The sequence below is a fragment of the Epinephelus lanceolatus genome, chromosome 5, assembly GCF_041903045.1.
Source record: "Epinephelus lanceolatus isolate andai-2023 chromosome 5, ASM4190304v1, whole genome shotgun sequence".
NCBI classification, from domain to species: Eukaryota; Metazoa; Chordata; class Actinopteri; order Perciformes; family Serranidae; genus Epinephelus; species Epinephelus lanceolatus.
In genome coordinates this window covers 44,553,557-44,622,500 of record NC_135738.1, presented here as the reverse complement: position 1 = coordinate 44,622,500, position 68,944 = coordinate 44,553,557, and the positions used below count along the sequence as shown (strand labels likewise).

General features: G+C 39.3%; 3 protein-coding genes across 4 annotated transcripts; 2 read left to right on the top strand and 1 right to left on the bottom strand.

The window, feature by feature from the left end:
* Nucleotides 1–30: 30 nt before the first annotated feature.
* Nucleotides 31–9,230, top strand: tmem170a (transmembrane protein 170A). The gene is made up of 3 exons (XM_033635532.2): nt 31–467; nt 2,071–2,241; nt 3,374–9,230. Exons 1-3 carry the CDS (start codon nt 362–364, stop codon nt 3,502–3,504), a joined length of 408 nt encoding a protein of 135 aa, XP_033491423.1. The 5' UTR covers nt 31–361; the 3' UTR covers nt 3,505–9,230.
* A 14,154-nt stretch (nt 9,231–23,384) lies between these two features.
* On the bottom strand, nt 23,385–29,688 carry cox8b (cytochrome c oxidase subunit 8B). The gene is made up of 2 exons (XM_033634461.2): nt 29,408–29,688; nt 23,385–23,711 (listed from the first exon to the last, which is right to left on the bottom strand). Exons 1-2 carry the CDS (start codon nt 29,513–29,515, stop codon nt 23,616–23,618), a joined length of 204 nt encoding a protein of 67 aa, XP_033490352.1. The 5' UTR covers nt 29,516–29,688; the 3' UTR covers nt 23,385–23,615.
* A 6,705-nt stretch (nt 29,689–36,393) lies between these two features.
* c5h11orf24 (chromosome 5 C11orf24 homolog) lies at nt 36,394–57,107 on the top strand. Of its 2 annotated transcripts, none has more exons than XM_033635250.2 (3): nt 36,394–36,498; nt 45,843–46,212; nt 48,751–57,107. In XM_033635250.2, the coding sequence occupies exons 2-3, from the start codon at nt 46,059–46,061 to the stop codon at nt 49,734–49,736; spliced, it is 1,140 nt and encodes a 379-aa protein (XP_033491141.1). In that variant the 5' UTR covers nt 36,394–36,498; nt 45,843–46,058; the 3' UTR covers nt 49,737–57,107. The 2 variants fall into 2 exon arrangements, with proteins under 2 accessions (XP_033491141.1, XP_033491140.1); XM_033635249.2 differs by having other exon boundaries at nt 45,843–46,230.
* The last annotated feature ends 11,837 nt before the right edge of the window (nt 57,108–68,944 follow it).

The following is a 68,944-nucleotide window of genomic DNA, read 5'->3' as shown; positions in this document are numbered from 1 at the left end:
ACAAATTCAGCTCGTCCGGGTTTCCGTACAAAACAATAACTCTAGCCAACCACAGTAACGTTGGTATATACTCGCCATTTCCTAAATCGTTTAATCTGCAGTTTTATGACTTCTGAAAGTTTCGCTCCGGTTAAAGCTTGTTGTAAAAACCGGAAGCGCTGCTACCTGACAGACCGCGCTGGTGGCAAAATTGTGTCAAAATGACGTAAAAGCAAGTTGTGTTGACAGCTAGCTCAGCTAGCTTGATGCTAGGTAGTCTTGCGTCAAGACCGAGCCTTGGCAAATCCCTTACCGACTCTCATGGTTTTACAGGTCTTCAGGCCACATTTTATTCATGCAGCATATAGTATCAGTGTGAAACATGCAGGACCGGTATAGTGACAGTTTTGTCCAGCATATACTCGGTTTAGTGCCGAGAAAAAATGGCACACACCGAGGGAACGACACATCTCTCAGCGACTTCTCAGGTAGGCTAATGTTTGCTAGCTTGTTAGCCATTTAAACTGTATAAGCTGCTGTAAAGGAGGGATGATATCGTACGAAGTTGAGTCTAGTGTTTTCCTTTTAACGAACATGGGAAACGTCAAAACGTGCTCAATTCCAATGAAAGTGTATACCCATAGGGTTCACGTTACGTTAGCCACTGGACGCTTGTTCGTTAGTATTGTTGAGGGTTACCAATAGTGAAGCTAGCTAACTTCCGACTTCATCCGAACGGTTGTTGTAGAAGTCGGACTTTCTGCCAAGCGATGGTTAACAAAACTGTGCTAACTTCCAATCCCAATCGTCGTTTAAAAACGTGTATAGTAGATTATTATTATCATTATTAATATTATTATTATTATGAAGGTGCACTGCATTGTTCTGAGCTATTTTAGTTGTGCACTAAAAGTCACTCGCTAAATCTGTCTTTAGTAGAGTTTACAAATGCATAGTGGTCGTATTAGTGTAAGAGACTAACATACCTTAACAGCTATTTGGGTTATGTAAGATACAGAGTGAATACAAAGGCGTGTACACAATGACATGCAACACAATGGCCTGCACTGTCCATTATATCGTGGCTTTGTCAAAGGATGAGCAGCCAAATCTGCAGTTTTTCTGCCAGAGATGTGGCACTTACTGTAATTAAATTGTGTTTATGATGCACTCAGTTGTTCGCACATGGCACTATGAAACTGGATCTACCTTAGTCTTGTATCCATACCTTTAATGCCCTGTCCTAAAGGATGCATTACATCTCAGTGATTTCTAGTATTCTCACCATTCCAGAAGAGTGCATTGAATTAAGAGTGACCACAGTTTATTGTTTACATTATCAGTTAATATACTCTGAAAAAAGTCTATATTCCTGAATAAAAAAGTTCATATATAAAATGTCAAGCAGGGGTCTGAACCACTCTCAGTCTGGTGTGTCTAACAGAGACATGGACTGTTTGTCTTTAAATCTTGTGGTGTACTGAAGTATCTCAGACAAGACTGTCTGTGTATTATCATGATCCAACTTTTTTAAAAATAACATTAGAAAGCAATCATGATTAATACTGATTTAATGCACTAACTAATGTACTAACTGCTACTATGTAGGTGTGCACATTTTGAAACGGTGATTAAAGTGACGAAGAACATACTCTAACTTTTTTAGGACATAAAGGTCATAGTTTGGGACTGTCCTGTCTTATCCTGAGATCTGAGTCTTTGACTTAATTGTTCCACCATGAGTGTCTCACACGTTGCTCTGTAATTTCTCATATGCGTTCAGTCGGGTTAAGATCTGGTGACTGTAAAGGCCATAGAATTACATCCTTTCCATACTCATCAAACCATACATTGAACCACCGTTATCTCTATAGAGGTATTTTTTAAGCATGTGATATACTCAGACTTTCATTTGCCATACTTCTGTTCTCCATGGAGGGGATAAAGGGCGTGGAGCCAGAGAGCTCGGATCACATTAATGAATAATTGAATGATCTAATTGAATTTTCCTAGTGCACTGTGGAACTGTACGCAATGTGTACTTGATTGGCATGAAGTGATGTGTGGCTGCATGACTTTATGTTTATCCAGAGATGTGGTATGGAGTGTTTCTATGGGCAGCCGTCTCCTCTCTGGTCTTCCACGTGCCTGCAGCTCTGCTTTCCCTCGCCACGCTTCGCCAGCACAAGATTGCTCGATTCATGCCCATCGCCATCCTCCTCATGGGCATCTTGGGACCAGTTTGTGGGGGAGTCCTCACCAGTAAGTCTTCTTCCTATCTACTTATCTATATGTCAGGTTGTAAACCATCTACTCATGATGGTACAGTAACATGGCAGAGTGGACTTTCTTCCCTAAAAAATGATCTTTGAAGAGTAATAATCTTTACCACGTATTTGAATGAAATGCTTGCACTGTAGAGCCCAGCTGTCTAAATGGATGGCAGATTTGCAATGCTAGCAGGCTGAGGTGGACATATCACAGAGAAGAAAGCATCAGCATTCAGGTTTAGAATAGAATAGACTTTATTGTCATTGCACAAGAAGTATAACGGAATTTCCTGTGCCATGCCTGAAATATAAAAAAATAGAAAATAGACAGTAATATACACAACACATACACGTACACAATCAACCCAATCAGTAAATTAAAAAAGCAACATTAAAAGCAGTATTGCACAAGTTGACCTATTATTGCACATTTGAGTTAAGCTTAATGATTCTCAGTATAGTTCACAACACAATGGTGGGGCAGTGTTTGATTCTGTTCAGTTCTATCAGGCCGATAGATCATTGTCTGATAATGGGATTTTTTTCTTATTCATTATTGCATTATATTGTGTTATATTATTACATTATTCCTTGATTTATTTGGCACAGCATTTACACCACCAATAAACACAGAGAAGAAGAAGAAGAGCAAGTGCGGCATTTTCGTCTTTTTTACCCTTAGGTGTGCATAAACTACAGGTTTTGAATTTATTTTTGAATTAAATAAATGTGAAATTATTGCCATGAGAGGAAGGTACTTATAGGTTATCTTATTGGTATTGGCCATGAGAAATAGGTAATTATCAGTTATCAGTATTGGCTGAAATAAATACATGTCGTGCTTCCCTAAATTAAAACAATACTAACTAGTAAAGTCCACCCTTTGAATTGGCTTCAGACATCTCTTGATCATGATAATTTATGAAAGCTGATTTTGTTATGGGAAAGTGACAAAGAATGATTGTTTTAATTATCTATTCATTACCCAATTGCTTACATTTTTTTCTGTCTTACTGGGTGCAAAATTGTGGCATAGTTAGCTTATCAAACATTAAATCAAACTTAACATTATATCTGTTGAATAATGTGTTCTTTTCTTTTCTTTTCTTTTCTTTTTTTTAAAGGTGCAGCCATAGCAGGTGTTTACAAGGCAGCAGGAAAGACGATGATATCTTTGGAGGCTCTTGTTTTTGGTGTAGGACAGTCATTTTGTGTCCTCATCATCTCCTTCCTCAGGGTACTTGCCACCCTTTAGCAGTACTGGGGCCCACCTGGCTGGCCCTGACGCTGCTGGGTGAGTCTGACACCAGTCGCACCTTCTCTTGACAGGACCTGAGGTTGACATGGTACAAGACTAGATCCCTAATAGATCCCAAATCATGGGACACATGTACACCAGTCAGACCCAGGACATGATGTCTTTTCCTACTGATGGACCAAGACCAGAGTGGATTTTATTCAACCCTCAAAGAATGAGCAGTGTGTAAACCGGAGCTGTGTGTTATGCAGCACTAAGCCTTGTGATTTGCTCGCCATCTGTATGATGTCTACTGTGGGACAGCACAATGCTGCATTCACATCATGGGGCAAACGCACACTACAGGCTCTTTATTCAAAGTTTCTCAGAACTTTGGACAACTTTGAGGATGCTGTCCCAGGGTTAGCAGCATTTTTAAATAATCATAATGAAATAACTTTGCAGTTATTCCTGTATGATGTGAAGGCAGCAAGATGCTGTTCTCCCCCTGTTGCTGGGGTTACAGGTTAGCAGCAGGACGACACTAACCTTTCTCAGGGGCTGTGTGTATGTGTGTCTTTCTCTATCAGTCTGACAACAGTTTGACTCCATGCAGTGACTGCAGCGAGGCAGAATAACAGGCTGATGCACTGTTGAGACAGGAAGATGTTGGTTATATGCAAGATTCTGGCTTTTTTTCCTTGATGCCTTAATTTCTATTTTCTAACTTCCAAAGTGGTGTTTATCTTCAGGGCTGTCTTTGTTTAACACTGTCTCTTGCTGCGCCTTTTGTTCTTCCTCATATGTTTGGTTCAGACTGATCCAAGTCTGACTGCCTGTATGTTATTGTTAATTCCAAATGAGTTAGAAGCACCTTCAACATGTCCCCCTCTAGTTTTATCAGCTCATTTATTTTAGGTTTTTATAGATAACGTTTTTTATGGGACATGACATTTTGCCCTGCAAATGCAGCCTAGAGAATGTCTTCAGTTTCTTGGTTTGTTTGTTTGTTCTGAGATAGATGAGAGGTATGAACATGGGGCCACCAGGATGGTCAGATAATTAAACTAACCCCAAATATGAGAGGAGATTATGATCGTTTCTTTTCTCTCTTTGAATGAATTTACAGGTGTGTCATTTTGTGACAGTGAACTGATTTGTAGATATTCTAAATTATTTCCAGGTCTTTGTAGACTTTCAATCTTTATGACCAAATATGATTTGCTGGTTTATTTTTCTGCATTGAATGTGCAGAAGATGGTTCAAAAGAAGTGTATCATCAAATTCCCACAGTCCCCAGTGACTGCCTTTAGTTGCTTTTGGTAGCTGACAAGTGCTTTTGAATTAATGTCATGTGCAACTTGCATATACAGACATAGATGAACTCTACATATAATACTTTGATTTGTTAAAGCAAAAGATGGAGCTTGCAAGTGATGCGGTTTGCTGTTTCTGTATTAGCTTAGCAATGATTTCAAACTAGCTGCTGACACCATTACCAGAAATGTATTTATTGTAGGACTTTGACATTTTGTTTGCTTTAGTCTGATATTTAATTTTTGTATCTCTTTCTTGATGAAAAGCTGATTCTGACAACACTGTATTGATTCATTTCCACAAAACAACATGTTGACACAAAAATCAAGGAATTATTTTGGCATCAGCCACACATCATTTGGTTCCAATGAATTCAATGAAAATGTCTTTACTTGACTATAAACAGCGCTGAATTAATCTATTAGAGAGCCCATGGCAAAAAATGGGCTACGGGCCCCCCAGGTTCCCCAAGTTAGTTTTAGAGTTGCATAGGGATAGGTAAGATCTTTTGAAGTGTGGCTGTATATGGCACGTATCCAAAGTTAGTGCATTAAATACAGTAGATGTCAGTCAGCATGCCCCTGTTCGGTGAAACAGGCTGGAGTCTGATATGGAAGCTAAGCTGCTGTACTGCTGTGGAGGGTCAGCAACAAGAAATATTTTAGCCACGTCCCACCTAAAAATCAATAACAATTTAAATGCATACTATACTGAGAATATTTTAACTGCTTCATCTTAATGCCAGACAGTGATTTCCAACAGGAAAGTTAAGCCATTCTGCTATCTCTTCAAAGCCAGACTCACTGCACTGACAAAAAGAGTAATTTTAGCTCACTGAACATGTGAGCTGCTGGTCTTCTGCCTTGATTAGTTATTTTGTTTGTGTTATTGTGTGACTTTGGCATTTAAAAGGGTTAGTTCGGATTCAACGCAGTCAAAGACAAACTCACTGATCGAAGCAACAGTAGACCAGCAGCTGCTGTGTTCAGTGTGCTAAAATGACTGTTTCTCTTAAGAGAGCATAGACGGGGAACTGAAGCCATTAATGGCTTCCCTGTTGGAAGGAACTTTCTGACGTAGAAGTTAAGTGGTGAAAATACTCTGAATATTGCGTACACTTACAGAGTTTACACTTGCGTAAACTGTTTTTTTTTCTTTAAGTAGGACTTTTTAGGTCACTCAAATACATTTTGCTGCTACCTGCTGTTCACAGCAGTACATTGCTCAGCTTCTGTGTAGGCACTCATGTTGCCATCCCTAATATGCACTCTGTAAGCATAATATCAAGTGAAAGAAAGACAGGGCTTTATCATTGAATTAGATTGTGTTTTATTGGTGCATATTTCCATACAAAGCTTCACATTTCAGATAAATTAAACGATGGATCACATGTAAACCAGTAAATTATTAAAAAGTAAGTTTATAAATGCCCCTTTGACATTTTACAGAACACTGTAGACTGCATAAACCAACCTAAACTGTGTTTTATGATAAGGCTACATCTCTCACCTTATATTTCATCTCCTCCTAATCATATCACCCACAGCTCTCCCTAGAAAACTCTAGAAACACTGGTCTGAAGTGTGTGTGTGCATTCTCACTGCACATTCTTATTCTAGTTATACCAGTTTATGTGTGGGAAATGTTGTAAGCGTGGTTTGTGTGTGTATGTATCTGTACACATCTGGCCACGGGTAGAATCTGTTTGTGTAATTTCTTCTGTCAGATCTAAAATGTTTCTTCCTTCATGGTTTATGTTGCCACAGTTTGTGTTGCACATTCCAATTGGAAATATTGTTTTCCTACATTTCGCTGCCTATATCATAATAATCCCAGTGATCCCAGGATTGGGAGCCTGCATAACTCATGCACAAGTAAAGAGAGAGCAAATCTAATCCCCTCAAAGAATTCCTTTAACCCTTCAAACCAAAGATGGCTTGAATTTTTCATGTGTGCCCTGTACTTCACTAGCTACACTTAAGCTGTCACATCTGACAGAATAGTCTCAGAGTGCATGTAAATGTGCGACAAATCAAGAATGTTTGACTCGTGTTTAGCTCTAAGATGTAAAATATAGAAAGCCCATGATTGAAAAAGTAACATTGACTCTGATAAAACACACACAACACAGAACAACACAGTTTAGCACCCATGGGACCAACACTGGGCCAGGAATGGTCTCTGGATAGTGCCCAAACTGGTAGTTAACCTGAAGACTGGGTTATTTTTGCTTGTGTCTTCTTTTGGATACATTTGAATTATCTCTCCTGCACCAAACTCCTCCTTTCTTCAAAATTGTGACTCGGGTGAACATTTGAGTTTTATTTTCAACTGTGAAAAGCTCAGTGTGTTATTTGAGAGGAGTTAAATGAAAGTATACATTATTGTTCTACAAAGACTTGGTGATGCATTGGAAAATCAAAGCACCTCATTAAAATGTGTGGCTGATGCAGGAACAAATGAGCACTGTTTGAAATTAAGTCTTGTTGAGCCCTGGGCCTTGCTTGTACACTGTACATTTTGGAGAATGTTTATTTTTTTATGGTTGTGTAATTAAGCTCTTTGAGTGTGTGTGCTCTCTGGTTCTGTTACAGCAGCACATATTTTGGGGGGGTTAGAACCTTGACATTGAAAACTTTGGTCTGGATATTTTCTTCAGCTTGTACTTATCTTAATGTTTTTGATATGTACTATTTAAACTGATCTGGCGTCTTCATCAGCTGGGTGGCCTATGTGAATGTTATTTTGGAGTGTTTAGATGGTGTATTTTTTTTTTTTTTCATATGTTTTGATGGAAGCCATCTGTGTCTGTGCTGGACATAGAGTTCTATCAATCTTCTCATCTTACCCTGCTTAAGACAGCAAACACAAATTTTCCATGTTGTACTCTTGTATAGATAGAAAAAGGTCAGAGGTCCAAAGCAAATGCTGTTTGTGACAGCAGTAAATGGCCATTCATACAGATGGACTGTCTCAGAGTCCTTTATGTTATGAGGTTAAAGTCCATGTATAAACGTTACTGAAGCTGCTTAAAGCAGGAGGATAAAACACGCAAGAAAATGTGGATTCACAAAACTGTTAAAGTTCCTCTCCAGCCATGATTTACTCTGCTGTAATTATTATTTTATTTAACATGGTTTCTCCACATAAAGGCCCAATGTGTAGAATTGAGACGCATCCATTTGCAGGAATAGTATAAAATATTCATAACTGTGTTTTGAGTTGTGTTTAATTACCTGAAAATAATCATATTTTGTTACCTTAGAATGAGCTGTTTATATCTACGTACAGAGTGGGTCCTCTTCTACCGAGTCTGCCATGTTTTTTCTACAGTAGCCCAAGATGGACAAATAAAACACTGGCTCTAGATAACGTCATTTGTGTTTTCACAATGGCCAATGGACATTTTACTTCTGTAACTTCACCACTAGATGCCACTAAATCCTACACACTGGACCAGTGATATTTAACTTAGGGCCTGTGGCCGCAGATCTGTTCTTTCTTGCCAGTGTTCTGTAGAAATTGCTTCCCCCTTTGATATACGTTTCTTGCATTAGACAGTTATTAGCTGCCATATCAGGTCTATCTTGCTGCAAACTGCACAGATACAGGTCAGATATTTGATGGGACATAAACACAGGAAAAACACATTTTTGAGTGGAGAGGGACTTAGAGCCAAGACTAAAAGGACCTTAAGCAACAGTAATGAAAGTAGCTGCACCAAAGTCCCCTCTATGTCAGTACATATGCCAGGCCTGTTTCCAAGAGGGGAGAGGAGGCAGTGGAACATTAAAATACTCATACTAAGTCAAACATACAAGATATCAAGTCAACATTGTGAGATCTACCGTATCTGTCATGATGCTGGCCACTTTATTAGACTGCATTAGTTTTAGCTAGGTGGACCTAATACAACAGCTCTGCAATGAATCCTACCTTCATGAAGGTTATACTGAATTGTATAGCTTTATACTGGAGGGTATGTCAAATATTTGTCCAGCCCATTTACATCAGTGAGGCCAGGCTACAAAACACACTCTCCTGTATAATGCAGTGTGGTTCAACAGCACCACAAACCACAGCCTTTCAAATGACCATACAGTTAAATCAACATGTCTCTGAAAATGTTTCTACACAAACAGTAGAACCGCCATGAAGGAGGATTTATTGCAGGACTGTTTTATTAGACTGACGTAGTTGTAGCTAGATGGTCAGGAAAGTAAATGTGAGAATGAAAATAAAAATGTCAAGGAGAGGCTGAGTTTCTGCTGTAATAGAACCATTTCTTTCCTCATGATTTTGTCCACATTTCTGGACTGATTTTGTTTAATTTTTACCTGGTTGAAAAGGTTTTAAAAGTTGATTTTATTAGAGTAAATTAAGTGCCAATGGTTAATATTTTCATGGAATAAAATGTTTCAACTACAGTGTGTTGTATCTTCGTGTCCTTTATCCACCTCTAGTGGTGACTAGTGTTTGCTACAAGTTCATCAACACTAACAGTATTCAAATACTAGATTCTGTTTTGAAAGCACAGACATGAATAAAACTTAAGTGAGTTTCATAACAATACAATAATCCATATGATAAAATGTATTATAATAAAAAGGTGCTTAAACTTAAATATCAGTTTCACAACTTAAACTTAAATATCAGTTTCACAAAGTGTACAAATAATGCAAACAAACATTTGGTTAAAGAATTCATGGCATTGTGATATTTTGTTAATTGTAGTTGTAATTACTTGTTTTTACTTGTAGTTTTAATGTCATCAGTTTCAGAGTGTATCAGATACTTTCTGCTGATTAATGTGATCAGCTCCACCTTGTTCTGTTGTTAGATATCAAGGTATCAGCAGACCACTGAAGTATCTCCTCATGTTGAAAAGGGTGCAGGTTAGTCCAGGCTCAGGAAATGGGTCTGGTTAGTATCTGGCCTGAGACTGTTTGCATGCCCCCATGTGGTCACTAAGCGCTACTGGTGGTTTGGCTCTGTTTGCCTCACACAATACAGTACAGTACATGTGTATGGAGCTTTTTTTCCTTTTTATTCAAGAGAGTGGTATATCAATTTGAGAGCATTATTTATTGATGTCATGTTCAGATTTTGTAATATTGTCCCTCAAAACCCTGCCCTCTCACTCAGATAGCCTCTGCTTGTGCTTAGATCTACTCTGTTTCTGCTCAAACGGTGTGCTCACACTCACATACAATGTTGCTTGCATACATTCCTGCTCCAGCTTCAGCTCTTCTCCTCGCGCTCAAGCTGCCTCTGTGCGGGGCGTCAATAGCTTAGTGGATAGGGCCGGTGCCCCAAGTATAGAGATGACGCCTCGCTGTAGCGGTCACAAGCTCAACTCCAGCTTGCGACCCCTTGCTGCATGTTGCCCCCTCACTCTCCCCCTCTCCCCACTCCACACCCCTCACTCTGTCCTGTCCATTAAAGGCAAAAAAAGCCCCCAAAAATAATCTTAAAAAAAAAGCTGCTTCTGTGCACTTGTGGAACTTCTGCTCTCAGGTTCCTGCTCTGCGCTTGAATTTTTTTGTGTAACAACCCTGTCAAAATCCCCCACCAATAGAACAGCAGGTTTATTGTTGACCAATGAAATGATCCCTGGCTCCTTGCGGGCACGCTCGCGGGTACTCTTTAACTGGGTTCATCCACTCCCGCCCTCCAGTGCCTTATTAAATGTTCCTCCCTTGCTTTCTTTATGACTTTTGGAATAAGGGGACTATTAAAGCTACTCTTACCTTTCTTGCATTTCACACAGCAGTTCCCTCCAAAGGCCTACACACCCCTCCTCCATTACCTCCTCATTGCATAGATGAAGGCGTTGGCAAGGCAACCTTAGATACACGGAAGAGGAGAGCGAGTGTAACATTACAACCAAAACAGTTAAACGCAACCCGAAGTTTTTAAAACTCCACCGGAGTCAGTGATGACTGATGAGTTAGCCTACAAAGTAACGCGTTAGAGTACTTTGATTACTTTTTGCAGTAACGAATAACCCAATGTGTTAGTTTGCTGTTTGAGTAATCAAATACTTGAGTACATTTTCATACAAGCCATCAGTTACTTCCGTTACTTTTAGAACGCTGGTCCTTCAGCTCCGAAACAGCAACGGCTGTCATTTGGTTCTAATAATGGAGATAACGTTAAACCTATCAGTCCGAAAGAAGCCATGAAGCTTTTGGCTCGCTAAGTGGTCGGAGAAATGCTGCCATTGTCTACGGTGGAGTCTAAAACAATGGAGGAGGACTCCCTGACAGACAGGTCAGACTCTTGAGGACTTGCATTATGCCTGGTAACGTTTCACACTACATGACTTTTCTGCCCGTTCTGATAGTCACTATGTCACATTACACGATTGTGGAGTCATAAAATCGTGCCGTGACTGGGCCGACACACGACACACTAACGTTACACGATGGTACTCACCAATTATCCCCATCGTCTTTCACGATGTGTGTGATGTCATCAGGTTTTTCTTGTCCTATTTTTATTACTTTTACTATTATTTGAGTCACTGTGTTTGTTCATGTGGCGGCTGAAATGTTGTTGTAGTCACCAAAAAGCGCCAGCAGGGGCCTGTATCACAAAGCAGGATTTTGTCTTAGTGAAGTAACTTCAGGGTTAACCCTGGGTTTTCGGTTTCACAAAGCCAGTTCAGCTCTTATCGGGGTAGATCACCATGGTAACTTAATCTGAAACGGCTATCCTGCTCCGGAGCAGGTTAAGTTCAGGGTTGAATCTGATCCTATAAAAAGCACCACCCACTGGCCATTCAGCTGTTCGGAAAAAAATGACTCCGCTGACAGAAATGCAGCCCAGTCATGACGGGAAGTTTAATTCATTTGATTGATTTTGATTTGAAAGTTTATTTTGAACATTAAAAAAGAAAAGAAAGCAACAACAACAACAACAGACAATGAAAAGATTGTTCAAAAAGGAGTGGAAAGAAGTCGAAATTTCATCCCACCCCTTCATAAGAAAGAAACTCATCATTTGCGGACACTTAATAGCACCATTAATTAGTGCCAACATTTTGTTTTGTTGGAGGAAATGATCCCTGTTAAAGATAATGGGCCTAATTGACAGCTTTGCTGCTGGAAATGTGGAAAGTAGCCTATCATGTCTACACTTCATGGTGTCTGAGGGATTTTACTTTTTGTTTTTTAAAGAGGGAGACTAGGTATATTTCTGCGCAGCTGTTAATTTCTAACACAGCTCAATATCAGAATGATTTTATTCAGACTATCAATTTAATTTAATTGTGACGTCAGTTTTAAGCTTTATTGTAGCATATATAACGTTATGACAAAGAAGACTAATTCATCAGATGCAATGATGTTTGACAATAATTGTAATACACGCAATTCATCTGCGCAGCATTGATTTCATGGGATTCAAGGGTGTGATCAGTGTCAGATGTACAGGTACAGGTACTGTAGCTACTTGAACCTGTGATGAGTAATTTAACCTACACATCATTTTATTTGCTACCTTGTTTTGTTTTGATTTTTCCCTCTCTCCTCCTCTATTTCTTCTTTCCTTACCTTTTTTTTTCTTCTCTATTATGTGATTTCATTGATGTTTTGACAGGGGAATTTCTTTGATAAGCTTTTAGTGGCTTCTAACCTCTCCGGCACTTTTCTTTTTTTAATCTTGTAAATTTTATACTGTCTATTTTTAACATTATGTGCAAATAAACTAATCCAAACTAAAACTAAACATTATTCATCCCGTTATGCGTTGCCACGCATGTTTCCTCCTCCTGCAGCTGCCACGGTGTTGGCCTTTTCTGTAATGTTGCTTTTCTCCTCCTCATATTTTAGTAGAATTAATGTCTGATCCTCACGAGAAATACTTTTTTTCCCTCACATACGGCGCTCTGTGAGGACGCTCAGTGATGCTCAGTGACGTTGCGCTTCTCTCATGATTGTGATTGGTCCACTGCGTGCGCGTTCACGGCTATTGATAAAGCAACCCTGGGTTGAGTTGATATCCAGCGTCGTGATACCGATTATCCTGATTGCCATTGTTAGGGTTAGTCAACCCAGGATAGGTCTGGGTAACCCAGGAAAGGTTGATCTCGCTTTGTGATACAGGCCCCAGATCTAGACCAGAGCTCCATTTGAAGTACCGTAGGTAAACATTCAAGCTACTGTATCCTCCAAAACAAGTTCCTACAAATGTTTCACAATAAAAGCCTATTTAGAAAATGGAGGGTTTCTCTTAGCCGAGGTTATAAGGGCCTTTTAATTTGAAACAGGAAGTGTTGAGTTTGAAATGACGGTGCGATATGTTAACTTTACAAAGACAACAGAGCGGATAAAAAGTAAATATATAAACACACAGAGAGATTAATAAATAACGGACTGTCTATAATGTAGTTTGTTTCAAATGAAGCTGGGAGCCTCTGCAGTTGTGGTGAGTAAAAGCCCTGCCGCTATTTGTTAATGTTATTACTTTATGTCCGACCGTGAGGATGTAACATTGTTTGCTAGCTTGATGCTAATGACAGTAACACTCAGCAGGTTGACAAAGTGCCTCTGCTGTTTCACACCATCATTTCCCCCTTTTACTCTGTGTGGTAACATCCCTAGAGGAAATATTAAAAATGCTGGGGTGTTGTTGTCATACAGTTGTCTACGGCAGCAGATCGTTCTGTGTTTCTACTGGTCAAAGTGACGGCTGTGATGGGAGAATTGGATCTCAGTGAAGGGCAAGTGGTCCATGACTTTAAAGGAGCTATATGTAAAAAATCTAAAGCAAATAGTCATAAAATCCTCCTAATATGTCACAGAGACTAAGGAATAATGTCCATATAACATACTGATCTCACCGACAACAATAGTACAGCCAGAATATTCGCATTTAAAAAAAAATTTTACGGTCCGCAAATCATGTTTATGTTTTGAATTTGTGTTTTGGCCTGTTGCTCCACCCACCGCCGTCTACCAGTCACGCAGTCAGTAGAGTCTCAGCATCAGTTAAAGTTACAACTGCACAACTTACAACTACAGCAGCACGGCAAGCAGCATTAGCAGTGTCCCGGTACATAGCATTGGCAGTCTCCTCAGCTGTATCCCGGCAGTAGTGATGGTGAGATGAAGCCTCATGAAGCATTGAAGCTTTCCAGCAAATTGGTTCAGAAAAGGGTTCATTTCTCGAGGCTTCATGTGCACACGAAACCACCTGCTGGCCAAAGTGTGTAAAACAGGCAGCTGTGATCTTAACCATGTAATCTGTGATACATGGTATTTTGTGTCAGTAATAGCTGTTGGGAATGACTATTAATAATAATAATAATATTATAACTTTCTTTTTATCAATACAGTGTATTTTCTAGTGAGTATATTATGACTATACTGTATCAAATACATCTACAATAAACTGTTATTGTTTTGTGAATGCATCCTGTGTGTACTGTGTCACTTCTGTGCAAACCTCACACCAAGATCTGAACCGCTTCCCGAACCAGTCATGTGGTACAGCTGGGCAGCGAGGCTTTGGACATCATCAATGACGTCACTCGTCTGAAACGATACAAGCCTCGATACGCGCATCGTGGAAGCACTTCCTGGATTACTCAACGCACACTTCGAAGCATCGGCACAGCACGTAATATCACTACCTGGCAGCAGGGTTAGCAGCAGAGAAGCCAGACTTGCTCGAACGGTCCGCTGGAAAACCGAAGATCAAGGACGCGGCGACGCAGCCCTGCCACGGCAGCTTCCCGTGGGCAAACAAATCAGTCTCCAGCGTGCCGCTGTCCAGCAACCTCGAATCTGTAGGGGAGGGGGGGGTGGACACGACTCACAGCAGTATTTTGAATTTGAGTGCAGTAACCGTTTTGGCCACATTCTTACATACAGCGCCTTTAATTTTGGAGACAAAAAATGTAGGCTTAGCGCCCTGTGGTCCATTGCCCAATAGGAAATGTAGAATACTCAAAAGTACTTTTAAAGTACTTGAGTTACTTTACTCAGGGAGTAATGCAGTAAAGTAACTGGTTACTTTTCAAAAAAGTAACGCAGTAAAGTAATTTGATTACTTTTAAAGTAACCCTTACCCAACTCTGGTTACTAGTAAGTGGAAACACACAAGGAAGATAACATTAATGTTTCAAAGGCTACACTACAGTAGGCTAACATTAGCCATTAACAACTGGATGCTGTGTTGTCATTTCTAACGTTATAGCCTATGTTATATTAGAGGCAAACTAAAAATACCTGTCCAGCAGAAACTCTGCGACCATCTCGTCCCTTTTCAGCTCAGGGCGAAGCTGCATTAGTCTTCACCATTGCTCGAAAGCAGAGCCGATGTTGACCCGAGTTTTGGCTCTTGCAACTTCGAGTTCTCTCTTAGTGTTAGCTTTTTCTGCAATATTCTTTCTTTTGCCGACTGATTTCCCTGTTGGAGCGGTCTGAGTTTTCTTAGAACCATATGAGAATGGTACAATTAACTAAATTTAATTAATTTAATTTAATTTAATATTAAACTACAATTGAGATTTTATCTCTGTTGGAATTCACTCACATTTTAGTGTGCCATCAGCTTATCAATAGCATTTTAACCTAAACATAGAAAAGCTTAAAATTTCCAGAAAGGTAGGTGTTGCTTTAATTTACACGTGTGCCTGTATTTTTTACTCTAGGCCTAATAGCCGCATAGAATATATATATATATATATATATATATATATATATATATATATATATATATATATATATATATATACACACATATATATATCACCGCTCTTTTAAACTGCTTCACATGTATGGAGCTTTTTTCCTATCTATATTCAAAAGAGTAGTATATACAAAGTGGTATATACATATATATATATATATATATATATATAGGAAAAAAGCTCCATACATGTGAAGCAGCTTAAAGGAGCGGTGACCGGGAGGGCACCATCTGCCCCCTCTTCAGGGCTGCAGCTGAGGACACCAAGGTCATGTCTTTGGTGTCCACCTTATTCCTGAGGGCACTACTGTAGAAATGATTATATGCACAACTTCCAGTGAGATAGCGGAAGTAACAGTAAGCTAGTCAGTCCCATAGACTGTGGTTAATCCCAGTGGCTACTCTTGGTGGTTAACCGCCAAGCTGTTTTGTTTTTGCTTCCATCGGTGTGTGAGTGTGTTAATAACTGAGTAGCAAATTGCACCTTGTATGGTAGCCCCAGCCACCAGTGTATGAATGTGTGTGTGTGAATGGGTGAATGTAACTTGTATTGTAGAGAAGGGGTTTGAGTGGTCAAATGACTAGAAAGACGCTATACAAATGCAAGTCCATTTACCATTTACCATCCATTTATTCTTGTGAATGCAAGATTTCAAGAACAACTTGAGGGAATTTCTGCAAATTTGGCACAAATATTTACTTGTACTTTAGGATAAACTGATTACATTTTGGTTGTCAAGGGTTAAAGGTCAAGGTCACTGTGACCTTATCTGTCTCATTGTTGTGAATGTGATATCTCAAGAACACCTTGAGGCAGTTTCATCAATTTGGCACAAATGTTTGCTTGGACACAACAATGAACTGATTGGCTTTTGGTGGTCAAGGTCAGTGTCACCTTGCATCTGTCTCATTCTCGTGAACGTGATATTTCAACAACACCTCAAGGGAGTTTCTTAAAATTTGACACAAACATCCACTAAGACTGGTTAATAACCTGATTAGAATTTTGTGGTCGCCGGTCAAAGATCAAGCTCAGATCAAGTGTTCATTATTCTGAGAAGTTCGGTTTTGATTTGTTATGTAATGCTATAAGAAGAGTTTTTGACATCATCATTGACAGCTGTGTGTACAATACTTATGATCAGTGGTGCTGCCCTCTATTAGGTAGATGGGTGTATGGGTACTGCAGATATCTCTACTGTGCAGACTCTGCCTCCAAATGACATCACAAGCGCAAGATGACAGCAGCAGCGGGATATTTCAGATTCATTTTTGTACAGTGGAAGTGGAGATGCACTATCAACTTTACATACAGTTATTGAGGCAAACCTGTTGTGCTGTCCTAGTGCTTGAGAAAGGTCTGGCTAAGCCATCATAACGCTGCCAGAAGTGTAAAAAAAAATTTGGGTTGTTTGCAAGTGCTTAGCCCAGGATGCAGCAACACTGCCCTTGCCAAACAGTGTCCAAAGGGGACTTGTGATGGTGGAGAGGTAAACACTGGCACTAATAATGCTAAATCTTTGCAAAAGAAAACTCCATACAACATGTTTAAAGGCGTTTCAGGCTGCTGGCGCAGAGATTGTTGCTGGCATTCCTGGACGCTGAAGCAACAGAATAAATATTATATTCTACTTAATTTTTTTTTATTTTTATAAAAAAAAACATTTTGATGTAACACTTTTGAAATAATCAACATTTAGTAACTGTAATTAAATTACACATTTTCCCAGTACCTGTAACTGATTACAATTAATGATTACATGTAACTACTTACTCCATAACAATGGTACTTGACCTCATAGGGTTACTCTTTCATCAGAAGTTATTTCTGGCCTTGGCAGAGATGTTGTTCATTGTGGTTTGAACATGACTTCCACAGCATCCAAACCTTGCAGCTCTATAAACAGCTTTCATAACTTCAAATCACAGTTCATTAAACTTCACATCACATAGTCCACGTAACTGAAGACAGTTGTTTGTATGACTTAATGATAGCAAAACTGTGGAGATGTGGTTGTACAGTATAGAAGTGGCATTTCTTATGTTGTAAAACTGATTATCCTAAGTGTATAAAATAGACAACATTTGATTCACTGGAAGTCTGTTACTGGAAGTCAGCTGTGGACTTTCTATAATCAGCAACAGCACAAAGGTTAACTGTTGGCTGCTGGTTAATCAGTACATAAGTGTGTGTGTGTGTGTGTGTGTGTGTGTGTGTGTCTCACAGGCCATGACAAAAAATCTGTTCTTTGCTGTTTGTTTTAATTTCAAAGAGAGATCTACTGCAGTGGACTTGCATTTCTTATCTTATATTTTCTTTTCTGTTAAGAGGGGTTGTGTCTTGAAAAGAAGAATGTTGGTGCAAAGGTTATTCTGGCCCTCCTTCCCATCATAAACACACCATCATAAAGACAATGATTTGCACAAGATAAAATCAAAGTTAGGAATGCGTGGTTTCCCCTCCTTTCCTAGTTTGAAATGAGACATGAAATGATCCTTCCCCCCTAAATAGGATCTTGTATATAAAAGTGCATATTTGTAAGACATTGACACATTGTAAGTGGAAGATTTTAAAATACAGCTGCAGATGAGTTTGAATTATTTAACTTAACTGTGATTCTAATCAAATATTTTCCTAAGAGGGGAATTTACACTTTAAGAAATAAATTTACATTAAACGATAAAATGATACAAAAGGGTTTTTAGAACCATTTCAAAAAATAGCCATTTACTGATATATTTAGTTACTCATGACATCACAGCATGACATCAGCTATAAGACTTACAGTTGACATTGATGTGACCAGAGTGCATCCCTGTGACCATAAGCATCCAGTCAGCAGGTCTACCCACTGCTGTTGTACTAAAGCTCTGTATTCAAGAGCTGAGGACTTTGAACACAACCAGCACAAGCTGACAAGACTCAGCTGTGAGAACCAAGGTTATGTGTCTTTGGTACTTTTAAAGCCCCTTTCCATTTATCACATAAGTTGGAATGAATGATTGCATGTACTTTATGAGTATGAACCCAAGTTTGGAAGCCATGATTTCTATAAAAGTCACATTCTTTAAAAATCTAAAAAAAAAATAAAAACATAATACAGCCATTAACATTTGTGTGCCCTTCCCCAGTGCTTAAAAATTAATTTGATATGCTTTCCCCTTTTTGCATCACCCTCTACCCCCTCATAAATACTGAACAGTCCCTAATGCTCCTGATGTTCACAGCTACCTATTTTTTATTCTGTCACTTTAAATTAAGACTTCCATCTTTACTGTTACAAGTCTGCACTCAACACTGCATTGAAGTAAAAGTACATAAGTTTTATCAGCAAAAACTACTTCCTCTATAGCAGAATGGGCCCAGTCAGTATCACATTATTATGTATTATTAGAGTATTACTGTATGAAATACTCTGACAATAACTATTTTGATTACTTTTACTTTTGATATAGTATGTGTTGGGGAGACTGGGTATGGTTATAACAGGATGATTGTTAACAGCACCACTTTCACCTAGAAGCGATGACTTATGAGTAATTTTAAACATTTACGGTAGCATAATTACTCACAAGGGCTTGTTTTCTGCCTAACATATGGATGGAGGGCCCACCATGGTCCCCCTCACCTCATGGGCCCCATTGCAACTGCCCTGCCTGCATTGTCTATATTTACACCCCTGACCACTTCCTTCCTGACCTTGCATGTGAAATTTCATGGCTGTGTGAAGAAGTGTGCAGATTTTACAGCTAAAACACAGTTTATCACGCATAAAAGTAATCTCTTGAACCAAGTCTATATTTAAATTAGTTCTGATTCTGTTTAAATTATAATAATGTATTATGTATTACATTAGAGAGCAGTCGCTTGGCTAAAATGTGAGGCATTTCATCTTCACTCATTTCAAACCTCCATGCTGCTGAGGCTAGCTGAACAATGGCCAACAGGGATGGTGATGGTTCCAATGCCTTTTTAAAAAGTGTTACAGCTAACCCCAATGACAACTTAACACATTTTATCTTCATATTTTACTCATATTATCAGGGTGTCAGGAGAGTTGGTGAGAGAAAACTGATAGGGGTGTGCTGGCACACGCACTAAAGTCCACATGAGATGAGGTGAGGCAGAGAAAGACAGTGAGGTCCTTGCCCAGATGATACTCGTCTGCCATGTGACACTGAACACACACTGCAAGGTTACAAACCCTCAGAGAAAGAAGATCAATACAGCTGCCCTGTATGGGCAATCACACAGGTCAAAGTCTTCACTGGTTACTTGACTGAGGCAGCAGACTCATAGTATATGTATATATACGATGTGCTAGGTATACTTTTACTCAAGTGAATACTGAATATTTTGTCGGTTTCTGGTCAATTATATGTACTATGGACAGTTTCACAATAGGCTCATTCAAGATGAGCCAGGCCTGCACAGATTCAATCACCAGTGATCGGCACATAGTTCATGCCGGTTAGATTTGTGTCCGACTTCATCCTGACTTGTCCCTGACGTATTACAAAAGTGGGCGGTGATTAAATCGAGAGGGTGAGGCAGCCACAGTTTTTAGAGCTAGGTGTTGCAGTTGCTCTCCACCGACTGCAAGACCCAGGGCATGATGGGAAACACCTGGCTCTCACCTGATCTAACAGCTGATTGGTTTGACTCAACAATATGGTTGCAATTTTGGTTGAATTTCAGAGATTTGAATTTTATTTGTTTGATTTGGTTTATTCTGTTAACAGAAAACATGTTGTGTGACTGATGGTCAAGTTTAGTCGTCAGAGATTAAATACATTCATCATAAACTATACAGAGTCTACTGTATATTAACATGAGAATGTTTTAGTTATTAAAGTATTTAGCATCACAGAGACTTGTGGTCAGTGGGATGTGAGGATTCTTAAAACAACACCTGTACAGATGTGAAGCCCTGATTATATCTGACTGCTCTTTAATGAAAACTGTTGCCTTGTATTTTTTTCCTCCGTTAACGATTAGACTGATGTTTCCAATTTATTTATGCAGTTGAGGGGACAGGTCTGATCTGCAGCAGCAAACTGATATGATGCTGATGTTACATGATAATTCATGTAAAATCTATGTTTAACTATGTTTTTAATAAATCGGCATCACATCTAACAGGATGTGAGTGTTTCCTTGACTTCCTGTACAGACTGAAGGCTGCTGGACACTTTCGGGAAACTGTTCAACTTCACTGCAGCTATTTGTCAACACCATGGGTCACCACTTCCTGCTGCAGCCGCCTCACCTCGACATCCACTTCCCAGGCGAGGCACACTTCGTCTCAAATGAGCCCAGTAACTTTTGGGTAGAAAATCCTTGCGTCACATACATAAAATCAAACAGCGCTGAGCAAACCCTGCCTCAGTTGGTTAGTTTTAGCCACCTACAAAAGGCACATTAAAAAAAATCATGTCATTGTAAGTGTACGGCATATTTATAATACTTTCACAGCTTTACTTCACCGTCAGACAGTCTTTTCCAACAGGGAACTGAAGCCCTTAACCAAAGCCACCAGACTCCACTGACAAAAACTTCAGCAGAAGACTTGATCCAGTAGTAAGGTAAAGCAGAGCAAATATTCATATACAGCACACACTTACACTGATATTGATTTTGCTGAGGCCCCATCCACAGCAGTACATTGTTTAGTTTCCTTAGCAGTAGATTTGGTTTATCAATGATGATAGCAAAGCAATGCAGTATGTAAAAGAGGCACAGCAGAAATATCAGATCATCGTGTTGAACTATACTTCTGAATGTTACAATTACAGCAAATAATGACAACTGAAACCAGCATGCTTCCTGATTCTACATATTTCCGCAATTGAAATCAGCTGCTGGTTGTTGACTGTTAGTGATTGCTGTTGGGCTATTAGTGTGATGTCACAGTGATTTGGTCTATACAATATATTGCATATTAGGCCATATGTTATGCCAGGAAACATTAAAAAGGAGACAGGAGATGAGAAAAAGTTACAATTAAATGGACAGAAGTGAGAATAAAGAGCTAATGAGGAGGGGAGACAGATGAGAGGTCAGTGGATTACACTTTAAGTCTGTGTTGTGTCTAGCAGATATAAACTGCCTGGATTAGCAGCGTGACCTGCAGATGAACCAGTGAAAGCCGTGTGCACATTTGAATAATGTGAGAACTTAACCCACATATGATTTGACACTTAAACATTGTGGTGAAATAGCCTGGGACAGTGTCATTTCCTCACCCCTGAAGAAGACCATATGAGGAACTCTACAGCTTCTGGAATTTAGAGTTTAACTAAAAAAGCTGTTGCACATTATATTGAGCTTAATGTTTGTGTAGTCCATTAAAACTATTATGACTTTACCATTCATTTTGATATTCAATCTGACCCTCCTTTCTCCTGCTAAGTCTGCCCCACAGTGTCTACAAGGTTCTGAATAAAGGCTTAGAGTGCGAGGGTGGCTGTGTTTACCTGGGGCTATATTCACAAACTTATCTTACCACTAACAGTCCTCTGGAAGGGCGCTAAAAGGCCCCAACTAGGAGTTTCCTCCTAAGAGTTTTTCACAACACTACAAAGACTCTGTTAGTGAGGAACAAAGAAAGCTGAGCTAAGAGAAGGGGCAGGGTTGACACGTTTAACAGGCTTTGCCGGGGACTCATGTTTAATGAGTGATTTATGTATTAATATATTTATTAATGAGAGGAGATGAGGCAGTGGAGTTCGGCAACAAGGAAGCAGTCTGGGAATGAACACTGGAAAGTCTTGCACGGAATGACGAAGAACAATCTAGCAATGATTGTCTGTGAAGCTGGAGTATTAATAATGGCAGGGTGTAATGAGATACAGGTGAGCAGAGTTGGCTGAATGAGCTGGGTGAAGTAGACACGCAGGAGTAGGAGATGTGTGGACAGGTGATAAGGCTGGCAGGTAGGTGTGGTGGAGAGGAGGGGTGAGTGGAAATTTACTGGGTTAACTGACAGAGTGGCATGTATGGCAGATCGGAAGTGCACACCGTGACATGGCCTTATCATTTTTCTATATATACATGCAGTATATAGATACATGGTAAGCATACTGTACACAATAGTCTGTTGCATAGTGAGCATGTAAACTCTTGTATATGACAACATGTTTATAAAATAAATGAATGCACAGGTTTGTAATATGAATATGAACACATGCTTACATAAATGCTACATACACTGTTTGAAATATTATCTTTCTATGAGGTAATGCCCTAATGTACCATTTTGTTATTTTGGAATCATTTTCTAGAAAGAATTTCAACCAAATAAAGTAATTAAAGTCATTTGGTACCAAATGAAAATAAAGTATTTAATTCACTTTCAGTGTAACAGCAAGTAACATTCAATTTAATACCCCACCAATCAAAATACTGTTGCATTTAGTGTCCTTATTGTGCAGTGATTATCATGCTGTGATGATGATATGTTTTTAACACATTAAAGCTTTGGTGAAGAAACAATAAGTTGATGAATCCATTAGCTGATTGAGATAAAATAAATCCCCAACTCTTTAGACACGTGTTTAAGCTTTTTATGAAGCAAAAATATTTTACACGCTCTGGTGTCAGCTTCTCCTATATGAGGACTTATATTGTAAATTATAGTGTAAGTGTAAATCTTAAAAAACAAGACTTTTTAAGATGCCAACAGTGATTTTGTTTTTTGTATTTCCTGATATTTTTAAACTAAAAAAATGAATCTATTTATTTAAAAATTCAATTTCTTTATCAATCAATTTATTATGAAAGACATCTTTTGTTGCAGCCTTATATGTCTTATCAGTGCAATTTCAGTTAATACCAAAATGAGCGGAATATCTGCAATCCAACAGCACACACTGAGCCCACATTAAGATATACTAAACATGTATTTATTGGTACGAGGCTGATAGGTGCACAGACGTAAATTATCACAGGTCAGAAGTGCAGCAACAACTTGGAAGCATCTGGTCTCATCAGCTGAAGAAAGACGGAGCAGAGTGAGAGACCTGGAGGGAGAGTGGGCTGACTGGCCGGCTGATCTGCATCTTCATCTGGGCCGGAATGATACTCTGTTCTCCCTCCTCCTCTTTCTCCTCTTCTACTCCTTCTTCTTGTAGTCCTCCAGGTGAGCCAGTATCCAGCCGGAGGGACCCAAGATGGTTATAAACATGACTGTCAGAGCGATCGCCTGCTCCTGAGGGACACAAAAACAAAGAGATGGTTGAATTCATATTACTTAGCAGCTTGTAAGAATACCTATTTTTACCTATTTTTGGGGGCGGCAGTAGCTCAGTCCATAGGGACTTGGGTTGGGAACCGGAGGGTTTCCTGTTCAAGTCCCCGTCCGGACCAAAAATATGGAGCGTGGACTGGAGGTGCCAGTTCACCTCCTGGGCACTGCTGAGGTGCTCCTGAGCAAGGGACCGAACCCCCCAACCGCTCAGAGCGCCTGTCATGGGCAGCCCACCCTGACATCTCTCCACTTAGTGCATGTATAGGTCCAGTTTGTGCATGTGTGTGTTCGGACCTGTGTGTAATTGACAAACAGAGTGAAAAATTGAATTTCCCCTCGGGGATTAATAAAGTATATAAAATTAAAATTAAAAAAATTTATCTAATGCCCCCAAACATAATTTTAGTTAAAACTGCAGAGGAGTGTGTAGTGCTGAAAATCACATACTGTAAATAAAGTACCACTTCCTGTGTCCACTATGTGGTGTGAGAGGACGCACAAATTATAAGCCATGTTGCTGTATATCGTGTGTAGGACACACCATGTAAATTCATCTAAATTAGTTTATCTTTGTCACAGACGGCTGACTTCCTATTGTCAGAAGGTGGCGCTATTACTATTATTTGATATGGGCCTGTAGATGTCTTCAGGCCTGGACTGGAAGATTAGACTATGTAAATACTAGTTACAACAGCTTCCTATGTCATGGCGAAACATGCAAATTGCCTGCTTCACCACAGCAATGCCACTGAACAAAAACAACAAAACAACAACAAAAACTTCTGCCATCATGAAGGTCGTGCAAAATTAAAAATGGCCGAGAAGTGTATCCAAATGATGAGAGGAACCTCTCCCCCATGCCAAATCTGGTGAATATCCAAGCAACTTTGACCCAACTACAACCAACAACGCATTAGGGGGTGCTATAGACCCCACTTAACAGACACGCACCCAATGGCTCTATATTCCTGTAAAGTTCACATGTTGTGTGTGTCAAGTTTGGTGATTTTTCAGTTGTACCAAGGGCATCAAAAACGCATTAACGCTTAAAGTAATTGGGGGTGCTATAGAGCCGAAGTGCCACGTCCAAGCCCCATCTGAAACATGCAATTTAAATAATTACTGGTTTGAATGTGGGTACAAAGTACAAAGTTTTTGAGCATCCTAAAGTCCTCAAACATGTATTCGTACAATGAAAATTAACACACAAAATCCAAGATGGCTGACTTTCTGTCAGTAGATACATTTTCACAAAAAAAAAACATTGTACGATCTGAAGATAGGAGCAATGACCCATTAAAATAACTTTATCCTTTCCCCACCCTGGTGTATGTTTAGGGTGCTATGGAGCCAGGTAGCCATGCCAGAGCCCAATCACTGTAGAACTTTGCAATTAATGCCAGTTCTGATGTGTACGCCAATTTTCACAAGTTTTCAAGCATCCCAAGCCCCTAAAAATGCAACTGCATGGTAGGAAAATAATAACCTCTAATAATAGATTGTTTGCACTTTCAGTAGAGAAATGTTTGAGGTAAATGTAATGAAATAGGATAGATAGAATGAATAGCTTTATCTCTTCACAGTAGCATTGTCATTGTCAACCTTAATAAAACTCCAAAACAAGGGGAAGAGAATAGTTAAGCCTATACTCTGATGAGATGTGTGACTAACACTGTTTCTGAAGCTGTATTTTGTGATTCACTATAGTAGTTGTTGTTTACTAGACTTGTGAGCATATTTGGTCATATGAGGAAGAAGGCTGCTTTATCTTTGGCAGGAAACACACACAAGAAAACCCCCCACTTTTCTTAGACTCTGTAGTCTGTAAGGATTCAATCCAAAAATAACATTCAAGACTCAAATCTTGAATGTTCTCTGAGTAGAGGCAGCAACCCAGGCACACCAGTTTTTCTAATGAAACACATCTCCAGTGACTTATCGCTGCTGTTTCAGATCTACAGTCCAGATGTCCTGAATAAATCCAGCCTGTCATGATTTTCAAGCATATGTTTGACAGTACTTACTGTTCTGCTCCTTGTTCTGGTAATTAGACTACACATAAACTATTAAAGCTATATCAGGACCCTGGCCTAGATTGGTTAGTGTTCTAAATGGAAGATAAACTCTATAAAGCACTCTGTCTCTCTGTCTTTCTCTCTGATAGGAAGGAAAATAGCAGCAGGAACACAAAGCTTTTGTCAGCTGTAGCTGCTAGAGTCCAACAGATATGCAAGCAGATGTTATGGGTTTAAAGGTACGCTATGGAGTTTATGGCCACCAGTGGCGCTACAGAGCAATGTTTTGATGAGATGGCCCACGTCTTATTTGTATCTCACCCACAAAGATGCTTTACACTCAAAATGTTCTGTCATTAGGGATGCACGATATAGGATTTTTCGCTGATATCAAATATGCCAATATGTAATAACTCATTTGACCGATAACCAATACTGATGTCAATATATCCACTTTTTTTCCCCACCTAATTTTAGTGATCATCAAGTCTCTTCTGTAGTGGAATTAACATCATATTATGCATGCATACTCTTATCGTGATGGCCCACCAGCAGATGGAGACATGAAATACAATACTTTTTAATGTATGTAATATTCATTCATTGTGCAAAATAAGAAAAAGTATATTGAACGATTCTGATAATTCATTTTAAGGCCAATATTGGCGGATACTGATGACATGCCGATATTACTGTGCATCCCTAACTGTCATCTCAGATAATATAGTTTAATTGTGAAATACATAAATGCTGAATGATTGTTATCATGGTTTAAATGTTAATAAACTTAAATATTGATGCAATGATGTTGCTAGGTACCAATGACTGTACATAAACATGGACAACCCATCTCCACTTCCTCCCATTGTACAAAATTAAGCAAAAATATTCAGCTGCTGCCATCTTGCGCTGGTGGGGGCATTTGGAGCCAGAATCTGTGCTGAAGCAGTATCGGCAGTATCAAGTTCCCAACCAAATCCCAAAATCTGACCAATCACAAGTAGAGCCATTTACAGCATGCACACCAACTGGCACACATAGCTGCCAATCATGATGTCAAATCCCCTTTTTATAGCATCAAATAATTAATTAAAATCAAACTTATCAGAAAAACTAAAATGGCAGAAACCATCTTTGGAAAAATTTATGTGAGGTGCACTTTGAGTTTTTAGTTTGGCCCCTGTCCCATCCACTAACATGAGGGAGCGGGGTTTAGGACTTAAACTTAAGACAGCCAGAAGGGGGTGATTGGGGTGTTTTGGATTCACTTTTGGGGAGCTCTCATGTCGGCCATCTTTATAAAGTCTATCCTAGATTGGCATCCTGCATCTCAGGCGCATTAAAATGTGAAGCACCCAGTATACTCACTATCAATGCGTTTAGAGCGTGCAACCTATTCTTCTGATAACACTACCTTTGTGACTTAACTTATTTTCAAAATATTTCTCATGTCACAGAAACAACTGATTGTGAAACTTGTGTTTTGGATGTTATTACTGTCTGTGATGTGTCTGTGTTTTTGTTCCGGTGCTTTGTACAGTACAGGTGGCACGGCACGAAGGTCCCCGGGGACCACTGGTACACAATATCCTTATATTTTTAGGTTCGTATAATTTACCTGTATTCACAAATACGTAGGATATTACTACAGACTGTTGTGTTACATTGCCACGCCTGCTGTGACGGCAGATGCTGTATTTACTCATGTCAATGATGAAGCGACAATGCTTTATTGTCCAGCAGATGTGTATTTCATGCAAGATGAAGAGATCCTGTTTTGTTCATCGTCTCAATGAGTGAAAAGATAAAAACTAAACGAAGGAGAACAAGCATAGTTCTTAGAATGTTAGATCATCACATTTATACAGTATCTTGTTTAATTTTCTTAGGATAATCACATAACACATTTGTTTGACTTGATACTGGGTAGATGATTTTGGGGCTCTCTATACTTAACTAAATATGTGACATTTGTGTAATGTTTTGTAAATAGACTATATAAAGATTCATTTAAATCTAAGGTTTTGTTAATACAATTTTAAGATTTGGCATTTTAATTCTCAGATACATCTTCAACATGATAGCTCGATGGATCGATGGATACTTTATTTATTTTGTAGCTTATTACACAACCCATACAAAAACAGAGATACACATAGGGATAGAGAATTCAAGTGTAAGAATAAAGACACACAGTAGTGAAATTATAGTCTAGTCCCAGGACTACTACAGAGAGCTGTTACTACAGTCGATATGCTTATGATGGTAATGCAAATTTAGGTGGGGGCACAATGCAGGTATTGCAGTGTAGCAGTGCAGGAGTAATTAATACTTAAAAATAATGATAATAAAAAATATGTATTTTTTTATTGTAGAAGGTGCTTAAAAGTAAAAACCCTGTGTTAAATAAAGAGTAAGTAATGCTGGAAAATATAACACACAAAATGCACAGGAGGTTAAAAATGAAATGCTAATAGAACGTGAATATCTGAATGAATATAATCATAATTACAACCATACAACACAGAAAACAAATTTTAACAGGGACTCACTCAAATGAGCACCTGTGGGTCCTGGAGACTCACCACATTGAAAACCTATCAACATCACTGTGGATGTCTTAAATATCCCACACCAGTCTGGCTCTGTGTAAATCCTTAACAGCATACTGTAAGGTAATGTTGATGTTATTTAAAGCATGTCCTTTTTTGTAACTGGAGTTTTTACAAAAACAACGAAACAGGCCTGTAGAAAAATGAAGATAATAAGACACACTTCTCAATGCATCCATGTTAACACCAGCAGTCCACAAGCATACAATAACTTCCTACTTGTAACTTGAGGAAACTAAAAAATGTTTCAACTGACTCCACTCTCCCCTAGTTCTCCTCAAAGTCAATATGTAGCCTTACCGATTCAATATGTGTTAAAGTTAAATACAGTGCTCTCTGTTCATTATTAAGCTATTCCCTCTCAAAGTTTGGACATTAAATGAGCTCAATGTAAGGGAACATTTAATTGAATAGAGTTATAATATTGTAGTTAATAAGTCCGTGTGACTGAGACTGAAATCAGACATGTTGACCGTGATCAACATCAAGGTCAGTCACTTGGCACCTGCCCACATGACATACTTAACTCACACTTAGACCACAATATTAAACTTCTGTAGGGCTGATTAAAACATTATGGAAGAATACTGAGTTGTACATACTCGTCTGTAAGATATGTGAACATTTCGGTGTATATAGTCTGTATTTTACTGTTTATGTCTCCGCACAGCGGGCAGATGTCTACGTGTTAGATTCAGGCAGAATAATGGCGAGATACTGACGCACCTGTCCCAAAATAACTTCGTTTGATAAGAAAATGTCGCATAAGCACAGTGCATGGACACATAGTTTCATCTACAGTCCATATAAGTGTGAGAGCAGAAAAAAAATGTATAGTTTGACGCAATTAGGAGAAAGCGAGCCCTGCAGGAGAGATTCTGCTCTGTCATATCAGGCCGAGATGCGCTAATTTTAACCCCAGCATTAATAAAGCTTGCTGACGCTCATCATTACAGCCTGTTGCTGAGGGGACATAACATTATTCCCCTGCTGCGCTCATGTTAGGTCCGTACAGTGAACATGGACTCACCCCTGCAGTGATGTGGTGTTTGGCGGGTTTGGAGGACCAATTAGCCACAGGGACCATCTGAGTCCTGAGTGCGGTCCTGAACAACCGGGACACGGTGGTCAGAGACATAGCGACGGTTCAATGCTGCGAGTCCGGAGACTGAGGGACAAGTACGGACAACACAAGTTGCAGGTCTGCTGTTATTGTCACTGCTGCTCTTACTTTCTGTTTTTCATCAAGTGCCAGGCGCAGTGTGTGTGTGAATGTGTATGTGTGTGTGTGTGTGTGTGTGGGCGTGTGCGTCTGCGTGCGTGAGGGAGGGGGGGAGCGTTACGTTGACAGCCCTCAGGCAGCGTCGGAATTTAATTGGCCATTGCACCTCCGGGTATCTGACACCGTGACCGAACTAATCGAGCAGCGCGAGATGTGTCCTCATATCACCCCTTCCTTCAGACAGTGTAAACACCATGCAGCTGCTGGTGATACACACAGGCCTCCTTACACTGCAGATAGGAGATCTGCGGCAGTTGGTTCACAAATATACTGCTCAAAATGATTATGGGAACACTTAAAACACACGCCAGATCTTGGTGAACAAATTATTCCAGTTCCAAAATCTTTACTAATGTAACTGTATAATTTGTTGAGAACAAAATGATATAACAATGGTCAGTGGGAACCAAAATTATCAAAGTAAAATTTGAAATCACAAGCTGATCCAAATTTCATGAATTTTTTCACATCACCTCATAATGTGACTCAGTAGTGTGTATGGCCCTGCATGCCTGTATGCACTCCCGACAACATCTGGGCATGCTCCTGACGAGTCAGCGGATGGTGTTCTCCTCTCAGACCTGGATCAGGGCATCAGTGAGATCCTGGACAGTCTGTGGCGGTACTTGGTGGAGGCTGATGCGCCAATACATGACATCATCCCATAGGTGTTCAATTGGATTTGGGTCAGGGGTAGGAGAGGGCCAGTCAATGGCATCAATGCCTTCTTCATCCACTGCCTACACACCCTGGCCACATGAGGTCGGGCATTGTCCGGCCCAGGGCCCAGTGCACCAGCATAAGGTCTGACAATCACTCTGAGGATTTCATCCCTGTCAGAGCCATTTCTAGCAAGTCCTAGTTTCCTATTATTTTCTGAGTCACTTTAACAGCCACCTGACATGGCATCAGGAGAACCTTTTATTGAAGGCATGTGAGCTCGAGCAAGTGTGGAGCATGGAAGATGCCACTCTTTAACCGTCGTGCTTTTGGTTAATCTTGATAAAGTCGTTAAATACCCTGTTGATTTGAACTTTGTTTTTGTAAAGGCCTGTTTATTTGGGTAATGTTTGTTTGGGGATTTTTGTTTGCATTTTTTGAACGGGACAGTCAAGACAGTCAGTTCATAGCGTGATCTTACAACTCTCCATACATCCTGCAAATCAGTCAACTCTAAAACCAACCGAAGCACCCTGGATCATCAAACAGTGAGTAAAACTAAAAAACACAAATGTTTAGTTTAAAATGTGCACGAACCAAACCAACTAAGTTCATAGTTGAATAAATACATGGACAAACAAATTAATTAATTAAGGTTAAAATGTAAATCTTGTGATTGAATTGATGAATGAAAGGTAAAATATACATGATTACAAAGGTTGAAGCTCAGGCATTAGTTCATTGTTTACTTATCTGTAACGTTCGTTGTCAAGTGTGCCGTTATGGCAGAATTTGATGTGGGGACAGTGTATGACGCGGTGTTGAGAATGTCATGCTAGGCTCGACTTTTTGTCGGAAAGATGGTCAGAGAGACGTAGGACTAAAAGAACTTTGGAAAACTCTTTTCATGAGAAGCAGCCAACGAGGTATTTTATTTCACTTTGACATTCGTGATCTTACTGACCGCCATTTTGTTTTCCATTCTGTCATGTCACACTTTGAACACTGTATAGATGCACTCTCTGTTGTGTTTATTCTTAAAAATAGTTTTCATGGCTTGACAAGGAGGAGATGCTTCAGAGAAACAGAAAAGCCCGAATAAATGCCCGTTTGAGAGAACTGACCTGTGTCTGTGCTCAGGGATGGGCAGTATTTCTATTACTTGTATTTGAAATACGTATTACAATTACATTTGAGTATTTTGTAATTTGTATTTGATAAGGCCGATAAAAAGCAAATGTAATTTGTAACAAAATACTTTTGAGTGGAGTAATTTTGTATTTATAATACTCAAAATACTTTCTCCACGAATCAAAAAACAACAATAATAGGCTACACATTCTTATAATATTGGATGTAACAATATACAGTACAGGCCAAAAGTTTGGACACACCTTCTCATTCAATGCGTTTTCTTTATTTTCATGACTATTTACATTGTAGATTCTCACTGAAGGCATCAAAACTATGAATGAACACATGTGGAGTTATGTACTTAACAAAAAAAGGTGAAATAACTGAAAACATGTTTTATATTCTAGTTTCTTCAAAATAGCCACCCTTTGCTCTGATTACTGCTTTGCACACTCTTGGCATTCTCTCGATGAGCTTCAAGAGGTAGTCACCTGAAATGGTTTTCCAACAGTCTTGAAGGAGTTCCCAGAGGTGTTTAGCACTTGTTGGCCCCTTTGCCTTCACTCTGCGGTCCAGCTCACCCCAAACCATCTGGATTGGGTTCAGGTCCGGTGACTGTGGAGGCCAGGTCATCTGCCGCAGCACTCCATCACTCTCCTTCTTGGTCAAATAGCCCTTACACAGCCTGGAGGTGTGTTTGGGGTCATTGTCCTGTTGAAAAATAAATGATGGTCCAACTAAACGCAAACCGGATGGGATGGCATGTCGCTGCAGGATGCTGTGGTAGCCATGCTGGTTCAGTGTGCCTTCAATTTTGAATAAATCCCCAACAGTGTCACCAGCAAAACATCCCCACACCATCACACCTCCTCCTCCATGCTTCACAGTGGGAACCAGGCATGTGGAATCCATCCGTTCACCTTTTCTGCGTCTCACAAAGACACGGCGGTTGGAACCAAAGATCTCAAATTTGGACTCATCAGACCAAAGCACAGATTTCCACTGGTCTAATGTCCATTCCTTGTATTTCTTGGCCCAAACAAATCTCTTCTGCTTGTTGCCTCTCCTTAGCAGTGGTTTCCTAGCAGCTATTTGACCATGAAGGCCTGATTGGCGCAGTCTCCTCTTAACAGTTGTTCTAGAGATGGGTCTGCTGCTAGAACTCTGTGTGGCATTCATCTGGTCTCTGATCTGAGCTGCTGTTAACTTGCGATTTCTGAGGCTGGTGACTTGGATGAACTTATCCTCAGAAGCAGAGGTGACTCTTGGTCTTCCTTTCCTGGGTCGGTCCTCATGTGTGCCAGTTTCGTTGTAGCGCTTGATGGTTTTTGCGACTCCACTTGGGGACACATTTAAAGTTTTTGCAATTTTCCGGACTGACTGACCTTCATTTCTTAAAGTAATGATGGCCACTCGTTTTTCTTTAGTTAGCTGATTGGTTCTTGCCATAATATGAATTTTAACAGTTGTCCAATAGGGCTGTCGGCTGTGTATTAACCTGACTTCTGCACAACACAACTGATGGTCCCAACCCCATTGATAAAGCAAGAAATTCCACTAATTAACCCTGATAAGGCACACCTGTGAAGTGGAAACCATTTCAGGTGACTACCTCTTGAAGCTCATGGAGAGAATGCCAAGAGTGTGCAAAGCAGTAATCAGAGCAAAGGGTGGCTATTTTGAAGAAACTAGAATATAAAACATGTTTTCAGTTATTTCAGTTTTTTTGTTAAGTACATAACTCCACATGTGTTCATTCATAGTTTTGATGCCTTCAGTGAGAATCTACAATGTAAATAGTCATGAAAATAAAGAAAACGCATTGAATGAGAAGGTGTGTCCAAACTTTTGGCCTGTACTGTATATATATATATAAATATATATATATTGATGGACTAAGAGTCTCATCCTACTCTCCAGTGTGCTATGTGTGAGCTCAGTCCTGCGTGTTCTTTAATGAAGCAATAGGAGAAGATATTCGGTCTCAGTTAATGTAGTTTATTAAGCAGTAAAGGAATAAAATTACAGAGCTCTGGGTCTCAACTTCACGTCCCTGACGAACAACAAAGGTGTGTCAGTTCACGAAGTCTGACCTCCTGTCCTTTCCCTGACCCAGTATATTTGAGCGTAACAGAGTGTCATTGTGCACGCAAGGCGTTGTCCTCTTCTCACTGGCAGTTCCACTTCCTCCTTCACCACACCACGCCCCTGCCTCGTGTTAATCTGACTCCTTCCCGCTGGCGGTGGGGGCGTGGTTCCTGTTTTGAAAGACAAGAGAACAACACAACTCCCTACACGTGCTGTACCTTACTATCTGTATATCACTTTCTATTCTTTTTACCATATATGAAACTAATTATCTAAGCATTGCGGTATGTGTTCCTCAGACTTCATGTCTCTTCCTCTCCTGTACTTCTCCACTTCTGCAAAGCAAACACATTCAGATCAGCTGAAATCATCTCAGTATTCTCATTGTTCACACATCTAAAACTTATATAGTAAAACACAACTTATAGTAAAACACATAACATCATTCTATTCCCAACAATATATATATTTTTTTATATTTATATTTTTATCGATATGTTTTTTTAAACTTGGGCCATTCAATATGCCCTTCAATGACCTAGTGGTCTGTTTTACTGGACTGTGCATAAAATAGGAAATTGTATGTTGTTGTGGTTGATGCTTGTGATGAGTATGCTACAAATGAATTGCCTCATGTGGGATCAATAAAGTTGTCTGTTGTTGTCAGTGGTTGGGTCTCAAGAACCAAAATAGCCTAACCCTAACCCTACTACCATCCCACTGGCCAACGAAAGAGAGAAATGTATAGGCTACTCACTTGTAAAGTTAGCCTACTTGTTCACTTTTGTATTCATTAACTGTTTATTTTTATTCATTTTTCTATGCAGAGCTTGATGTTTTTATTTATATGACTTTTATAGTACACATAGGTCTAATGCTATTCATATGTTATTATCACATTGTCTGTGAATATTTTATTTGTTGATACAAAAAAGTTTATGGGCTGTTAAGTCTGGTTAAAATATATATAGACAAGTAGTTGTCTTTTAATGGCTTTTCTTAGTTACACTTAGTTAGTTAGTTCTGTGACTGTTCTGCCTTTTTGTGGGGTTCACCAGAGCTTTGTGTATATCCTTTAGCCCAAACCTGAATACTCTGCTATACCAAACTGTGATAAAACAAGCGCAAATCTACAATAGCTGTGACCAAATTTGCTACTATCACACCATTAATGGATGAATCATGGTTGTTCTTTCTGGCATAGTTACTTGTGATCTCTAATGGCAGCATGTAAATTTTGAGCATTTTTGGTCAAGGACTTTTTGAGTTATTCACAAAAAGATTTGAATCGGTTAGTATAGCGCCACCTATGGATGGATCGTGGGCATTCTTTCTGGTATAGTTACTCATGGTCTCTAGCTGCAAATTTTGAGCATTTTTGGTCAAGGACTTTTGGAGTTATTCACGAAAATCTTTGTGGATCGACCGACCGACCGACTGACCGACCGACCGACAGAGTGACCTATAGAGCTGTGGGTCACTGCTAAAAAGAAAAAGAAAAAAAGTATTTTCTGTATTTGAAAATACAAAACACATGTATTTTATTTTGATACATTTTCTGACACCAGTATTTTGTATTTTATTTTGATACATTTATTTGACGGGTATTTTGTATTTTGTATCAAAATACATTTTGATGTATTTTTGCCCATTTCTGTCTGTGCTGTTGTGAAAGGAGCTACAGTGAGAACTCCCCTGCCCGTAACTGGTAGAGGAGATGAGTGCCGCGGGTAACAAGTAAAGGCATGAAGATGATCCAGCATATCAGTTATGCAAAGCCCATGACTTATTGTCGACATCAAGACTAAAGGGCAACAATGATCAGACTGTGTTTAAAGCTCAACTTTCAAGTTAAGACCAAAAGTGCTTTACCAAATCTTCTAAGTTAAATGGCAGTGGTTTAACTGCAACAAAAGATGCAGATCTATTAATCTTTATTAATCCCTTGTTGTAATCTTGCATACTGTGTTTAGTCTACATATTTGGGGATAAATCTAATGTGCTGGTGGTTGTTACATCTCATAAGTTTTAAAGGGAACTGTTGTGCTCAAACATCAACTTAGTCCTGTAAGCAAATAATCAACCGTTTTTGTTAAAGGTTAAGGGAAAGGACATTATTAGAAACTGAAATAAGGATTTCTGAAAATGTTGTGTTTTCCTGAAAGAAATTTGAGTTTACAGGGCCAGTCCACTAATGTGAAAATTTTTCTTGTGTATAAAGTACAAGTGATTTAATGCATGTCTAAGCATATTTTCTTTGCAATTAAGGTTTACACTTTCATACTTGTGCCAAATAATTTCTTTTTTTTTCATTTTATTTTGTTTGACACTGAAGCCAACTTAAGGTTAAGATACATTTCAGTTTTATTATTATTACTATTATTATTATTATTATTATTATCAGTAAGAGCAGCAGTGGTAGTAGTGGTCATATAGTAGTAATATTGGTATTATTATTATTAGTAGTAGTGGTAGTAGTTTCCTCATAATCAATTTATTTTCTTCTTCAGTTGATCTACTTAGGCCAAATTAATATGGCCTTGGCTGCTGCCAAGGGTGGGGGTAATTATTGTGTATTATTGTTTGTTGTTTGTTACCTGTGTTTAAACAAGAAAAAAAAAGATCGTAACAAAAAAATGCAATAACATTTTTGGTGGTTGGATGCTAATATTTAGAGAGTCCAAGATATAAAGTTTATCCCAATTATATCCTAAATTACCTAACCACCTCTGCTGCAAACTGCAACCACTGTAAGCATATTGAACTTATGTTGTTTTACTGTGGTGTTAACTGCAGAGGGCAGCAACACGCCGATGATGAGTGCACGCTGCCACAAATTAGCCGGAGAAGAAGGAGCTTACCTCCTGCTTACAGGAAGTGTTGAGTGTGTGTTGAGTTGAGCCTGTGTAGCTGTCTGTGCTTGTCGGGTTCATTAAATCGGTCGCAGCATATCTCTGGTAAGTCCCCGAGGTCTAATTTATTGTAGTTAGTATGTTAGTGATTGCATTAGATTATCCAGAAAACCCACCCTTGTGAAAATGGCTTGTTAGCATTAGCTAGGCTACAATGTAGATGATAACTGTCTCATCTGTTACTATATATTCATTATTGAACGCCAGCTTATTCTTAATACACCGATAAATATGTTTCCATCGCCGGTAACTTAGCAGGTTACGCCGTTATCGTAGCAGTTTGAGGGTTACAGTTAACGTGTTGGCTCCTGCCACTGTGTTAGCAGTGGTTGAGTGTGTGCTAAACTTTGGTGTTACCCAGCTGAACTGACGTTGACGTTGAACGCTGAACAAACTTCCATAATTACAACTTGTCCTCAGGCCAGTGTTAGCGGCGTCGGTGAGCTGTAGCTCCGCCTTGCCTCATCATTTATCGTCCCACCAGGCACATAGTAACTCAGTTCCTTTACCGTAACGTCAGCTGCTCAGTGTTATGTTAGCGCACCACGGACCCAACAACACATTTAAGATAATCTGGTAGCATCTGTTAATGTTCACACAGTGCTAGCTTTCTTTTTGGGTTAGTCACAGTGTGTTTGAGGAATGGTTTGATTATCAAGATACTTGTTTAACTAAATTTAGGCCTTGGTTGGTATCGTTATTTTATTGGGTGTCCTTAAGTGTAGCTCTGTTCAGTGCATGAGGCAGCGTCAAACAGACAGATTTTACATGGACTTTGGTCCTCCTGAGGCTTCTTCATTGTTATCGTAACTTAAGTGCTTACACATGCGGCAATTCACGTAGACCGCGCACTTCGCGTGTCTCACCGCTTTTCTCCACGTTGGCATCTCTAACGACCTGTGAGTGCTACTGTTTACATTTAGGGCAGGTCACTATGCAAAGTTTTGTGCAGGAGCCAAATGAAACCAGTCCAACTGAAATTCCATCAGTTATGTCCAATTTTGGGGCCCAGTGACTTTAATGGTAAGGGCTTTTTATTGTGTACAGCTAAGCAAGTAAAAGATGAACTGATTTCCAAAAGGCAAAAAGTTAAAGATGACACATTTCTTCAGTATTATAAGCAAGATTACTCTTATATTTAAACCTTTTCAGTTGTAAAATAACAAAAAAGGGCCTCAAGCTAAAGTTTTAGGCACCCTGCATTATCAGTACTTAGAAGTACCCCCTTTGGCAAGTATCACAGCCTCTGAACACGTTGTAACCAGCTTAGAGTCTTTCACTTCTTGTTTGGGGGATTTTCACCCATTCTTCCTGCAAAAGGCTTCTAGCTCTGTGAGATTCTTGGGCTGTCATGCATGCACTGCTCTTTTAAGGTCTAACCACAGATTTTTAATGATGTTTAGGTCAGGGGACTGTGAGGGCCATTGCAAAACTTCCAGCTTGCTCCTCTTGAGGTAGTCCATTGTGGATTTCGAGGTGTGTTTAGGATCACTGTCCTGTTGTAGAAGCCATCCTCTCTTCATCTTAAGCTGTTTTACAGATGGTGTGAGGATTGCTTCCGACTTTGCTGGAATTTAGCTGAACTCCCTCTACCTGTGAGATGGAAAGAGGTCAGAATGTTAAAGCTTTGAAATTTGCATCACCTGGCCTTTCCAAACAATGATTATGAACAAGCCATTGCCCTAACAAGCTAATTAAGGTCTGAGACCCTGGTAAAAGTTGTCTGAGAGCTCAAATGTCTTGGGGTACTCTTTTTTAATTTTTTCACTCTAAAATTGCACAGAACAAAAATAATACTCAAAATTTGCTTGAAATGTCGAAAAAACACGTCTCTTATACATGCCATCGCAGATGGAGGGATGGACTGTATTGATCACAAATTGGGAAATTCTTCTGGTTCAGCAGCAGGTTAATCAGGCATTGCATCGGATCAGTAAATATAGTCTACATATCAACACTAGAAGAGAGAAACGTATGAAGACAAATATAGATCAAGAGAAAAATAAACACAACACATAAAATCAATGAAAAAATCTTTAAAATACAAGAGAAAAAACAGCATACTCTTTAAGTATATATATATATATATATATATATATATATATATATATATATATATATATATATAAAATATCTATAGAACACACAATAAAAAGAATATACTAGAATACACAGTATATTCAACTACATCTACTAAGATATAAAATATATACGTAGGATAATATATTATGGATATGTACATTAGACAAGTGTGCAAATTTGTTGAAGTTTTAGGAATGCAGTGAGGTACAGTGAGAGAAAATGTGCAAATTCACCTTCTGCAAGGTTAATGGAATTGAAGTAGCTAAACAGAGTGGAGTTTGGTTTGGTTCAGGGTTGGAATAAGGAGCCAGCCATCAGCCAGTTGCTTTCAAAATATGCAAGTGGCTGCTAGATTTGCTTTACTCAAAAAAAAAAAAAAAGGAAAAGAAAAAAATTGTAATAGGTACAATTGTAATCTATTGAGTGCCTGGTATATTTCAGAATCCACCAGCCGCATTGGCAGGTGGACAAAAAAGTTGATTTCCAACCCTGGTTGGGACAGAAATTAAGAGGTCTGAGAGTTCTCTGTTACTCAGAAGTGAGGAGTTGTAAGTGTTATTGCTTTGGGCAGGAAAGATTTACTGTATTGGTGACAGTGAAGCTGAACCAGTCTGTTAGAATAAGAGCTTCACTGTTAGTCCAGTAGGTAGTGGAGAAGGTACATGATAGAATATGTACAGAAAACAAGCATACCATGAGGTCCAGGTGGATTCGTTCCTCCCTTTCTTAATCTTTGTCCTTCAGTTTCTGTTGGTCCTTCTCACTCAGTTCAGTCATACTTCACATCCGGTTCTTCTCCTTCTCCCTTTTCTCATTTTCATGAGTCCTGATCTCTTCCCACTGTGACTGTTATCCTCTGTCTCTCCTTACAGTCTCTCCTGCCTCTCATTCTGCCCTTCCCTGTCAGCTCTCTCCATCTCTTTCTCTTGCCCAGTTCTCAGATTTTTTTCTTTTTCTATCAGCAGATCAGCTCAGCTACTCTGACCTACAATAGTCAAGATGTGAAAGGAATTCTTGGTTAAAGCCACGTAAAATTTAGTTAAGCTTGTGGAGTGGGTGCCGAGTATGGGGCCCCTGTCTCCTGAATGGTCAGCCATTCTTGTTACTCAAACCACTTTCTAACACTCTCATAGGTTAACATGTAGGCAAAAAATGTTTCGATTGAAACGGGTGAGGTTTATAAAAGGTTTTTTGTTTTTTTTTTGTTTTTTTTGGGTTTTTTTTACACAGTGACGGGTGCGATTTCTTTAATGTTGGTTATCACTTGTTGAGCTTTGACACCAATTCAGGGCCCTATAAAGGCAGTATAGGTGGTGATTAGAAGCAGAAATTGTAGTAAAATATGAACCAAAGCTGTGGGCACAGCCTTGTCAATGGAAGGTTTCAACACAATTAACAACCACAGCTATTTGATTTGTATTCAGAAACACTGGAGTGACTTTTAAAAAGGGTTCAAAGGCTGTGAAAATTGTGAAAGATGGTGTTGTTTCTCTTTTTCCCATTTGAGTATCTCTTATCATAAAGTAGAGAAAATCCTCAAAATTATGACCTCATGAAAATTGAAAAGGAAAAAAGATTATTTCTCTTACTTACTTTGTGTGTCACTTTTTACTCAAGTTTGCTCCAACTACAGTGTTGAAATGTGCAGTGTAAAAGCGTTAATATTGTGAAACTGCATCCATTTCCAGTTTGAATTAACATTTCAGTTCATAAAGCTTCAGACTTCCATAACTTGATCCTTGAGTAAAATAACATACAAAAAATTATTTCTTCATATTTATGTGAAATCATACACTTGCAGAAAAGGTTTTAGGCTTTTTCCATAAAATAAACATTAATGACAGGTTGTACCGCACTAACTGCAACTTTCATTGTTGCGACACTAGATGGCAGTCAGTCCTCACATTTGTTTTGTGGTGCTGCCTTCTGTCCCCTGCAAAAATTCTTAGTTGAACCCATAGACTGTTGAACCACACTCCTTGCTGCACACAGCTTTGTTTACAGTTTGTAGTAAAAGACTAAATGTAATTTGTTTGCAGTAATTTGTAATCATGTGACACCATAGTTTTTGCTATGCAGTTTGGATTCATTTTTGCATCTGTAAACCAAGCTTTCTTTCAGAACTACAGGTATGCAATGTCATACTGGATAACACAGAGGAGTTTTGCAAAAGCCTGGTAGCCTCCAGTACAATTTGTTTTTAGCTAATGAAAATTGTTTCTGCTTGAAAAACACCCTGCCTGCCTTTACAAGGTCTATTCAGCAATAAAAAATGTATTAGAAAATATCCAAAATACAAAGGTTGCTTTTGTTTTTTTTTTTGTTTTTTTACAATGACAATTGTAAAAGCTGTCAGGCTATAGTATAGTTTAGTTTAGTTTATTGTTTTTCTCGAACAACAAATAACCATAAAAATAAAAGTCATAAAAAATGTCATAAAAAGCACGACAAATAAACAGTCTTATCCAGAAAAAAAAACAACCCATAAAATAATGTGTTCGAGAGGGAACAGGAGGAAGCAAAGAGCTTATTTAGTCCTGCCCCTTCTTCACGTTATTATATATAATACAAATAACAAACAAAAAGAAAAATCAAAAAGATATAAAGTCCTTTATCCCTGACAAAATAATATACAATTACAACAATAAAAATAAATAAACAAAGTAGTAAGAAAAAAAAAATCAAGGCATAATTTAATTATCCTCCTGCAATATCTTAAACTCAACTTATACATGATGCTTCATATAAGGAACAGAAATTTAATAAAAGAAATACATAGAAAAAATAAATAGTCGTTAAGCGGTCATTGTTTTTATATTTGGCAAGAATGGTTTTCTTGTATCTGTTTTTAAACTGTATAGTGCTAGTGCTTAGTTTGATTCCCTCGTCAAGAACATTCCACAAAGTTACCCCACAGACTGATATGCACATGCTTTTAAGAGTAGTACGTACACGAGGTTGTTTAAAATTTAGTTTTCCCCTTAGATGATATTTTCCTTCTCTATTTTGAAACATTTTTTGAATGTTTTCAGGCAGTGCATTGTTTCTTGCTTTAAATACCATTATTGCTGTTCTAACCTTCACCAAGTCCATAAATTTCAATATCTGTGATTTGGAAAATAGAGGATTGGTATGATTGAAATACCCAGCATGATGAATTATCCTTACTGCTCTTTTTTGCAATGTGCATATCCTTTGTAAAGTGCTCTTGTAAGTTATACCCCAGATTTCAACACAATAGATCAGATATGGTAATATCAGTGCACAGTACAGAGAGTGTAGTGTTGTTTGATTTAAGATGTATCTACATTTACTCAGCACTCCAATGCTCTTTGCCATCTTAGAACACAAGTACTTAATGTGGGCTTCCAGCAGAACTTTGGGTCTATTAAAACACCCAAAAATTTGTTTTCAATTACTCTTTATATTGCAATATTATTAATTTCCACTTGAATATCATCATTCATTTTACGCTGCCCAAATAACATAAATTCAGTTTTGTTAAAGTTCAATGATAACTTATTTGTGTCAAACCAACATTTTAATTCATGCATTTCTTTCGTGACCACTTTCAAGAGCTGCTGCAAGTCTTCCCCAGACCAAAAAATACTTGTGTCGTCCGCAAAGACAACAAACTTAAGTATATTTGAGACTCTACAAATGTCATTGATGTACAAAATAAATAGCTTAGGGCCCAAGACTGACCCCTGTGGTACACCACATGTAATATTCAGACTCTTTGACTTATTGTTACCCATCTGCACAAATTGAAGCCTATTTTCAATGTAACTCTTAATCCTATCCAATGCAACCCCTCTGATGCCATACATCTCCAGTTTTTTAAGTAGTATCTCATGATCAATTGTGTCAAATGCTTTTTTCCCAGAATTATTTATTTCTTTGGCCAGTTTAGGTCCCACATTACCAAAGAAACTGTTAAATCTATCAACCACTTCATTCATATCAATAATTGTTATGCCATTATCTGTATAAGGGTAATCTGGTTTGGTTTGGCTTTTTCTAATAATATTATTTAATATATTACATATACTTTTTTGCTTTTATCTTTCTCTAATTAATAATCCTTGTAATAATGTAATAATCCTTCTTACATACGCTCATAATATTAGTTAATTTGTTTTTGTATTTCTTATGTTTAATCTCTAATTGCATTACATTCCCAGTTCCTCTTGTGATTACATTCATGGAATCGCAAAGACAGACAGGTGATCACCAATATCACTAACAATCCCCTTACAGTGATGCTCTCCATATTGTTTGTAAAAATGTTGTCAATCAGAGTGGCACTGTGAGATATTATTCTGGTTGGTTTTGTAATTGTTGGAAATAGCTATTGGAAATAGCTATATGCTATACATTGCTTCAACAAATTCATCTGTCATTTTATGCCTGTTGGGATTCAACAAGCCTATGTTAAAATCCCCACAGACATATTTGACTTTTTGCTTTTCTTTAGTAAATACCCTTTCCATATTTTCTATGAATATTTCTATGTTCGATCCAGGTTTCCTGTAGACACAACTGACAATGACATTTTTGTTTTTTTCATGCACATGTCAATAGTGATACACTCCATTACATCATCAAGGATTACTGACCTTGTAAGTGAGGCTTTTGTCAACAAATAGAGCCACACCTCCTCCTGCTCTACTCCCTGTATTAATGCAATTAAGTTCATATCTTCTTCTTTCTCAGGAACCTTGCTTGTTTTGCTATATCAGCATTTGCTTTGGTGAGATGCTCATTAATATAGACATTTGTGCCCTTTAACTTACTGCCCTGCTCAGAGATGGGGACTCGAGTCATTGTGACTTGGACTCTAGTCGACTCGAGTCGCTGTTTTGATGACTTGTGACTTGACTTGACAAAAAATAAAAGACTTGAGACTTGACTCGGACTTGGAAGTTAAAGACTCAGGACTTGACTTGAGACACGATGACTTGAATGACTTGAGTGTTATTCACATCATGTTTTCGGTTAGAATATAAAATTAATAAATTAATTTAAAAAATAATGTAGGTAGGAGCGCAGGCTGAGAATGATTGGATCACTACCCTGTCAATCAGTCATGCCCTCTCTACCTACCATACGTGTTTATTGGAGAAACAGGCCCTCTTATATCAGATAGGCATCAACATGTCAGCGGGAGGGGTACCGAGAGTCATCGTCTTCGGCTTTCGGAATTACCATTATTATGGCACAAGACGAACAGCACAGTGCAAGACATGCGGCATAAACATCTCGGACACCTAGACGACAACTTCAAACTTTGTTCGTCATTTGAAGAGCCATTCTGGGGGGGGGGGGGGAAACGTGAGCAAACATTCTGACCGGTTCATCACAAGACCGGCTATACGTTTTATGAACGAGCAACACAGGGTTAAATGAGCTAAATGGGTGATTTTGGCTGCTGCCTTGGTTAGTGTGTGTGTGTGTGTGTGTGTGTGTGTGTGTGTGTGTGTGTGTGTGTGTGTGTGTGTGTGTGTGCGTGCGCGCGCACACATGGGGGTCATCCCTGCAAAGTAAACATTGCAGCGATGAAGTCAATGTTTACTGACAGTTACTTATATCTTGTCTTTTCACTTTATTAAGATCAGATTCTGCAGGTAAAATTACAATAATAAGGTGACTTGACTTGGACTTGACTTGACCTATTACAGGACTTGACTTGACTTGATATAACCTGTGACTTAACTTGACTTGACTTGACTTGCCCAAGAAAAAATGAATTGGGACTTACTTGAGACTTGAAGGTTAAGACCGGAGACTTACTTGAGACTTGCACATGTGTGACTTGGTCCCATCTCTGGCCCTGCTTGAGAAGATCAATTTTATTCTTTCTGTTGGCAAAGCGGACTATGACAATATGTTTGACTTTCTGGTTCTTTGTTGGTATAGTGTGACGTGCTTCAATGTCGTCTCTGTTTACAGAGATATCATTGTCATGAAGGAAAGATGTTACCTGTGCCTCCGTTGAGTCATCATGTTCATCACTGTCCTGTTGTTGTACTCCTTTCAGGGCCTTGGCGTAAGATTGTAGCTTGATCGTCATACCGGTTATAATGACATCATTCATTCTCGAGTATTGTTCTAAGTCCGATACACGGTTCTCCAAGAACTTAATCTTGTTCGTTTGCTCCTCGTTCTGTTTCTTGAGTTCTTTAATTTCATTCATCAGATTTATTATTGTACGTTGCTGGTTGGCTATTTTTGCCAGTTCATCAGACATCATGTTCACCGCATTTTTTAAGTCTTCAATGTCTTTCTTAATTTCTTTAGTGGCCATCTTGCCACCAAAAACAGCAATTTCACAATGGAAAGCAACAAGTGGAGATCTGCAGCAGACCTAGGCTACAAGCAAGCCACACTGCTACTGCCAGCTAGGTTGCTGACTGTTTTACCTGCTGCAGGGTAGCTGCTCCTTGGCCTGGTGGTGGCTGCTACAGGGTCCTATGGTAGCTGCTGCTGGGCCTAGAGGTAGCTGCTCCTTATCGTATCGGATTGGTCATAGGCTGTACTCGCCGATACCCGATACTGCGTTTTAGGCAGTATCGGAGGCATTTCCGATACTGGTATCGGTATCGGTACAACTCTAAATATAAGTGTATTATCTAAGTGTATTATTATGTATTATCTATCACAAGCGTCTCTACAAGTTCAACCATAGGCTGTAAATAAAGATGGATGACACGGCTCCGCTTACCCCCACTGTACAGAAATTAAGCCACGATATCCTGGATATGGCCTCATCTTGCAGTGGCGATGTCATTTGTACCCAGAATATTGCAGCAGCCATCTCCGCGGTGTAGAGTTCCCAGCCCGTCCGATCTAATCGCCAGCAGTTTCGCTGATTGTGAGCACACCAACTGGCACATAGTGCTGTCAATCATGTCATCAAATCCTGTTTTATAGCATCAAATAACTAATTAAAACCACATTAATCAGACAAATAAGCACTTGAACATACAGCAGTATGATTAAAAACTACCTAAAATGACAGAAACCATCTTTGGGAAAAATATATTTGTGGAATTTATGTAAGGTGTACTTAAAGGTTTTTGGTTTGGCTCATGTCCTGTATGCAAACAAAGAGGGTGATGCTTATGACCTGTACTGCAGCCAGCCACCAGGGGGCAATCGAGAGGTTCTGGCTCACCTTTTGGGGAGCTGTTATGTCGTCCATCTTTATGTACAATCTATGTGTGGAACATAGAAAGTCTAAAACAAAATGATCTCTTTGATATCTCTAATGGCTGCTGTTGTGTTGGTGTTGATGTCTCATGTAGGTCCAGAGAGTGGATGCTGCCTTCACGTCCTCCTGGTCTCCATCCTCCCATTTCAGCCGAGCATCAGCTCCTTTTTTGTGCAAGTTGATAGTGTGTGCATGTGTGTAAATACACTCTAGACCTATATATGTGAGTGTGTTGCTTTAGGGTAGTGTATGTGAGTGTGTGTGTGTGTGTGTGTGTGTGTGTGTCTGTGTCAGTGCCCCCCAGCCCACCATGTCCCCATATCCCTCAACGCTCCAGCTGTGTCCATCAGTGTGTCTTCATCTCCTCTGCCTGCTGCTGCTGCTCCTCACTGTGTCCTCCTCCTCAGTACCTAAAAAGGACCCAGGCATGGCTGAGCCCTTAACCCATTTCAACAAGACACAAGGTAACTGCACCCCTCCATGTGAGTATGAGTCCCACCAGAGACACTCATGGTGTAGGTTTTGTTTTATAGTTAAGCATTAGATTTCACCATTTAACACTACCACGGAAACAATAAATCGCCTGATCTGACCAAATCATACTTTAGTTATATACCTCACCCTAACTGCCAAGCTCTATAAATCTTTATACAGGCCAAAGGGCAGAAACAAAAGATTAGGGCTGTAGGAGGATTGTTGTGTGAATCCATTTTTCATTCAATCATTTACTCTATGAAATGTCTGACCACAGTGAAAAATACCTTTCATAATTTCCCATAGCTCAATATGATGTCTTCAAATGATTTCAAGATCCAGATGGTAACTTTTATTAAAACAAAAACTTTTTTTTCCATATTTGCTGAAACTGTCGCTATATTCACACACACTAAATGAGACAGATAAAAAAAAAAAAAAATCATATTCTTCTGCCTACTCTATTGGATTGTGGCATTTCTAATGGCCTTATTGTGTGTGAATGAAAACAACCAATTAGAGCTTAGGACTCTGTAACACAGTGGTTCCCAACTGGTTCAGCCACGGGGTCCACATTTTTCCTTAGTCATTAGTTCAAGGTCCGCAGAGTTCAATAAAGATGGTGGCATGCAAACGTTTGGGCACACCAGGTCAAAATTTTGTTGACTTTGAGTAGTAACAAAAAAGTAGTAAAACAAAAATGATACAGTAATCTTGCCTAAAATGTGGAAAAGCATGTTTCTTCTTTCACTTTATGCCTGTTGGAGATCAGTTCATCTTCTAGTCTCTTAACTATTCATAGTAAAAGAAATTTTGACCAGGGGTCCTCAAACCTTTGCATGCCACTGTACAGTGTCATACTTACATTTGGCCATGTTGTTGAACTAGTTTGTTGTCTCAGTCAAGTAGCTCTCCATTGGTGACTTACTTCCCAGCAGGAAATGGCACTTCAAAATAAAAGCTTTGTACTGGAAATTCACTTTACTTAAAGATAGTGTTTTTTACAAACTTGACACACTTGCGAGTCACTTGGGATCCATTTAGAATGAGTAGGGTTGGGTCGGTTCTCGGTAATACCAATTCGGTCCAGTACTCCGTCTTGGACCGGGTTTTATTTTATGAGATTGACCGGACTGCATACTCAGGCAGGACGCCGCAGAGGTCCGCCTGGTAGAAGTGGACGTCCGCGAGCACTGTGCGCGCAAAGCACGACCGCGCGGACTCCGCTCCGCGCACCAGTGTCACACAAAAGACTGTTCAGCATGTATTTTTCACATGGCAGGACATTTTTACATGTAGTCCACTCCGCTTATAGTGCGCCCGAGTCTGTGAGCACCTGTGTCTGCCTCTTCACCAAGCGCACAGCAAGTAGGAGGGAGAGGGGGGTGGGGCGGGGACTGAGCTAGGAGGTGTGAGTGCGCATGCGCCTCTACTGTAGCCTGGAGTTTGTTTAATAGTGACAGGGAGTCGATAATGGCGGACAATTTAGTCTCGACGAAATCAAGGAATGCGCCACTGTGGCAACACTTTGGCTTTGAGCCAGACGAAGGAGGCAACCCTTGTTTGCACTGACTGAGTAAGCTGCAAAATTTACTTGTAAGGAATAAAAGAAACAACTTGTTACTGTCACTCTGTTGTCCTAAGGTCGTTTTTTATTTTAAATGAGTCAATTGCGCCCCCAAGTGGCGAAAATCGGGTATTACCGACTTGATGCGGTTTTGTACAAAAAACGGACCTTTTTTTTTTTTTTTTTCTCATACCGACCCAACCCTAAGAATGAGCCTGGGTCCCACTTTTGAACCCCGACCCACCAGTTGGGAACCACTGCTGTAACATAGTTGTCAATCATGTCAAATCACTGCTCCTGAACTGCAGTGAAACAGGCAGCGCTGACCAGATATGAATCAAGATTCTGTCACTGCATTGCCTATTTCTCACCAAAAATGCTTTCAGAAACACACTTTTACCTATTGTTTGTAATATGCGATTGTTTGTTGAGACTGTTTGTTTGTTTTTCGGACGAGCATCTTGCATTACATCACCCGCCAGCAGGAACGTTTAGTCGGGTGTGGCGCAGTGCATTCTGGAAGATGTAGGTTTTCTATCTCATGAGCAAAAGCAATGACGCAGCCCTTTTCCTCTGTTTTCCCTGGTCCTGTACCCACAGTTTCAGAAGTTTTTGCATCTCTACTGCATGACAGCCTTGTTTTGTGGGAAGGCCATCTTTCAGCAGTGAAATACTTCTTTAAAAGTGTTTGCATTTAGGTTGAAGGAGATTTCAAAATAAATATCAATTTACATCAATTTTAGGAATGTTTACCCAAATGTCAGCGGAACAGGTCTACTTACTTTACAAAGCTTCTGTCATCATAGTTTGTTTTGTCCCATATTGTTTGTTTACATAGGCTTTGGTTATTTTATTTATAACATGGTTATTTTATATGTTCTATATTAAGTTAATAATCGTAATAATAAGTTTTTGTCCTTCTTTTCAAGCTTAGTCATTTATGGAATTGTTTGTTCCCCAGGTGATAACAATGCTGTCAGTGAAAATGCAACAGATCTAAATCTGAAAACAGCTCCCACAGAAGGACCACAGCAGGACCAATTCTCCCCCAACTTGTCTTCATCCGTCATCCACACTTCTGTCAGCCACAAATTAAATGAGCCTATAGTATCCTCAACCTCACTCAACCAAGCCGAAGGAGGAAACCATTCATCCACAACCCCACCATCCAATCAACAGCTGGCACTACCAGACAATCAGAGTCCATCACCAGAGGCAGTCATTCAGCCTGCAGCTCCTCCTCCTCCTCCTACCACCACAGGCTCAGCCACACTGACTGCTCATACTGGATCCAGCACCAGCAATGGTACAACTACAACTACAACTACATCTACAACTGCAGAATCTGTTAGGAATGTATACATAACCACTGTGCTGGTGACTTCTACAGCCACAACAACACCAGCATCTACTACAATAACGGCAACATCGACAACAAAAACCGCAACATCCACAACAACAGTGACACCAACATCTACAGCAGCAGCACCACCACCACCACCACCACCACCACACCCTGCAACAACTGTAACAGCAACAACCACGCTTACAAGAGCTACCACAACCTTTACTATTACTACAACCACAGGTACAAAGATGACACTGCCACCAGCTGTCACAACACAGCCAAATGCCCCAACTACTCACAAGCCACTATTTCAGACCTCTTTACCCAGAGGGCCTGTTACCAGCACCAGTGCTCCCGCCAATCCCAACCAGCCGGTCACCTTGGGAACGCGAGATGGCATGGTAGATGTAGCTGGAGCCGCTCTGACCAGGCAGCTGGTGGATACAGCGTCTTTACTGGCCGTCCTGCTCTTCGGCCTGCTCTTCTTCCTGGTCACAGTGGCTGTGTTTGTCACACAGGCCTACGAGAGCTATAGGCGGAAGGACTACACCCAGGTGGACTACTTGATCAATGGCATGTACACAGACTCTGGGGTGTGAGGGAGGAAGCACATCGCATGGAGATTGTTTGTGCGCTTAGAGTCAGAGGCTGTAGAACAGAAGATGGTGTGGAGAGTAAGACAGTAGTGCAATGAATTCACAAGGTGATTCATCACCACTGTTAGACAGTTCAGAGAGAAGTAGGAAAGGACTAAACTGACCAGCAGTTCACTGAACTGACCCTACAGCAGTCACTGATCTGTTTCTATCATAACTTTTCCACTTAACGCTTTGTTTCTTCCTGCTTCTCTTTCTTTTGGATGGTTTGAATGTGGAGAGTTTGGCTTGTCCCAGTTTTGCCGAATTTTGAGCAACAGAAATCAAGGTTACTTTGGTGTAACTCAGTTCTGTGTGTACGTGCAAAGCCCTCTAATGGACTTTGCTATCGTCCCATGACAGCTGTGCTTGGTTCTAGGGTGGCTGGACCAATCAGAATGCTTCCAAGGTGATAAAAAATTTTTTTCAATGTCTGACTTAAAAAAAAAAAAAAAAGGTGTCATAATATTTGAATTATTGTACTTTTGCAGATGAATGTAGTCACACAGAAGTTTAATGCTCATTAAGGACCAGGGCTGACACTTTTTCATTCATTCAAGTTAATTTATAGCATGATGCATTTTATAATAAAATGCAAAAATGTAATAAAATGAAAAAAAAAAGTGACAGCCCTATAAAGGACCAAAGCATTTTTATGAATATTATGTTGGAGATTAGACTAGTCATTTTCCAGTGATGGACTGAATGACTTATCCCACAGCCACAAATAGAAAAAACATAGAAGTGGGAACCCATTGATAAGAAATTTCTCAATCAGCCTAGACTGGCTGATTGACTGTTTGACTAACAGGCTCTTCATTTAGCACGTCCCAAACACATCACATTGGAAATGAACAAAGATGCGTATCATGAAAAATTCCCATATATGTGCAACATAACACATCACTAGGGCTAGGTGTTTATTTAGTATATTTGAGAATTTACTCTGAAACAAATGGGCTTCTTCTGATTTTGTTTTGCACAATTCAATATTACATATATATATTTTAGATGTGTTGACATTTCTACCCATCAGATATTTTCACTACCAGCACAAAGTAACAGTTGCAGTGATTGGTCGTTTCAGTTGTTGATGTCAGTAGTTGAGATGACATAAACTGGTTTTTAGTTTTAGTCATAATTTGGGGAGTTCAGGGCTCAGAGTCACAGGTTTACCTTTTTAAATGTAAGTTTGTTCTGGTTTATTATAACTTGAGACTCACTGTTACAGTTTTGGCCATCATATCTTTCAGACACAAGCCCCTTAAACACTGCCTGTTCAAGGCTGGAATGTCACACTGTTTGTCTGCCTCAATGTTCTTTACAAAAAGTATGACTGTGGAATACGGGGACAGAGTTATCTCACCTTTAAGCCAGCAGTGGAAGTTGTAACGGCGCTGGACAGCCAGCAGGATGGGACCATGAATGTGACGGCTGTGACGTTTGGACAAGTTGTTGGTGTGTAACCGACTGCATGAGATTTCAAAAGTAGATGGTAGCAGTTAGCAGCTAACCCAAAGAAGAAGCAGCCGAATATGTTCTCTTTTGCTTCCATGATGCTGGTGTGCTGTTTAAAATTACACACTGTAGCGGCAAGATGTTGCTATTGTTTCGCTCTGTGTAAAAATACAAAGGAGGCATATAGAAGGGACTTCAAGGTGGCCCTATAATGCCATATCTGTGTAAAAAGAACTATAGAAACATTGTACTCAAAGTAAATTACTGAGACCTGGAAACACGGCATCTCAACACCCCTGAAAATCTTCCTTTGCTGACCTGCAGTGGTGTAGTAGTGTACTTCAGTGTGTGTCAGGAGGACACTGTGACATCACTGTTTCCTGTGGTTACACAGCAAATACATGGGGTCAGATGATCAGACAGGTTGGTTTTTGTTTTTCATATGGATGAGAGATTATAAGCAGAGTCTTAATTTCTGCCCCAGCTTCACCAGCATCCAAGGTGCACAGAGAGGGAAAAGGTCTCCAAGAACATTTGTAGTATAAACAACAACTTTATTGTGAGACCAACCCATTTGGGCTTGTGGCTTTCAAATAAGAGATTAGTACCAACATTTCAGGTGCACTTGACCTCTAAATGTAGGGGTTTAGATCATTTGTTAGTTTTACAATCTACAATTGCTTTGATAGGTAAAGTGTGTTTGTAACTGATAGAAAAGATGGCCAAAACTACAAACAGTAAGATTCAAGTTGTAATATATGTATTACAGTTGAATAATCCTTTGAATGTAGCTGCCAATGAAATACCAGTCCCTTCAGTAGCAGTAGTGTGCCACGAAAAAGATCTGACCTGTGTGACTCCACAGCACAGAGAGCTGGACTTGAACCAGCTTCTTCCACACTTTAATTAAAAGTAAATAACTATGTGGAAAAACTTTACATGATTCCACAGAGGTAGAGGAGTTTTCTCAGAAAGACATCAGGATTTAACACAGGTACTCCTGCCAGCTGAATGCAGTGGAAGATGTATTTCCATCACTCTGCATTAAGTTTCTCCAGATGTGGCCTGGTGTGTCAGGGCCAAAGTATATACTGTGTGGTGTCTGGTTTAGTCGGTAGGCCAGAGAGAGACCACAGAGTCATCTCAGTCAAATCATCAAGTTGGAGATTTTTTCATTGTCTTGTCAGTGTGTTGACGCTGGCTTAGTGTTTTCTGTGTGTGCATGTTACGAGCGGCAGAGGTGTGTTTATTTGGATGGCAGCTGCTTTGCTTAGTGATGGTGTTTAAAAAAAAAAAAGACATTCAGGCAGACACATTAAAACAAACTGCTTTGTTTAGTTAACACTGAGAATGAATCAAATCATCCTCAGTTAAATTAATTCCACTTTTTTTCATAAACTTGATCAGTGATTTCAAAGATTTGACACAAGGCAGAACAGCTGTAAGGTCTTCTATCTGCCCATTACAAAGGCAGCTGTGCATACCCACCCTCGTTATGTGGTTTCACACACTAAACATTGTAGCTTGGATTGGCGACTTGTGGAAATAGTCATACATCACTTTTTCACTGTAGCATTCTGTAGAAAACATTACAGTATATTCCAAATGGCAAGGAAAGGTCTGGAGATAAGTAAGGAGAGGACTGTTGTTAAGACAACAGTAAACCTTTGTGTAACCATGTGAAATATGATTTGCAGTGGTATGTGGAGCCCCCTTTATGTGGCATTTTATTGTTGTTTTGGTTTGTTTTAAACATCTCTTCATTTCACTACACATTCGGACACAATCAGACATTTTGGGAAATGAGTTTCCTGTAAAACCCACAGTCATAGTATGTGCAGGGTTTCTGCAGTTCCCTCAAAATTCTTAAAGGCATTATATTTGTGAATCTAAAATTAAGGCATTCTTTAAAGCATCCCTTTATTTCATTGCTTTAAAGAAACAATCAGACTTTTTGGAAATCAGTTTCCTCTAAAAACCCACAGTTATAGTACATGCAGGGTTCCCACAGGGCTTCCGTACAAAGTCTTAATGGCATTGAATTCATGAATCCATAAATAAGGCCTTAACTGATATGAAAATGTCTTAAATCAACCCTTTTAGGGTCTTAAAAATGCTAAGTCATGGAAAGTAGGATGTTGAAAATAGTTTTTTCCAACGATATTTTTTGTAGGCCGACATGAAAATTAATATCATCCTGGTTCCCCTGCCAAAAAGCCTATGGGATTTTTTCATTGGATTTTGGATAATTGCAGAAAATAATCTTAGTAGTAAACAAATGTTTATGATACTTACATGCTTTGTTCGGCAAGATACTCTTCACAAATGAACACCGCTTTTATGATAATTAAAGCCTAAATGCAATTGCTGAAAGTAAAAATCTAATATTAGGTTATGAACAAATTACACCACGGTCACATGACTAAATGTCACCAACAGGCTGTAAAGCCATGTTCTGTGTGATGATGTTCTGCAGTGTCATTTAGCCACTCTTTAGCAATCACCTTTTTTAAGACACATAAAAGCCTCAAAATTCACAGTGGGGTATTTGCTGATGTATTTGATGTCGTAGAACAAAACGTGAAAGTCTCTTCAGCTTGCGTTAATCATAGACCTTATTTCTGGCATCTAACCAAAACCCCATTCAAAAAACCCATTGACTTCAAGAAGAGGGGGCCAGGAGTGCTAAAATCCAAAGTCATTTATGGATTGTAGGACTCAATCCTGGGGCTCTCTGTTTACTGAATGCCCCTTGCATCCAGACATGAGAAAAAGCTATGAAGTTCATCATCATCGTACTCTTAAAATAGACAAAAGGAGAAGAGATTAATTGGGGTGCCCTGGTGGATTAGGGGTTTAAATTACTGTGCATGAACCACGACGTCCGCTGCTTTAAGTACAGGTGGGGACACTTGTTGCCATTCCGTTTTTCTTTCTCATTTCTCGTCATTGCTCTGCTGTCAACACTCTATTGTACAGGTTTAAGGAAAATCTTAAAACCTTACACGGTTTAGCCAATGACAGCTTCACAGTGTCGAACAAGTAAACTTTTTTCCATGTTTTAAGACACAGCTGTATTAATAGCATAGCTTAGCATAAAGACTGAAAATGGGCAATTGCTAGCATTTCTCTTGTGATGGAGTTAGGCTAGCACTTTTCAAGCTAAATACTGTGCATCCAGGGCCTCACTCTTAATGGAGATACGGTATCATCCAGATCCAACTGAGGTTAGCAGCACCTAAGTCTATTTCCCATACATTTCTTTGTGTTTCAAAGTCTTATCATTTCAGTTTAGTTCCACAAGCTTTCATCAATGCCGATGACATTTAAGCTGTTTTTCAGTGTTTAATTTTTTTGCACGCTCATCCTGCAGTGAGTCATGGGAACAGGGCCATACTAGATTGCTTATTTCAATATAATGTATAATTTTTGCTAATGGTGAATATATTTTTAAATGCTAAACTATTTTGAGTATATTGAGGTGTGTGTTTTCTGTTTTGTTTTTGGATGATGTTTTCCTAAACAGATTCTTCATATAGCTTAGTATGTACCTCACTGTACATTTTCTCCTGTTTTTGTCGGTATGTTTTAGACATCACTGATGAACATGGACCTTAAGCCATTCATCCACTTGTTTTGAATGCATTTTGGAGGTGCATCATTCCTGGAAACATCACATTCAGCAAAAAAACAAACTACAAATTATGACTTCCATATAATATTTTGTGACTTAGCTTACTTATAATTATGCTAGGTGTTATCAAAATTATGAGGTTTGCCATAATGAGTGATATACTGCAGCTCATGAAATAGATTACTATAAGAATCTCACAAATATGAGTCACAGTTCAGTACTATGGAAGTTATATAAAAGTTAATGCACAGAAAATTGTCTAAAAGTTTGAATACATTTGACAGAGTGATGAACAAATGCTCAGCTGCATCTGTTACAGTTCTGAACAATATGTGATGATGATGAATATGGACAGACGAGTCCTTAAATTGTTCTCAATGGTTTTACGATGTAAACAAAAACAGTATCCTCTACAGACTGACTTACTTACTTGCCTTTTCTCTTTTCTTGAGCAGTCTTATTAGTTTTCTTTTCCTGGGGGGTTCATGGTTGATGAACAATCACCAAATAATCACTGAAGCACATTATTGTATGATAAAGCCAAGGGGAACATAAAGCCATTATCAATATGTGACTGATTGACTGAAGGATGATATGACAGTGTATGCTACAACATGAAAGGAAGATTAATGGGTGGATCTAAAGCTCACACAGCAGAGGATGTTTTCAAGTTAAATAAAGTTTGTGCTGCTGAGTGTTTCTGTAGTATATTGAATGTATTAGGTTTTGACCCTAATTGTTTTTGTATTGGACCTGCTAATTTTGTGTAAAATTTCCATGTCTTTAAAGTTGGTTTCATGCCATAACTGATTTTTTTTTTTTTTTTTTTTTTTTTAAAGAGGAAAAAAAAAATCTCTGAAATATAATTTGAAAGATGTCTGGTTTTAGAAATGCAGAGAGTGTTCAAATTTGTTTACAAGAGATGAGATCGGTACGAGAGCAGAGACCTGCTTTATTTGCAATCATGGTTTTCATCACTGTATTTTCCTATGATGTTTGGCCTGTTATCTCAGGATTACTATCTAGAATCCAATATCTTGAGGAAACCAACTTTTGTTTTCAAATGAAAATTTGCTGTATTCCAATGTCTCAAGAAAACAAGACTTGCATCCTGAGAAAATTAAACACAAACACTGAGAAAACGATATCTTATTTAAAAAGTTGAAAATTTGACATTTATTCCTTTATGTCATGTTTATGCCTGATTTTTGTTTTGTTTTGTCAGTTATCTCGTAAAATGAGCTACAGAGGCGTAGAGCTGCCATGCCAAGAAAAAAAAAAGGTCAGGTCATAATTTTACAAGAAGAGTATCTTGTTATGTAAATATCTTTTTTTTAAAAACTGATCAGCATCAGTTTTTTCTGGTGTGGCATCACTATGCTTTTGTAAATACCCTTTAGTTTCTCTTTTCCTGTTATCATGAGAAAACAAGAACATCTGGTGTGTTATCTTCAGATAGAATATCTTCAGACAAAGTAACTTGTTATTAAAAACACTGAGATCATTAACTAATGATCTGAAGGTAGGAGTTAGGAAAAAAATGATTGGGCCGCTCTCTGCTTCCTTACATATGTGTAATTATTTCAGTTTTATTTTCCGATGATCACAGACTAAATTTTACAATTTCAGCATGACAAATTTTGTTTTCTCATCATCATCACAAAGTGATTATTTCATGATGTCAGCATAACACAAACCACATTCAAATCATTTGATACAAATGTTTGAGATTCAGACATGAGGTAATCACTGCCTTGTCTGGTATTTAGAGATGATTACCGTAGTGCACTGTCATGCATTGTTCACTAATGATCACAAGACACTGTTTGGGTTAACCTGGGATCCCAAAAAAGCATTCAGCGATCATCGGAAACAAATTGTAAGGCTTCTCTGTAAGACTGACTTGAGGTCTGGTCTGATGAACAAAATTGCTCTCGTGACAATTAGAATGTAGAACATACTGATGATGTCACTGTGTCCAGTATGTCAGTGAAGCTTTGTTAAGATTTGATGGTTTTGTGACTGTAATTTAGAGTCTTATGTCAGTAGTTCTAAAGTCAGCAGTTCAAGGTCCTGGAAACATCACTGGTAGACTTGTGTTCAGGGTGGATTTGTGTTTGCAGTAACTAATGTGCAGAATGTCAAGAAATGACATGCCATGTGCCAACTCAACATTGTACCAATGCACTTTAAAGAGATATTTTTACTTGCAGAGAATAAATAATAAAAAAGAACCAAATTGATCTTGCTGTTGTTTGAGTCAATCAGTGCTGTCTAATCTTATGTTTAATTCAGAGCTGTGAGCTGTAGTGCACATACAGTGTAATACCATCATTCTGCATGAAGAGAGCACTCATTGATCAAAGCTGCAGTGCAGAGCTGTGCCAGGCTTAGCCAGCGGTTCAGCTAGTGTGGATGGGTCTGTTCAGTCTGCATATCTGATTTCTCACAGCTCCACCTTTGCCTCAGGGATGCACAACAAGTTAAACTTGGCATCTGTGCCATGTATTTGTAAAAGGTGAAATATTTTTATTGGTGTTGTTTTCTTGTTAATCCAACAGCAAAATGAATGCTAATAAAATTCTCATGCATGTTTAACAGTGGTTCCTGCAGGAGGTTTGGCAGGAGAGATGTTTTTTCCAAACTTACCTCAGTGGCTGTTCCAATACCCGTTGTAGATTAAAAATGCTTCTAGTTGGCTTCTTAAAGTGACATGCCTTTTTTGTTTGTTTTTAGTTTTGTAAGCTTAAGCCCACTCACTCCAAATCGACCTTTTTAAAGTTTTTTTAAGGCCTGTATACCTTTGATACTGTCATCTTTTTTCGAGTCCCAAGCTGCATGACGCATTTAAAAATGTGGAACATGCAAACCATGGGCACTTGAATTGTTCTGAAAGATTCACAATCCCATAAAAACATCCACAGAAAAAAATTAAAATGCTTCTTCATTCAGCTCTACAGTGGCCTGTATAAGTTTGGGCATCCCTGGTCAAACTTTGGTTTACAGTGAATAGTAAAGTAATTAGAGGATGAACTGATCTCCAAAAGGCACGAAGTTAAAGATGAAACATGCTTTTCAACATTTTAAGCAAGATTAGTGTATTAATTGTGTTTTGTAGAGTTTTAGAGTGAAAAATGGAAAGGAGCACCATGCAAAAGTTTGGGCACTCCAAGACATTTGAGCTCTCAGACAACTTTTACCAGAATCTCAAACCTTAATTCGCTTGTTAGGGCTCTGGCTTGTTCACAATCATTGTTAAGAAAGGCCTAACAATCAGCAGCCATGGGCTCCTCTAAACAGCTGCCTAGCACTCTGAAAACTAAAATAACTGATGCCCACAAAGCAGGAGAAGGTTATAAGAAGATAGCAAAGTGTTTTCAGGTAGCTGTTTCCTCATTTCATAATGTAATTAAGAAATGGCAGTTAACAGGAACTGTGAAGGTCAAGTTGAGGTCTGGAAGACCAAGAAAACTTTATGAGAGAGCTGCTTGTAGGATTGTAGGAAGGCAAATCAGAAATCTGTTTGACTGCAAAAGACCTGCAGGAAGATTTCTCAGACTCAGTGGTGGGTTGCACTGTTCTACTGTGCAGCGACACTTGTACAAATATGACCTTCATGGAAGAGTCATCAGAAGAAAACCTTTCCTGTGTCCTCACCACAAAATTCAGAAGTTTATTAAAGAACATCTAAACAAGCCTGATGCTTTTTGGAAACAAGTCCTGTGGACTGATGAAGTTACAATAGAAATTTTTGATTCAATGAACAAAATAGTTTGGAAAAAAGAATGCAGAATTTCATAAAAAGAACACCTGTCCAACTGTTAAACACAGGGGTGGATTGATCATGCTTTGGGCTGGTGTTGCAGCCAGTGGCACAGGGAACATTTCACAGGTAGAGGGAAGAATGGATTCAGTTAAATTCCACACCATCTGTAAAAAAGCATAAGATGATAAGAGAATGGCTTCTAGGGGTGGGAATCTTTGGGCACCTCACGATTCGATAACGATTACGATTCAGGGGCTACGAGTCGATTATAAAACGATTATTGATGCATCTTTAATTTATGTATATTGATGCACAACACACATTTCTTTTTGTCTCACTGAATAAGCATTCAACACTTGCAATTTTTAAAAACAGTGCATTTGTAATAAGAAACAGTTGAATTCATTTCCATTATATTTTATTAAACATATAAATGGAAATGCTTGCAAACTGAAAAGTTACAACTTCGTTGTACGGAACCAGAGGTAACAACAGGTATCTTAAATCACAAGATAAAATGCGCAGTTAGAGTAACAAATGATTCGGTGGCGACAGACGTCCACGCATCACATGTAACTGCGATCCTACCTGCCTGCCTGCCTTCAACAGTGAGGCCATGACTTCTGTTTTGGTTTGATGGTAGAGTGTCGGGATGGCCGTGTCGGTGAAATAGCGTCGGGATGGGATGGTGTATCTGGGCTCCAGTGTATGCAGCAGTGCTCGAAATCCCTGATTTTCCACGACGGAATAAGGACGCAAATCCTTGGCAATAAATGCCGCGATGGCCTTCGTAATTCGCTTGGCCTTTTCCGATGAGGGTGGCAGCTTTCTAATTGCTTCCTCAATTGTTCTCTGGTTGGTAGCGCCACTAGTTGCCGCAGCAACAACAGCCTGCCGTCTCCCTGACTCCTCCATCAGGTGGAATCGAGTTACATGGCTTCTCCTGTTTGTTGTGTTGTCAAAGTATTTTATTTTAGCACGACACAGCTTACATATAACGTGGCTCTTGTCCAGTTCCCTTACGCCGTCAACGTTGTAGAAGCCGAAGTATTTCCACACGTCTGCTTTTAAATTAGAAGGAGCTGTTCGGATCTCACGGCGAGGTGGGTGGCGGTCAGCCATGTTTGTTTTCCTCTGTGCGCGTGTTGGCGTGTCTGCTCCAGGTGCGCATCCCAAAGTGTCCCAGAGATGACGCGTACCACGCTTCTTAGTTCCGCATCATTTAGAACCTTCTGTATTACTCTAATTAATCGAAATTTGGACGTTTGTGAATCGATTCAGATTCGTCCACGTCCGAATCGTGATGTATCTAAGAATCGGAAATTTCCCCCACCCCTAATGGCTTCTACAACATTACAATGAACCTGAACACACCTTGACTACCTCAAGAGGCACAAGCTGAAGGTTTTGCCATGGTCCTCACAGTCCCAGGACCTAAACATCATTAATAATCTGTGGGTAGACCTCAAAGAGCAGTGCATGCAAGACGGCCCAAGAATCTCACAGAACTAGAAGATTTTTGCAGGAAGAATGGGTGAAAATCCCCAGAACAAGAATTAAAAGACTCTTGGCTAGTTACAAAAAGTGATCTTGCTTAAGATATTGAGGAAATCTTCATCTTTAACTTAATTCCTTTTGGAGATCAGTTCATTGTCTACTCACTTAACTATTCACAGTAAACGAAATCTTGACCAGGGGTGCCCAAACTTTGGCATGCCACTGTACAATAAAATGTGGAACATGCAAACCATAACCAGGTATTTCGATTGATCTTCAAGATTCCCAATCACATAAAAACACCCGCAGAAAAGAAATAAAGATGACTTTCCATTCATCTCCTTCATTGCTATATACTGTTACATATGCTACGTGTTATGTAAAAGTGTACCAGGAGAAATGTCTTTGTAAAATGATCAAAAGGCATTGCGGGGGTGAATTTTATGTGTGGGAATTTTCCTCCGTTTTTATGAGCAAACACATAGAAACAGACACAAAGGAGCTGAGATCAACTTCACCATCTTTATTCATCTTTTTTTTTTTTTTTTTTTGCACAGACACAACAAGTAGTACTCAGATGTGGAAATAATTTCTATAGGCTGTTTTCCAAATCAAGGGTAACTTATGATCAGATGCTGCCCTTATCTTTCCCTGAGGGATTTTATATCAGTCATCCTCACAGCAGTGTACATTTGACCCAACGCTGACACCAACTGCTATATACAAAGCTGAGACCTCATGCCCAGAAGGTGCTTTTATTGTGGCCACAAACTGAAACAATGCCAATCTGAGTCCTGCTGAGATATCAACAGATGAACTCTTCTGCACTTAGAGCTCAAGGTCCAGTGTGTAGGATTTAGGAGGATATATTGGCAGAAATGGAATATAATAAATTAAGTATGTTTTCTTTGGTGTATCATCATCTGAAAATAAGTATCATATTTTTACTGGTTTTGATCACCTGGTCCATTTGTTTTGGAGAGGAAGGGACCTCCGCTGATAATTCAGCTTCTGTTAAAAATCCCCTGGACGCTTTGTTGCCAATTCTTTTTCAATGAAAATAACTAGCATCATCGCCAAAAGTCACCATAGATTGCATACAAGTGACGTCATTCCATATTCATTTGGGATAATGGAAGCATTTTGCTACTCTCTACAGTTAGAGTCAATAGAAAAATTCTCAACAAAACATGTGAATGCAAGAGGGCAATGGAGTTTATACCATGGTGCACCACTTTCTCACGCTTCCAGTCCAAAGAGCAAGAGAGTTAACCACAGAAACTCACTATAGCTCCCACTTCTGTAGCATGCAGTGTCTCCCCTCCTTCTGTCTGCCCCATACCTATGGCACTGCTCAGGAGAGGGGGTAGATGAATTACAATGTAATATACTTGGGACACTATAATATACTTTTACTTCATCTAGTGAGAAACTCACTAGATGAAGTGACTAGAGAGTTCCCCTCTACTCATATGAGGACAACAGCAACATTTAATAAAGGTAGCATTACAAAATTGAGCTTAATTAATACTCACACAAATACAACGTGCTAACATTATTAGCACAGACCTATGGTACATTACATTGTAGCCTATAAGGTAGCGTGGCAGCTCGTGGAAATTTTCTTTATGAATGAAGCAAGGATAAATCACACACAAGACGAAGGTCTGCTGTCAGTTTCCACCCATTTTTCAAGCGCTGTAGTTAACCTTTCCAGTTTAGTTTCATCCACAGGTCTGTGGCGATTCATTCACTCCAAAATAGTGCTTTGCCAGCTTTGGTGATGCAGTTGCCTGCTGACATCAGTCTGATTAGCTGTACCTGTATTGCTCAGCTGTAGGTGGTAGCACAAACTCAAAGTACTTTGGTGATATTTTATTTCTGTTTGACACAAGGTGCAAATATCAGCACACAATTAATGTAATTGAAAAATAATAATGCATTATGTGTGGATCTTAATTGAATTGTGATTAATGCATTAACACTGACAGCGTTTCATATATATATATATATATATATATATATATACACATATATGTATAAATTCTTCATTACTGCATTCCTGCATTTACAGTTTATTTATTTTGCAATCACTCTCTACCACAAATTGATTTTATATGTTGGATTTTCGTTCGTTTTCGTGTTTTCGTTTTTTGCTTGTGTGCTCTCTTTGTTATTGATTTATTTAATTTATTGCTGAAGGGAGCCTGAGATCTAAGAATTTTATTGCCAGGGACTGCCTCTGTAATTGTTGTGCATATGACTTGAAACACAGATATACAGTGAATCAGTTACTTCATTGAGAAGGCAAATTAATGGTTGTCCTTTTTGTTAAGAACTTAACAACCCTCAAAAACTTGTCTTCGCTGACCTCTGGTTGTTGAATCTCTCACTTTGCTGCAGGGATATACAGGTGTGGTGACACGTGCAACTGATTTTATTTCTGAAAAACGTTTGACAGCAACTGGTCTAATAAAAGATGTTACCAGTTGCATTGGGAAGTGACCCAGGATTTCTAAAGGATTTTTGACACAATTTAGGATTTTAACCATTCTTTCTTTACTCTTCCACTTGCGCTCCTTTAAAAGTGAGGGTCAAGTCCTTGTCAGCTTTCTCTCCTTATGGTTTAAATGTATCCATGGATTGATGGATTCCAAAACAACCACTACATGAATACAAACACAGCTGAAAGATCTTCACATCAGCCAAACTGTACTGTGGTCCAAACACTCTCAACCACTAAAATTACATATAAATCCCTCAGTGATACACTTTCCATGTGTACCACGGCATGTTGCAGCAATGCAAGGCTTGCTATACTTCACCTCTGTGCTGATGTGTTTTCCAGAGCATCAGCGAGTGCTTTTCATCTTAGTCATCCGCCATAACTCTGCCAATACACCCACAACAAAGACAACACACACAGCAACACATCAGTCAGGGTGCATGGGAGTCCAAACACAGCAAGCCACACACAGACTAAACACCACACACAGTAAACACGTTTCTCAGCCATCTCGTGCAGTTCACAGCCACAAACATGCAACCTTTCAGCCTGTGTTCTCTGGATGGATCATTTAGGGAACACTATTGTATCTTAAATGTACTCACATTCCATAAAAATACAGATAACAAAAAACAACACTGTAACTGCCATAGACCGACTATACCCAGTGCATAGATAGTCTCAGAAGATTTGCCTGATACGGTGAGGAGAGCCAGTGCGTTAAAGGCAAACTATGCTTAATTTTTTCTGACAAAGTTTGGTTTAAAGTAGGAGAAAAAAGGCTTTAAGACTTTAAAAACTCTATTTATTTATCTAATTATTTCAAATTCTCTTGAAATGTGCCATCACATTTTCCACCCATTTACTGTAATGATTGCAATGGTGGTTTGGCAGATTTCCACTGAATCAACTTAAACTCTTTGGCAGATAATGACAGGAAGCCTGACGCATCAGACCGTGCACCTGAATGTGCAAAGTCTTCAGAAGTCACTGATAGGTCTGGTTGTATCTCATTATCATAAATATTAGAAAATATTGCAGATGAGAATGGTCTGTAAATTACAGCCCATTTGTATTATTGCCTTTTGAGTCCGCACAGATATAACTTTTTACCTCAAATGCATTTAAAGGTCCAGTATGTAGGATACAGGGGGATATATTGGCATATAATAAGTATGTTTACTTCAGTGTATAATCACCTGAAAATAAGAAACGTGTTTTCATTACTTTAAAACAGTGGTTCCCAACTGGCGGGTCGTGGTCTAACAGTGGGTCGTGGGTCCATTCTAAATGGACCACATGTGAATTGCAAATATTTCAAGTTTGTAAAAATCACACTTAATTTTGAAGTATAGTGAATTTAAGGCACATAGCTTTTATTTTGAAGTGCAGCAGTGATGGGGATAACGGCATTATAAATAAACGGCGTTACTAACGGCGCTACTTTTTTCAGTAACGAGTGATCAAAAAAGCTACTGTCTCCCCCGTTATAACGCCTTTACTGTTACTCACAATAGAATGATAAATAATAAATAATAAGTTATTTAAATGCATGATAGAACAGAACCCTGCGGGACACCGCATGACAACGGCGTTACGTCCGACATATTTGAGCATTTTATAAAAAAAAAAGTAACGCTATAGTTACTTTTCCAGGTAATTAGTTACTTTTATAGTGCAGTAACTCAGTTACTAACCCTTACTTTTTGGGGAAAGTAACGAGTAACTGTAACTAATTACTTTATTAAAGTAACGTTCCCAACACTGCTTAACAGAGACAGCAGACTAGTTCAACGAAGAGGACAAACTCAGGTATGACGCTGAATGTAATCAACTCTGTGGACCTTGAACTAATGACTAAGGAGAAATCTGGACCCCTTGGCTGGACCAGTTGGGAACCACTGCTCTAGAATGAGTTGTTTATATAAGGAGCTCACCATATTTCTACAGTTGACTGGAACAGACAAACCAAACACACCAAATGCTAGATAATTTTGCTTTTCGCACCATAATTAGCAGCCCCTCCATGACAAGAGCATTGGAAAAACTTTTTTTTTTTTTTTTTTTTTTTTTTTAACATGAAACAGTTTGAATCACCTGGTCCTTTTGTTTTGGAGATGAAGAGACCTCTGGAGATAATGTGGCTCTCACTAAAAACCTTGCAACATAAGGTGAGCACACATTAGCAGATGCTCATCAAAAACAGGCCAAACAGCATTGGAGAAACATTGATTTGAAACATGAAACTGCTTTATTCTGTGTTTTTACCGGTTTAAATCACCTGGGGTCTTATTTATAAACATTGTGTATACACACAAAATGAAGCTTTAAAGATCTGTATGCCACTTTCAATGGAAAAGTTGTGATCTATAAAACAGACTTGATGGAAGAAACTGTGATCCATGATCCAACATTTTGGAGATGGGAAATTGACACTGCAGATGGTGAGGTGGAAGTCTGATTGTAGAAATTGCCATTTACTTTTTTAGTGAACGCCATTTTTGGCTTTTGGCCGTACTTACATTTTTAGTATGGATCCTATCCATTGTTTTATAAATGAGACTCCAGATCTGTCTCAGAGGAAGACACCTCTGCGGATAATTTGGCCCCCAGTAAAAACCTCCTAAACAATCAGCACTGTAGGAATTAGAAGAAGTTTCAGCAGGTTGCAGTCTACAATCCTCACCAATAGATGCCACTAAATCCCCTTAGTTCTTACACCCTCCTTTTGCAGAGCGTTGTTGCTTTCACCAGTGGCAGCCCTCACAAACATTTTGTGCAGCCCTCCAACATGACATGAAATGCATGCATTATATTGTAATCATTTGCCATTCATTTCAGTACTTTCAGTTTTAAGAGCTTACATTTAATACACTACTGGGCGACTGCATCAAACTTCCTGGGACCAGGGTAGCAAAACATCTGCCCTCCGAAGCATATTTGAAATGTTTTATGTTAAAAGGATAGTTTTGGATTTTTTGGGGGGTTATCCATATTCAGTGCATGCTATATTGGGAGTATTTTTACTGCTTTACTTTTCTGTCAGACAACCCATTCTAACAGGTATGCCACTGATGTTGTGTGACTTTGGTGAATTTGATCTAACCCTTTTAAACACCGAACTCACACAATTACACAAACAAACTAACTGATCAAGGCAGTGGTAGACCAGCAGCTCCTGTCTTCAAGCAATGATAAATTATACTTTTCCTCAATGGAGTTTGGCTTTGAGGAGAGAGCTATAACGGCTCCATTTTCCAGTTAGAATCATTGTCTAACATTAACATAAATATAGCGTACACTTGAACTGATGTTGGATTTTTTTAGGTGGCTAAAATAAGTTTTGTTCATGACCCCTCCACAGCACTAGATTGATTACCTTCCATGTTAGACTACAGCCTCCTACTCCAAACTGGGGGTGTGCCAACTGACATCTGCTGTATGTAATATACTGTCTATGGATAAGTAACCCATACAACCCGTTTTCAAAAAAATCTGAACCATCTCCAACATTAACATTAACATCTAAAATTCGAGATATAGATTTTTCTTTCTTCCTTTTATTTTGTGGTTTGTAGTGTATGTCCACTGTTTGTACTTCATGTTCATTTGTCCCCTATGTCACCTTGTCTGTTATCACTCAATTCACCAATAAAAACAAACAAACAAACAAACATCTTCTTCAGCTGTTGCCATAGTGCACCAGAATTTGCACTTGTGCCTCTAGCTCCATGTTGGGGTCCCGAGGTTGTGACCAGCACAACTGAGACAACACTTCCACAGTAGCATGGCATCCTTCCTTCAAAGTGTAACCTCTAAACAGAAAGGTTTTCACATTGAAAACAGTGATGAGGCAGGGTCGGTAAAGTAAACTGCTTGAGTTATTTCACACCTCTCAGTTTAGTCTCAATGTGTTCACATGCATTGTATATTAGTCTAAGCCCAGCATAAATACTGCAGCTTTGAACGCCTCATTGAATGGAACCCATGGATGCAGTTCAGAGATTAACTTGTCAACTGTGAATAGAGCTCAGCTGGTTATTCTCCAAAATCCTTCATTAATCAAAGCAACATCTGCATCATCTGTCTCCCTGCACTGATACTCTGTGTGTTGGCTGTGGATTTTTATTTGGTTAGAAAGTGTTGTTTCCCAGAGTTTCAGGGGTGTGTTTTATTGGGCAGTTTATATGAGTCATGTCTCACAATAATCATGGAGGTCGAGGCACAAACAAAGAACCATCTGCAGAGGGCTGATTACTTCCTGAAAGCAGTGCGCTTGCTCTGCGTGTCCTGTTTGCTGGAAATCAGGCAGTTCTGAAGATCTGAGGGAGTTAATTGGCTGGCAGACAAACATGGACAGACCTGTGTGTGTGTGTGTGTGTGTGTGTGTATGCGTGTGTGTGTTTAAGGGGGTCCAACACCTGTTATATTTTACACACTGTCACCTTGACTAACTTCATTTATTTATTAAAATGTATTTTACAGTCAGATGATGTAAACTGAATAAAATATGTCAGTCTTCAGTGATGCTGGAACATTTGGGGCGCATAGTGTTTTTGGTTTTGCTTTTACATGTTTCATATTGTATCTATTCTGCTGTCATTATACAGTCCATTTCAGTTATGCCCAGATACATGCATATGTCTTGGAAATATAGATATCCAATTAACTAACACTATTTGTTCATCTGTAGTTAAATTCTGACTGTACTGAATTCCTTTGAAAAAGTCATATTTTTTACTATTAGTAATGGAATCAACAGTTAACACTGCTCAAAAAAATAAGGGAACACTTAAATCACACACCAGATCTTGATAAACGAATCATTCTGGTTTTAAAATCACACCAAAAATCAAAGTAAAATTTGAAATCACAGGCTGATCCAACTTGTGAATTTTATGACGGCACCTCATAATGTGACTCAGTAGTATGGTCACCTGCATGCCTGTATCCACTCCTGACAACATCTGGGCATGCTCCTGATGAGTCCATGGATGGTGTCCTGGGGGATCTCCTCCCAGACCTGGATCAGGGCATCAGTGAGCTCCTCTACAGTCTGTGGTGGTACTTGGCGGTGTCAGATACATAACGCCCCGCTTTACCATCTTGAGACTCTTTACATGTGCTCCTGTCACAAGTGCTCAGTGTGAACCTGCTCTCGTCTGTGAGGAGAACGGGACACCAGTGCCTGACCTGCCAATTCTGGTGTTCTCTGGTGAATGCAAATCAAGCTGCACGGTGCTGGGCTGTGAGCACAAGTCCCACTAGAAGACGTTGGGCCCTCACGCCACCCTCATGGAGTCTATTTCTGACAGTTTGGTCAGAAACATGCTGCTGGGGGTCATTTCGTAGGGCTCTGGCAGTGCTCCTCCTGTTCCTCCTCACACAAAGGAGCAGATACCGGTCCTGAAGCTAAGTTGATGCCCCCCTGTCCAGCTCTCCTTGTGTAACGGCCGGTCTCCTGGTGTCTTCTCCATGCTCTTGAGACTGTGCTGGGAGACACAGCAAACCGTCTTGCAACTGCACGTAAGGATGTGCCATCCTGGAGGAGCTGGACTACCTGTACAATCTGATTGGACTGCAGGTACTGCCTCATGCAACCAGTAGTGACAAGGACACTAGCAGAACGCAAAACTAAAGAAGAATCAGTCAGGAAGGATAAGGAGAGAGCAACTGTCTGTGGCCACCACATGTAAAACCATTCCCTTTTTGGGGGATGTCTTGCTTTTGCCTCTCCACTGCACCCGTTGTCACTTTCATTTTCACCAAAGCAAGTGAAACTGATTCACAATCACTTTTGCTTCCTAAATGGACACATTGATATCCCTGAAGTTTAACTGAGTCTGTGTTAGACTGTGATGATTATGTGCTCCCTTAATGTTTTTTGAGTGGAGCCGTAACGGAGTACTGACAGAACTGGCTTTACATCCAGGCAACTTCTATTTTGCCTCGTCTCATCACTGAATAGAAAATAAGTGCAATGGCTGTGGTTACACTGTTTCCTCTGTGAAGCTGGTGATTGTGGTGGACACGTTTGCTACTATAAGGGAGCACATAACAGTTTTTCTTCAATTTCCTTAAAGGGACAATTCACCCCAAAATCAAAAATACATATTTTTCCTCTTACCTGTACTGCTATTTATCAATCTAGATTGTTTTGGTGTGAGTTGCTGAGTGTTGGAGATATCAGCTGTGGAGATGTCCTTCCTTCTCTCCAATATAATAAAACTGCAGATGGCACTCGGCTTGTGGTGCTCAAAGTACAGAAAACAGTTTCATGTAGGAACTAGATTCTTTCTTTTGAACCACAC

Bases quoted from the DNA above. Each gene is read 5' to 3' on its own strand.
- tmem170a (XM_033635532.2), top strand. From the start codon at position 362: ATGCAGGACCGGTATAGTGACAGTTTTGTCCAGCATATACTCGGTTTA. The intron at 468-2,070 runs GTAGGCTAATGT...ATGTTTATCCAG, and splicing joins ATCTCTCAGCGACTTCTCAG to AGATGTGGTATGGAGTGTTT. The intron at 2,242-3,373 runs GTAAGTCTTCTT...TTTTTTTTAAAG, and splicing joins TTGTGGGGGAGTCCTCACCA to GTGCAGCCATAGCAGGTGTT.
- cox8b (XM_033634461.2), bottom strand. From the start codon at position 29,515: ATGTCTCTGACCACCGTGTCCCGGTTGTTCAGGACCGCACTCAGGACT. The intron at 23,712-29,407 runs GTGAGTCCATGT...TGTGTCCCTCAG, and splicing joins AACACCACATCACTGCAGGG to GAGCAGGCGATCGCTCTGAC.
- c5h11orf24 (XM_033635249.2), top strand. From the start codon at position 46,059: ATGTCCCCATATCCCTCAACGCTCCAGCTGTGTCCATCAGTGTGTCTT. The intron at 46,231-48,750 runs GTGAGTATGAGT...TTTGTTCCCCAG, and splicing joins AGGTAACTGCACCCCTCCAT to GTGATAACAATGCTGTCAGT.